Source organism: Vipera ursinii, assembly GCF_947247035.1.
Source record: "Vipera ursinii genome assembly, chromosome: 1".
Classification (NCBI taxonomy): domain Eukaryota; kingdom Metazoa; phylum Chordata; class Lepidosauria; order Squamata; family Viperidae; genus Vipera; species Vipera ursinii.
Genome location: NC_139512.1, coordinates 227,633,811 through 227,695,033, shown reverse-complemented (window position 1 = coordinate 227,695,033; position 61,223 = coordinate 227,633,811). Strand labels below are relative to the sequence as shown.

General features: G+C 41.7%; 2 protein-coding genes across 4 annotated transcripts in view; both read left to right on the top strand.

The window, feature by feature from the left end:
* The first annotated feature begins 9,942 nt into the window (after window positions 1–9,942).
* LOC310631554 (glutathione S-transferase 3-like) lies at window positions 9,943–31,301 on the top strand. 3 transcript variants are annotated; one of them, XM_083348073.1, is made up of 7 exons: window positions 9,943–10,066; window positions 14,223–14,344; window positions 15,559–15,610; window positions 21,903–22,035; window positions 25,973–26,114; window positions 28,370–28,501; window positions 30,780–31,301. In XM_083348073.1, the coding sequence occupies exons 2-7, from the start codon at window positions 14,258–14,260 to the stop codon at window positions 30,909–30,911; spliced, it is 678 nt and encodes a 225-aa protein (XP_083204199.1). In that variant the 5' UTR covers window positions 9,943–10,066; window positions 14,223–14,257; the 3' UTR covers window positions 30,912–31,301. The 3 variants fall into 3 exon arrangements, with proteins under 3 accessions (XP_083204199.1, XP_083204200.1, XP_083204201.1); XM_083348074.1 differs by lacking the exon at window positions 9,943–10,066 and adding an exon at window positions 13,476–13,494; XM_083348075.1 differs by lacking the exon at window positions 9,943–10,066 and adding an exon at window positions 14,451–14,479.
* A 29,720-nt stretch (window positions 31,302–61,021) lies between these two features.
* Window positions 61,022–61,223, top strand: part of LOC310631555 (glutathione S-transferase-like) — a 13,601-nt gene continuing 13,399 nt past the window's right edge. Inside the window, exon 1 of the mRNA XM_083348076.1 lies at window positions 61,022–61,068. The gene's annotated coding sequence lies outside the window, so the exon portion shown is untranslated. The remainder of the gene's footprint in view (window positions 61,069–61,223) is intronic.

Genomic DNA, 61,223 nt, shown 5'->3' with positions numbered 1-61,223 from the left:
TAAATTAATAATAATAATAATAATAATAATAATAATAATAATAATAATAATAATAATAATAATAATAATAATATAATAATAATTTTATTGTATACCGCCCTTCTCCCGAAGGACTCAGGGCGGTGAACAGGGCAAACATATAAAAGTACAGGATAGTTAAAAGGCAAAAGCTATCTTCTGTTTGAATACCTTTATTCTCAATTCTAAGACTGATTGCTGTACTTATTGCGATTAATTTGGTCTTGATTATATTTAATCTAGTCTCTTTTTTTCCCCACCTTGATCCTTGGCTTTTATCACCAGATTTTGCAGATTATTTCCATTTTCAGCCCTCAGACTAGTGTTATCAGCACAGCACATGTTGATTCTTCTTCAGTTTCAAAACATGACTCATCTTTTTCCAATCTGCTTCCCTCAATATATATTCAGCGCGTATGGTCTGAATAAATAAGGAGAGAGTACACACAAAGCCTTGTCTTATTCCTTTGCTAACCTGGAGCCAGGCTGCTTCACAATGTTCAGTTTGACTTTGGTTTTCTGACATACGCATTGGTTTTACATGAGGACAACTCAAATGTTTTGAAATTTCCATTGTTCTGAGCATATTCTGATATAATTGAGAGCCTTATAATCAATGAAGCACATATTCTTTTGGTATTCTTTGGCTTTCTCAATTATCCAGTTTATAGCAGCAATAATGTCTTTCTTCCTTGACCTTTTCTAAACCCAGCATGAACATCTGGTATTTCCTTTCTATAGAGGTCCATAATCTGTGCTGTATGATTCTAAACATTATTTTCTTATATTACAAGTTCCCACTGTAATACTGTCTTTTCAGCTTCATATTGTCTTTCCTTGCATGGCAACATCAGCAATTAGATATCCCAAAGGCTTTATTTTACATTGATAAACATCGTGTTGTCTAGGTTTATATTTAAAAAACAATAACAATTAGTTTTTATAATTCTATAGTCCACATAATAGCTTTGCTTGATGTTCTCTTCTTCCAAAAATGATCTCCTTTGCCAACCTTGAATTAATACAATTATTATTACGATAAATAACAATAAAATATAGACATTTTTCTCATATTTCTGCAAATAATAACCACATTGATATAAAGCTCCTTTTCTAACTGTTCATCTTGATTGCCTTATCATAGATCCTGTTTAAAATTCTTATTTAAGTTTGTTTTCCACACAATATTTGAAACATTCTTACTGGTTAAAATTTTCATTACATTTAAGTATTTAAGTCTTTCTTCATACAGGCCGTCCCAACACTTTTATGTTTCTCATATCTTAAAAAAAGAAAAAAAACCAGGAAAAAAATTAAAAGATAATATATTACTTACCATACATATCCCTCTTAGACTAATGTACATTTATATCCAGAATTTTTCTCTTCTTTTTAACCATATTCAAACATGTTTAATCTCAGGCTGTCCCAACATTTTTACATTTCTCATATCTTAAAAAAAAGAAATTCACCTAACAGCAAGATGTATAACATTAAAAGAAGATAACTATGAAAGATTGTTGAAACAAATAAAACTGGACTTGAAAAACTGGAAAAATCTTCAACTGTTGCTTTTAGGAAGAATAGCTACAGTTAAAATGAATATTTTACCGAAAGTACTCATCCTATTTCAAACGATCCCTATAAAACTGGGAAAGGTTTTCTTTGATGACCTAAATGCAACAATATTGAAATTTATCTGGCAAGGGAAGAAAGCATGAATTAAAGTGAAAATGTTACAAGAAGCTAAAAATAGTGGAGGATTTGGACTCCTGGACTGGAGACTATATTATCAAGCAGCCATTTTACCACGTTTGAAGTTTGCAAAAGAGCACCTGGATGTTCCATAGCACTACTGGCAAAATATACTGTGGACAGATGAAACCAAAATTGAGTTGTTTGGGAAAAACACACAACACTATGTGTGGAGAAAAAATGGCACAGCACACCAACATCAAAACCTCATCCCCACTGTAAAACATGGTGAAGGGAGCATCATGGTTTGGGGCTGCTTTGCTGCCTCAGGGCCTGGACGGATTGTTGTCATTGATGGGAAAATGAATTCCAGAGTTTATCAGGACATTTTGCAGGAAAATGTACGACCATCTGTCCGCCAACTGAAGCTCTGCAGAGGATGGGTGATGCAACAGGACAATGACCCAAAGCATACAAGTAATTCAACAAAACAATGGCTTCAACAGAACAGAATACGCCTTCTGGAGTGGCCCAGTCAGAGTCCTGACCTCAACCCGATTGAAATGCTGTGGCATGACCTTAAGAGAGCGATTCACACCAGACATCCCAAGAATATTGCTACACTGAAACAGTTTTGTGCAGAGGAGTGGTCCAAAATTACTCCAGATCGTTGTGCAGGTCTGATCTGAAACTACAGGAAACGTTTGGTTGAGGTTATTGCTGCCAAAGGAGGGTCAACCAGTTATTAAGTCCAAAGGTTCACATACTTTTCCCACCCTGCACTGTGAATGGTTCCATCTTATCTTCAATTAAAACATGACAACAGGTAATGTTTTTGTAGTATTATTTTAAGCAGACTGTGTTTTTCTATTGTGACTTACATGACGTTTAGAGCGCATTTTATGGCCAGTTCATGCAAAAAACCACATAATCCCAAAGGGTTCACATACTTTTTCTTGCAAGTGTACCTTTGTGTAATTCTAGGGCCTGTAATCCTTCAAAGGGTGGGAGAGTAATTAAATGACTTTTTTTTTGCTCCTTGTGTCTCCATGCTTCAGAGTTTTTTTTATTAAAAGTTTTACAAAAACAAAGTTTTACAATATATCCCCAAATCCCCCCACCCCAAACCCGCCCACTTCCCCCCCACTTCCCAGAGCTAAATACAAGATTATAGTTATAGTAATCATATTCTAAATAAAAATTATGCATAATATACAATTAACCAAATTCATAATGTGCTTTAACTCCCCTTTAACATAACTACAAAGTACCAATAACAATATCCCACTAAAATCTACTCATAATCTAAATGGAACTTTTTAGTCCCATATTTGTTCTGAATATAATCTATCCATCTCCAAACTGAAATATATCTTTCCTGTGAATGATCTTTCAAATAAGCAGAAATCTTAGACATTTCTGCAAGATTCGAAACTTTAAACACCCATTCTTCTATAGTAGGCAAACTATCCTTCTTCCAATATTGTCCCACCAGTAACCGTGCTGCTGTTATCACATTCAACATCAAATTAGTTTCTTTAACATCACAATCTACAACAATACCCAATAAAAACAATTGCGGAGAAAACTTTATCTTTCTCTTAAAAATCTTTTGAATGTTCCACCAAATTTTGATCCAAAAAGCTTTTATATTTCTACAAGTCCACCACATGTGAAAATAGGTAGCTTCTAAACTACCACATCTCCAACATTTAGACTGTAAATTAGGATACATGTTAGACAACTTCTTGGGATCCAAATGCCATCTATAAAACATTTTATAAAAAATTTCTCTTAAGTTTTGAGCCTGAGTAAATTTAACATTTCTGACCCAAATTATCTCCCAAGTGTCCAACGAAATTTGTTCCTGAATATTTTGTGCCCACTTTACCATATAGTCTTTAACCAATTCCGTTTCCAAATCCAATTCAATTAAAGCATTATATATCCTCTTTATATGTGCACAATTTAAATCTCTAATTTGTTTTACTAAATTTTGATCTATAATTGTGATGCCAACCTTTTGATCTGACTTCCACCTAGCTTTCAATTGAGTATATTGAAACCAAGAGTAACTTATGTTTTCTTGTCTTATCTAATGATTTAAGTTGCCAATCATTCCCTTGCAATCTAAGTAATTCCTTATAAGAAACCCTATCCATACTCACTCCCATAGATACGCCCTCTATCGCGTGTCCAGGAATTCCCCAAATCGGTATTTTATAATTTAACTTATAATAATACTTTTTCCAGACACGCAATAAAGCACTTCTAAGAATATGGGATTTAAAAGCCATGTCCACCTTCTTATCTTAAAGCAAATATGCATGCCATCCATATACCAAATCCCATCCCTCAAGATGAAGTATTCTCTTATTTGTTAAATTAAGCCAATCACTAACCCACGTCAAGGCAACCGCATCATAATACAATTTCAAATTCGGCGCCTTGAGTCCCCCTCTTTCCCTAGCATCTTGTAAAATCTTAAATTAAATGACAATTTTTTTTTTTACTCCTTGTGTCTCCATGCTTCAGAGTTGTCAAAAGAGAAGATTACTATGAACCATCTTCAAGCTGCTTTTGTGGGATTGCCAAATGGAAGCAGCGATGGTATGGAAATATCTTGAGAATAAATGTCTGTCTTCAAAGTTGGTAACACAGTAAGATCATATTAGCTTGTTAGGTGGGAGAGAGTGATGAAGTTTAGAAAAAAAGTTGCAATTTGATGCAGCTGAGGTTTCTTCATTTTCCCCCAAAAGATGATCTCATGTAAAATATAACCAAAAAGACTCTACACATAGGGAAGGTCCAATGAACAGATAAAATGGTTTCCATATTATCAATGCTCTATTTGGGATCTATTAGTTTAAAGATCATTCATCAAATGATGTGATAAAACTTCTTTCATTCCAATATATATGGAAGCTATCATTTCTCCTTGTGATGATTTTTTTAATTAGATGTTTGCACACAGATAGTGTTAACTTTTTAGGGATCCCACATCAAAACAATAATTAACTGATTTCTGAAAGCACAAAGAGTACAACTCCTCCCCCCCAAAAAACTCACTACGTGTAAATTGTCTCATCTCAGTCACTGTTAAATAAGTTCAAGGTCAGCTCCAGGAAATAGACAGCTGTGAAGACTTTGCCCAGGGTAGAAAGCTGTGGTGCCATTAATATTTCACCAGAGATCCTACTAGTTTTGTGCAATGTAATTAAACTGTCTTTACTGATTGTGTTGGAATTCTGGGTACACACTTGCGGCTTTTCCTGGCTTTTAATATCTTTCCCTTCTCTCAAATTAATTTCTTTTTATAGAGATATGACTACTATTTGAAATGAAAAAAATCATTAAAGCCTTCCTCGTATGCCAGACTGCATAGTAACGTGACGTTCGTAGGGCTACTACCCCCATCCGTGCTGGAAGGTAGCGGGTACTAGGAAGGTAGCAGGAAAGAGCCAGATTTCTGTAGAGCTTAGCTTCCATATTGTCTTCTGGATTTTTGCAGCCCAGATACTGCAGCCCTGTCAGGAGAGCTGCAGAATCCAAAGAGGCAGCTTTAAGTTGGGTTCAGGCAATGCAGCCGCTGCATAGGCTTGGATTTTGCTGTTTCCATAAGCATTTTTCTGGGTCAGCATCATTTTTTTTATGCAGATGAGAAAGAGGGTTGCCTGCTACAGGGGTGAATCACTGCAGTTGTTAAATTAGTAACAGGTTTGTTAAGAGAATCTGGCTTCTTTGTTGACTTTGCTTGTCGGAAGGTCGCAAAAGGTGATCACATGACCAGGGGACACTGCAACTGTTACAAATATGAGTCGGCTGCCAATCATCCAAATTTTGATCATCTGACCGTGGGGATGCTACAAAGGTCCTAAGTGTGAAAAATGGTCATAAATCACTTTTTGCAGTGCCGCTGTAACTTTGAACCTTCACTAAATGACCTGTTGAAAGCTGAGGACTGCTTGTATATCGGCCACGGTTTGTATATTACATTTTGTGTGACCCAGCTCTGATAGAGGCAGAAAGCCGCAAAAGAATGTAATCCCCCATCGTGTTATTAGCTGCCTGGAGTTATTTGTTTAGCTGCCATCTTGAGTTATTCAACACCCTCTCTGTGTTTAGCCCAGTGGTGGGATTCAGCCAGTTCGCACCAGTTCGGCAGAACCGGTAGCTAATTTTTTGTTGCCCAGGCCCAGAACAGACTTCCGGAAGCGGTATCCACACAGAGAACCGGTTGTTCACATATTTTAATCCCACCACTGGTTTAGCCCTAACTATACTTTAAGTCTTCCAGAAGTGTTTTATCATTGCCATAAACCCCAAGAGAATGCAGATCTAGTAAGTACTTAGCACCTTCTCAAACCAGTATTACGGAGCTTAATGGACTAATAAAATCTTTTGTTCATTTAATAATTTGGCTATTTAATATTCTTTTTCCAAATAGTTTTATAATTAGATGCGGTAGTTTTAGGTATTTTTTTTTTTTAAAATAATATTCTAGTAGTTGTGTTTACGGTGTATTTAGTTTGCTCCGTTTTATTTCTTCTAGTTTGTTTAGAGATTTTAAATAGTGTTTTGCCCATACGGTGTAATCCTGTAGCATCAATAAGAGTAGACAATTCTAGGCAGTGATCACAATCACTGTGAGTCAGTCCATTTATTTTGTAATTGGGCCTAATCCAAAATATTTTGCTCACAGGTTCAATTAATATTATGATAAATCTGAACAGGCAACTCAGTGGGAACGCCTTTTTCTGACATGGGAAGCAGACTATAAGTAGATGAAGCTTCATTTCTTCATATGATTTCTTGGAGGTGCAAATAAGATTAGGCTTTGCAGGTTAGTTTTGACATTTTGATATGGAATTATCTTTCCAACTTTTCAGATATTGTATGTGAGCTGCTGGGGGCAGAATGGGATTACGTTGGAAGGGAACGGTTAATTGTCTAAAGGCAGTATAGAAATACTTTAGCTTATTTGTTTCCTATTTGCAGATCTTTAACAGGAGAAAGAGAAATTACAGAATAAGCTGTTCAAGCAGTAGATTAGATATGATGAAGGACAATGGAGGAAGGAAAAGGAAGAAAAAATAAAATAAAGAGAGGCTGAAGTTGTGTTAGTTTTGTAGTGTTGGAAGAAAGGTCTTCATCGTGGTTCATCCAAGCTGGGAATAAACATGGCAACTGCTTTGGGAAGAAGGTTGTAATTTATTGGAGAGGAGAACCAGACAAGAAGATGGTCTGGCAGAAAAAAGGACTGAGCACAAGTAGGGAGTGGGCTTTTATACCCTCTTGAGCCTTTTGTTTGGAGTGATTTCCTGTTCCTGTTTGAGGCTATTTCCTGTGCCATGTATTCTGAGCTGAGTCTGGGTTTGCCTTTCTGGTATTTTGATGGTGATGGGTTACTCCTATTATGTCCTGCTTCCCTGGGTCTGGGGTATGTAGATTTTAGGTGTCTTTGTCTTCATAATCTTCCAGCTGTATTTACATCTGAGTTTGTACAGAACTAGTTTCTGCTTGGGGAAGCGAGACCTGGGGCTATCAAGAAAAACTGGGCATGCTTTCCTGCCTCCTGCCATCAGAGATTTATAAAGAATTACAAAATATCCTAGCTCAACCCCTAGTGGAGGTATTTAACGCAGTATTAGAAGGCGCAAGGACGCCTAAATCTTGGCTAGAGGCAAACATAACCCTTATTCCGAAAGATAACACAGACCATACATTAATCCAAAATTACAGACCCATATCACTTCTTAACTCGGACTACAAGATATTTACATCAATTATAGCGGAACGATTGAAACGATTTCTGAATGATTTCATACACGCAGATCAAAATGGTTTTCTCGCTAAGAGACACACTAAGCACAACATTAGAATAATATTAGATACATTGGAGTACTATGAATTACATAGCGAACAACAGATGGCATTACTTTTCTTAGACGCCCAAAAGGCATTTGACAATGTTAAATGGTCTTTTTTGTGCCAACAGCTTAGCTTTATGAATATGGGAGAAAAATTTATAAATATAATTAGGGCAATTTATGACAATCAGGAAGCAAAAATAATTATTAATGGGGAAGCATCTAGCAAGTTTCAAACTCAAAACGGAACACGGCAAGGCTGCCCCTTATCACCGTTGCTGTTTATATTGACTCTTGAAGTATTAACGAGAACTATAAGAAACGACCCAAAGATAAAAGGATTAACCATTAAAAAGGAAACCTTTAAATTGCAAGCTTTCGCGGACGATCTAGTTTTTATTATGGAGGATCCATGTCAGACGGGACCAAAGCTATTGGAAGAATTATCTAAATATGGTGAGGTTGCCGGACTGCGAATAAATAGAAATAAGACCAAGATGATTGTTAAAAATATGACCAATAAACAAAAAGGTAATCTGGCCGAAATCACGGATATAGAAATAGTCAAGAAAATAAAATATTTAGGGATTAACATTACGGCTAGATGCACTTCACTCAAAAAGGATAATTATGATAGTGTAGTGAATCAAATAAAAGGTGACCTGGAAAGATGGGGAAACCTAAAACTCTCATTATTGGGAAGAATCGCTGTCATTAAGATGAATATTCTGCCTAAAATCCTGTTTCTGTTTCAGAATATCCCAATTCAACTCGACTCTAAATTTTTTCGAAATTTGGATAAATTATCACTAAATTTTATTTGGCAGGGGAAAAAACCAAGAATTAAATTGAAATATTTACAAGACACGAAGGAAAATGGGGGTTTTGGATTGCCAGACTGGGAATTATATTACCACGCCGCGGCCCTGAGCTGGATTAGAGAATGGGTAATCTTGAGAAATAGAAGACTATTAACTTTAGAGGGTCACGATTTGCAATATGGCTGGCATGCTTTCCTATGGACGGAGAAACAAGGTCTTTTCTCGCATTTTCAAAGACACCGGATCAGGCAAGCGCTACTCAATACTTGGAAAAAAATTAGATCTCACAATTACACCAAAATACCGGTCTGGCTATCCACCCTTGAAGCGATAGTTTACCCAAATCTGTTTGATTTGGGTAACATAATCTCATACAAGGATATTCTGAATGAGGAGGGGGAATTGAAACTTAGGAATGAACTAGAATTACAAGGTATAAAACTCGATTGGTGGGCCTACTTACAAATCCAATCGAGATTTAGGAAGGATAAAAATGAATGGGGGATATATACCTCTGAAACAGCATTGGACAAAATTTTATTGGGACCGGACTCTAAACAAATAAGGAATTTTTATAAATTACTTTTGGGATATAAGCTGTTTGAAGAGCAAGTGAAAGACCCCATGTTGATCTGGGCTAACAATTTAGGACATAACATCGACCTAGATACTTGGCAAACAATTTGGGATAGGAATAAAAGGATAACACTGGCCTCATCGTATAAAGAAAATTTATTTAAAATGTTTTACCGATGGCATCTTCCCCCAGCCCGCTTAGCAAAAATGTACACAACAGCATCTCCCAAATGTTGGAAGTGTTCTGAAGAGATAGGCACATACTTCCACACGTGGTGGTCTTGCAGTAAAACACAAAAATTTTGGAGAATGATTTGGATTTGGCTGAAAGAAATATTGAAACAAGATCTGGAGTTTAGTCCAGAACTTTTCTTGTTGGGAATCACGAAAGAGAAATATCCTAAAGATGTGCTATACTTAACGATCCATATTATCACAGCAGCTAGAATATCATTTGCGCAAAAATGGAAAAAGAATGAGATCCCAGGACAAAAAGAGGTTATTAGGAAAATTTGGGATTGCGCTGAAATGGACAAATTAACTTTGGAATTAAAGAATAAAGATCAATCAGACTATTATAGAATTTGGAACAAATTGTATCTTTGGATGGATAAAAAGAAAGGTCTCTATTAGGTTTTACAGACTAGCTCACTGTTTTAAATATTGTGGTATTTCACCGATTTGTAATCTAAGTGTATTTAAGTGTATTTTTGATGTACATATATACATGTATATATATATATTTAAACATTGTAGACAAAAAGGTTTGTCAGCTCGCTGGTACTGTGTCCAATGTTTTTAAATAATAAATTTAATAAAAAATAAAAAAAGAAAAAAAAAAGAAAAACTGGGTATGCTTTCCTGCCTCTTTAAGATCCTTTTGATATTTCCTTCCCTGGGGGGCTGACTTCCCACAGTAGGCAGAGCAACGTCTGTTGCAGAATGATTAGGCATGAAGGTGGAGATTAAAACTGTCTTCTTTGTTTTGAACTGCAGCAGCAACAGGATTTTCTCCCAGCTGGAGCAGAAGTGAAAAGAAATACTGTGCAGTGCAGTATTTTTGTAGAGAAAAGAAACTTCATTAAGGTGAGTTTCTATTATGCAGAAGAAAATTGTCTGTGGAATTATGTAACTTGAAAATATTTTAGGATGGAGTGAAAGCAGTCTATCTAGCAATGCCTTAATCCAGTGTTTGTTCCTTTTCTCTTTTAATACTTTTACTGAAATTTTTAATCTCCATAGTAAAAAACTAATGCAAACTAAACTGGAAAGAAGAATAAGTTCAGAAGCTGTAGAAAAAAAAACAATCAAAGAAGAAAAAAATAGAGAAATAAAGAAACAACAAAGACAGTAAGAAATAAGTGACTTCCTAACTTCATCACACTGAACATAAGCTAATATAACCTTTCACCCTCTTTTAAAGTTACAAATAAAAATACTTTTTAACTTTTATTTAGGTCCAGAAATTGATCTATTTTCAATCCCGTTTCAGCAAAAACTCTATTAGGAATGGCTAGAAATGTTAAATTTTTCTCATCTCAGTCACTGTTAAATAAGTTCAAGGTCAGCTCCAGAAAATAGGCAGCTGTGAAGACTTTGCCCACAGTAGAAAGTTGTGGTGCCATTAATATTTCACCAGAGATCCTACTAGTTTTGTGCAATGTAATTAAACTGTCTTTATTGATTGTGTTGGAATTCTGGGTACACACTTGCGGCTTTTCCTGGCTTTTAATATCTTTCCCTTCTCTCAAATTAATTTCTTTTTATAGAGATATGACTACTATTTGAAATGAAAAAAATCATTAAAGCCTTCCTCGTATGCCAGACTGCATAGTAACGTGACGTTCGTAGGGCTACTACCCCCATCCGTGCTGGAAGGTAGCGGGTACTAGGAAGGTAGCAGGAAAGAGCCAGATTTCTGTAGAGCTTAGCTTCCATATTGTCTTCTGGATTTTTGCAGCCCAGATACTGCAGCCCTGTCAGGAGAGCTGGAGAATCCAAAGAGGCAGCTTTAAGTTGGGTTCAGGCAATGCAGCTGCTGCATAGGCTTGGATTTTGCTCTTTCCATAAGCATTTTTCTGAGTCAGCATTGTTTTTTTTATGCAGATGAGAAAAGAGGGTTGCCTGCTACAGGGGTGAATCACTGCAGTTGTTAGGGTTTCGCACCTTCTCAAACCAGTATTGTTATGTATCCAGGTGAAGGGAACACATACACACTTACATAGCAGTCACCACCAGGGGGCGTTGAACTGTAACTGTTTTGGCAGGAACCCAGTTTCGGCGGGAAACAGAGGTTCAAACCGATTGGCCGGCTGCTCACCTGGCCAGGGATAAAAGGAGGGCAGGTAACTCCTATTTCCCAGTACAGTCACTTCTACCGAATAGAGATCTGCCATGCTGTACTCATCGTCTCGGCGTCCTTTCTGCTCTCCAGAACCCACTATACAACAAGTTTCACGGAGCTTAATGGACTAATAAAATCTTTTGTTCATTTAGGAGTGGCTAGAAATATCAAATTTATTCCTGATCCAATTCTGCAACTTTTTATTCCTTCTTTGCTTTTCTTAATCTTAGAAACATCGAAAAACATCAAAAAATATTGACCTTTAAATCATTCCAATGGCATATCAGTATTTGATCTTTCATGAATGTTTGGCATTTAAGAGAGGTCTTTAAAATTTATCCATTTAAATCTGTATGCTTTCTGAAATTTTAGTTAATTAACATTTCAGTTCAATTAAAAAAACCCTCTTTAAAATAAGAAAAGGTTATAGCCAGCTTTTAATTCTATTCTGCCTTTGGTTCCCTCTAGTGTCCATTTTCAATATTCATCTAGCCTCCATTCCTAACATAGATTGTGACTCGAGACAGCTCAAAAAGAACAACAAAAAACAAACACTCCCAAACAATATAATTAAAAAACAAAAGCCTTAAAATGCGATTAAAATAATTTAAACTCTAATAACAACAGCAAGAAATACAGGGCAGCCATTGAACCCTTCCATGGGATTCCTCAGGGCTGATGTCAAGACCATATTTTAAGGGCTTTCCTGTTAAGCCGTGAGGTAGTCTAGACCAAAGGTCCCCAATCTTTGTGGCTTGGGTGGCCCAGGTTAGAGGGGGGGGGAAGAAGAGAACCGTGCTGCACGAGTAGTGGGCCAGCGCACATGTGCACACATGGACAGCTCCACTCATGCAACAGAGAAGAGAAGCCTTTGGTTTCACACTCCCTCAAGCTTCTCTGTCCCAAAAGCTTTTGCAAAAAGATGTAAGACCTGAAAGGAGTGTGAGATCGCTCCCCTGAAGCCTTTTGTCTGTTTGCAAAAGCTTTTGGCACGAAGAAAAGCCTTTGGGGCTGATAACAATACCATATTTTACGTGGGAATGATCTTCACAGACAGGAGGAAGGCTACAGATAAGACCACTGACAGGTAAAAGATGTCTCAGTCCACAAAAGGGAGACTGAATGGGGAACATGTCAAAAGGGATCCTTCCTGTAAGAAGAAAGGAAAGCCTTCCCATTAAGCCCTGGGGTAGTCTAGACAAGAACAACCTTTATTGTAAGGTTACATTAACAGAATCTCGCAAGACTGATAATATTTCTACCCCTCTTTTCTTCTTACACACCGGAAAACTAGGAAGGATCCCTTTTGAAACGTTTCCCATTCAGTCCCCCCTTTTGCCGGCTGAGACATCTTTTACACTCCAGCTGTCCCATCTGCAGTCTCCCTCCTGTCTGTGAAGGTCATTCCCACCCCCCACCCCCCGAAGGCCAATAGGGTTGGGGGGCCAATCTCACCTCGGAGGGAATGATGCTCCAGACGGCAGACGCCATGACAGAAATGGCTTCCCTCGATCCCACCAAAAGAAGCTCCTTGGCCCACAACACGTCCCTCCTGTTGTTATAAGTACAGAAAAGAAGTGATCAGTGGTAAACAAAGAATGTTAAAGGCATGAGATAAGTAAATGAAACATAGTTAAAAGTAGTTTATGCTCTAATTCCCTCAATGTATTTTTCATAATGGTGACTCACTTGTTTATTTAATTCACTCAGCACCATGTGTTTATTAGGTGTCCATTTGCACTGCATTCAGTTTTATTTGTCCTGAAACAACCACCCTCTCTTCCTTCTACACAGCTATTATCTCTTTTGGCAAAACTTGGCTTCTCACAACAGACCGCATGCTACCTACTATCTTCCTGTCACCATTGGCACATCTTAAACTTTCTTCATCCATTTCCAGTCTTTAGTAAATATTCTACCAAAGTATTCCAGTTCAGTTTATTTGTTTATTTATTTATTTTGTTCATTTAGGTAAAACTTACCATCATTTTGTCCATTTTTCTTGACAAGAAAGTTTTCTTGTCAAACCCCCAGTACAACAGTCTTGGGTTTTGTTATATATATTTTCAGATCCATATTTCTTGTTGCCTCATATCTAATGTACCATTCATGCAGATCATTTGGATTCTCAGCCGAAAACTGCATTACCCACATACCAGTGTATACACACGTATGTACCTTTAGCTAACACACTTCTAACATTGTTTCAAGCAATTCTTATGCGTGTACCAATAAATACATCAAACAACCAAAGGATCAAAGCATATCCTGTCTTACTCCCAGTTTAATGTTGCCTTTTGCTAAAACTTCCCTTTATTCTTATTCATGCCTTGCTTCCATTATGTATCAACCAATATTCAGTAACCAATATTCAGCTGCACATTTATGTAAAATATTGCATAATTCAAGACTATTCACTTAATCTGTACTTTCCCTAAAACAGTTGCACAATAAATTTTCTCAGATTTATACATTGAAGAAGAACAGAAATATGTGCACCACTGCAGGCATAAAATGTTTCCTTTCCCAAATTTTTCTCATTGTCATCCCTGAAACCATTTCAGTCAGAATTGTGTCAAACTCTTTCTCAGGCACATTAAACAAACTATTTCCCTTGTAGTCTCTGCATTTACTTGTCAGATTTCCATCTCTATGGAGAACATAGCTGCATTCTTCCATTGTCAACAATAGACACCTTTCTCATACACACCTTAAAAAAGTTACAATTGTCAATCTATAAGCAAACCACACCCATATTTTAACATTTCTTTAGGTAAACTATCTCAACTTGCAGCCAAATTCTCAAGAGATTTATGACTTGATTTTTCTGCAAGGTTGTATACATTTTATTAGAAATAAATACAGTAATGGATTATATTAAATTTATTTATTTTCTAGCTTGCAATTTATTAGGACATCAAAAGTTGCAGAATATGTCTGGGAAACCCAAACTGACCTATTTCAATGGCAGAGGACGAATGGAATCTGTACGCTGGCTCTTAGCAGCAGCTGGAGTTGAGGTTTGTTTCTTCTAGAAACCATGTTAACCCTCTTTTTCCCCACACAAACTACATATCTGAACTGAGTTGTTGCTTGTTCCTCTGGAACACCCCTCCTCTCTCCTAGGCATGCGAAGTACATCTCATCACAAACAGGTATTGAATTTTGCAAGTCTGAATATACTTCCTCTTCCCTCATTTCATCTTTGTGTGAAGTAGGGCAAGGCCTCAGACATTAACTCAAATTAGTTTTTTGGAACAGGCTCAAACCCTGTTTGGCCTTGATAGCAGCTCTTTCCTCACCCTTCAAAGTCATTACCTCTGCCCTCTACAGTGTTAGAAGAAAAATAAAATTGGGGCCTCTTTTTGCTTTGAGATTTGGTCTAAACATTTCTCAATTGACCCCTCAAGTGGAATCATTCTGGGGATAGGTAAAGTATCCTGCCAGCACACACGCACACCTCTTCCTTTTTTTTTCCTTTTCTTCTTATAGCAAGTACCAAATCTAGATCACAAAGATATGGCTGAGTCTAGGTGGGAGCAAACGGTTCCCTCTATCCCAGTGATGGCGAACCTTTTAGAGGCCGTGCCCAAAATGTAACCCAAAACCCACTTATGTATCTTTGGGTGCCGGGTGGGCATGGCCCATTGCGTGGATGAGGCCAGTTGGGTGGGCGTGGCCCATTGGGTGGGCGTGGCTGCAGTGGTAACGGCAAACTGGGTGGGGCTAAAAAGTTGAATCAATCAGTTCCAACTTTGCGAGAACTTTTTTTTTCCCTGCGAGAAGTTGAAATTGATCGATTGATTGAACCTTTTTTTTTTTTTGCACACAGCGGTGGAGGCCTAAAGCGAAAAGGTTTTATAAAACCCAGCTGAAGGCCTAGGACTGGGGCGACGGCGCGCGTGCCCATAGAGAGGGCTCTGCGTGCCACCTGTGGCACCCGCGCCGTAGGTTCGCCACCACGGCTCTATCCTTTTGCTGCCATCCAGTGGTTATTATTAGTTTTGCAGCTTAGATCTGGCAGCCCTACTCAAGGGTAGGCACAGGCCAAATCTTTCCGGATTTGGGTCAAAGGAATGGAGGTTTGGAAGGAGTTAAGAGTTAACTTTCCCTCATTGACCCAACTTTTCTCATCTGGGGTATTATGAGGCCCCAAAGGTATTTTAAACCGAGTTTTCAAAATTCTGTACCCTGTGATACAAAGTTAAAACAGTTTTTTTTCCCCTTTTTCCAGTTTGAAGAAGAATTTTTGGAAACAAGAGAACAGTATTTGAAATTAATCAAAGGTAAATGCAGTAACTATTCTTTATCTATTATCACTGAAATAAGTTTGGTAAATGCCTTGAGGACTTAACGTTTGAATGAGATCTGGGTGACTGTAGAGGGGGAGGGAATCAAAAAAAGTTCAAGACGAAAGCTACACAGTTTAAGCCCTACTTAGTTTTTACATGCATTGCAGAGTGGGGGAGCATTAATCATTTATTCATTCATTCAAAACATTTAAATAGTTGTCCATCTTCCAAACTATAGGTAGCTCCCAATGAAAAGTTAAAACAACATATGAAATCATATCGAAACTATAAAACTAAACAAATTAAAGCATAAAAACATTAAAAACAACAAAGACCTGGTGTCAAATTGAACTTCTAATGTGCAATTATTCAATCTTCTCCCAGCCCTTAGCTTTATGGGAGGTTAAGAGGGTGGAGGCCTGCCAAACCTCAGGAAAAAGAGGGTTTCAGAGGGCAGAGGCTGCCATAGAAAACCATGAGGTCACTGCTGCCTTCTGGGCTTTTTGATCCCTGCCCCCCCAGCATGGCTGCATAAAGAACTCTCTGATAAACTGAAAGATAAAAAGGACAAGTATAAGAAGTGGAAAGAGGGGCACATAACTAAGGCAGAATATCAGCAAACAGCCCGTGCCTGCAAAGATGAAGTGAGGGAAGCTAAGGCTCAAAATGAACTAAGGCTTGCAACCAAAGTCAAAAATAACAAAAAAAAGCTTCTTTCAACATATAAGAAACAAGAAAAAAGTTAAGAAAATGATTGGTCCATTAGTGGGGGAAAATGGCAAGAAGGTGACAAGCAACAGGGAGAAAGCAGAACTATTTAATTCATTTTTTGCATCTGTCTTTACACAAAGGGAAAAAACAGTGCAACCTACCAAAACCAGTGCCATAAAAAACAGAATAGAAATGCAAGTTAAGATAGGCAAGAAAATGGTAAGTGAGCCCCTGTCCAGCCTAGACGAGTTCAAATCACGAGGACCAGATGGATTACACCCCAAGGTTCTCAAGGAACTGGCAGACGTGATCTCAGAACCACTGAACTATATTTTTCAAAGATCCTGGAGCACTGGGGAACTACCAGAGGACTGGAAGAGAGCTGATGTAGTTCCCATATTCAAAAAAGGGAAAAAAAATAGATCCAGGAAACTACAGACCTATCAGCCTGACCTCAATACCTGGGAAGATTCTGGAAAAGATAATCAAACAACAAATTTAGCGAACACCTTGATGAGAACAAAATTATCACTAAAAGCCAACATGGGTTTGTCAAAAACAGATCATGCCAGACAAACCTTATTGCATTCTTTGACCAAGTGACAAAACTAGTGGACCAGAGGAATGCTGTAGATATAATTTACTTGGACTTCAGTAAGGCATTTAATAAAGTAGATCACAACCTACTACTTGATAAGATAGATAAATGTGGGTTAGATAGCATCACCACCAGATGGATTCGTAGCTGGCTGACAGGCTGTACTCAGCGTGTGGTCCTCAATGGAACTGCATCTACATGGAAGGAAGTATGGAGTGGGGTGCCCCAGGGCTCTGTTCTGGACCCAGTGCTCTTCAACATCTTCATCAACGATTTGGATGAGGGGATAGATGGGGAACTCATCAAATTTGCAGACGACACCAAGCTGGCAGGAATAGCCAACACTCCAGAAGACAGGCTTAAGATACAGATGGATCTCGACAGACTTTAACATTGGGCGCTATCTAACAAAATGAAATTCAATGGTAAAAAAAGTAAGGTTCTACATTTAGGCAGGAAAAATCAAATGCACAGGTATAGTATAGGTGGTACCTTGCTCAATAGAAGTAACTGTGAAAGAGATCTTGGAGTCCTAGTGGACAATCACTTAAATATGAGCCAGCAGTGTGCTGCAGCTGCCAAAAAAGCCAACACAGTGCTAGGCTGCATTAACAGAGGGCTAGAATCAAGATCACGTGAAGTACTAATACCACTTTACAATGCCTTGGTAAGGCCACACCTGGAATACTGCATCCAGTTTTGGTCACCACGATGTAAAAAAGATGTCGAGAATCTAGAAAGAGTACAGAGAAGAGCAACAAAGATGATTGGGGGACTGGAGGCTAAAACATATAGGGAACGGTTGCTGGAATTGGGTATGTGTAGTTTAATGTAGAGAAGGGTGAGGGGTGACATGATAGCAGTGTTCCAATATCTCAGGGGCTGCCACAAAGAAGAGGGAGTCAAGCTTTTTTTTTTTTAATCCCATTTATATCCCGCCCTTCTCCGAAGACTCAGGGCGGCTTACAATCTAAGCACAAATCAATATGCTTAGCAATAGCCTTCATTCTATGTGTATGCCTGCTTATTAGGGCTTTCAGCCCCCCACCCAAGCGGCATTATTACAAAGTCAGCTTATTGCCTCCAACAATCTGGGTCCTCAAGCTATTCTCCAAAGCACCTGAAAGCAGGACAAGAAGCAACGGATGGAAACTAGTCAAGGAGAGAAGCAACCTAGAACTAAGGAGAAACTTCCTGACAGAACAACTAACCAGTGAAACAACCTGCCTCCAGAAGTGGTGAATGCTCCAACACTGGAAGTTTTTAAGAAGAGACTGGCCAGCCATTTGTCTGAAATGGTATAGGGTTTCCTGCCTAAGCAGGGGGTTGGACTAGATGACTAGATGACCTCCAAGGTCCCTTCCAACTACTTCTTCTTCTTCTTCTTCTTCTTCTTCTTCTTCTTCTTCTTCTTCTTCTTCTTCTTCTTCTTCTTCTTCTTCTTCTTCTTCTTCTTCTTCTTATTCTTATTATTATTATTATTATTATTATTATTATTATTATCATTATTATTCATGGATCCTTTCAATGGGGTAGAAAAAGAAAGGAAAATAAGCTTAGTGAGTGGGAAATTTAAACAGTTGCCAAAGGGAAGAGGATGGAGAATACACAAAATTAGGACTTTTTGGAGTTGCATTCATTGTAATTTAATGTGAATTTGTTTTCTACCTTCTTCCAATAAATACACTACTATCATTAACTATATCTACAGTTTGACAGTGTTACTAACATCTCTTCGATCCCTGCTAAGCTCTTCTAAAAAGAAATAAAATATTACTGCTGGTGATTAGTATTGTCAAAATGTGTACTGTTTACAGTACCAAAATGATTTCTAAGGACTCCTTCAAGAATTTTAATTTACACTTAAAGTACACTTAATTTACACTCCTTTAAGTGTAAATTAAACTCCTAGTTTGACTGCCTAAGAGCTGTCATTTCTGTGTACTGATGGTCCCAAGTCATAAAGTCTTTCTCTGAAATACCTGAATCAGACTGAATTCAAATGATTGAGACATAGATTGAACCACTGAATTGTATCACCCCATTTTTGAACAATGGTTTTGCTTAGGCTACTTAGTTGGCATAATTTTGAAAGGAAGATTTATAACGTAGTCTTAAGACCTGCTCACTTAAGAATGTTAAGTTTTAAGTTCTTCCAGAGAAATATGGGAATCTGATGAGATGCTGAAGTTGTTAGCAATACTTAAAATCGGTCTAGACTGATAGTACATATAATGTGCTGAGCATAATTTTCTGCAGGAGTTCCTGTACTTGCTGCCTTCCCTATTGTGCCCTTCTATATGGGACTCTATGGCTTTACCAATATAGATAGAGAATAGCAGAGAGAGGGGTGCTATCCAGTCAAGGCAGGACACGTTCCCAAATCTGCAGCAGTCACCATCAGGGACAGCCTCGGGAAATAATTGTTGCTCTCCTCTCTCTGTCCACTGTGAGAAAAGTCATCTCCAACAGGCACAAGAGAATGTGGTGCTTGTTCAGTGAGTCATCTATGGTCTACATCAGGGGTGTCAAACTCAAATTCATTGAGGGCCACATCAGCATTGCGGTTGCCCTCACGTGGCCAGGTGGGTATGGCCAGGGTGGGCGTGGCCTACTGGGTGGGCGTGGCTAGAGTGTGTATGGCTTACTGGGTGGGCATGACCAGCTCTACATCGTTCGCATCAAAGGTGCCTATGAGGGCCTGGGCAGGACAGATAGGAGGGTCTCTGGGCCAGGGCCAAGGCAGTGGGGGCCGTTCCCTCACTGTTTCCAGGATGGCTTCACGGGCCACATGAAACCACTTTGCGGGCCGGATCTGGCCCCTGGGCCTTGTGTTTGACATGTCTGGTCTACATGAAAAGAGAAGTCATTTGCGTTCACATGTTGTATAATGAGAGGCCTGCTATAACCTCCATTCTCCTCGGTTTGGCTTTGTGAGCCAGATCATGAAGCAGAATGACGAAGTTGCTCTAGGGAAGCAGGTCTTGGGAACTGGCAGCAAAGGATTGGCAGAAAAAGTGGTGACATTTTAAGGTAGCTGCTAGCCATGACCTGCAATTTGCTATGTCTGTAGAGGTTGCATTTCAATCAGCTGCTAAAACTAACAAGGAAGTTGTCTCGTCATGTTCAAACATCAGATAATGCAATGGAAGAGAATATTTGTAGCTAAGGGTTGAAATGTGGAGTTCTTGGTGCTCTCTGAGGAGTCCCCACCCCAGATAATGGTTTGTCCTGCATCATGCAGCTTTTATAACCAATTATAAAGCTTCCCTCCCTCCCATCCAGTTGTTCAGAAGGAAATGTGAATCAGGGACAAAGGGCAAGCATGAACAAATTCACTGCTTCTTTACAATAAACAAGGATAAGGTGGGGAACGTGGGCGTGGCACTTTACTGGTAAATTAAGTTGAGCATGTTTTAACTAGAAATTTGAATATGAGTGAAATTTGAGAAATAGGTGAGCAGATGATCTGTGCAAGGTGTTTGTTGTGCACATGGCTGACTTTTTAGCAAACAAATCTCATGCTTTATGTAATTTTATAATACAAATAGAAATCTGTGTGTGGTGGTATGTGTGCATTGTTCTATAGAACAGGGGTCCCCAAACCCCAGTACGTGGACTGGTACTGGGCTGCGGCATGCCAACAACCAGTCTGCAGAAACAAGCAAAGCCCCAATCATAGGATGCCGGAAGCAGACAAAACTATGCCTCCTCTGGTCCTTGGAAAAACCTTTCTCCACAGAACCGGTCCCTGGGGTCCTTTGGTATAGATATTCTATTGCATTGTCTGGTGATTGGACAGGATGAGAAAAAATAATTCATTGTTTTTAGCCTGGGTTTAAGGTATCTGAAGAACGTCTCACACCAATGGGATTATAGAAGGGATCTTGGAGGTCTTCTAGTCCAACCCCCTACTCAAGCAGAAAACCCTGTACCATTCAGACAAATGGCTGTCCAATCTCTCCTCAGAAAGCTCTGGTGTTGGAATACCCACAACTTCTGGAGTCAAGCTATTCTACTGATTAATTGTTCTCACTGTCATGAAATTTCTCCCTAGTTTTAGGTTGGATCTCCATCTAACCATTTCCATCCATTACTTCTTGTCCTGCCCTCTGTGCTTTGGAGTACAGGTCAACCCCCTCCTCTCTGTGACAGTCCCTCAAATATTGAAAGATTGCTTTTACGTCACCCCTACTCCTTCTCTTCATTAGACTAGACACACCCAGTTCCTGCAACTGTTCATCATATGATTGGCTCATCCCACTTGCTCCAGTAAGAAAGGCCTACTTTGGATCCTGTCTGTCAAAAAAAAAATTCAGCTGGCAGGATCCAAGAAAAGAGCCTTTTTCTGTGGCCCCGCCTTTTGGCCTATTTTCCCGATAGAGGAGAGGTCAGGCACCACACTTGGCCTTCCCAAAGAGCCTGAAAACATGGCCCCCCCTATAGAGGCACTGGGGATGGCTGACGGGGCAGAGATGAGATCCCCACCCCCATGTCACTCGTCCCTCTTGGTTTTCAGTCTTTATTTAGTCCCTCTTAATTTTAATCATTTTGTATTATCTTTTTTAAACTTTTTATCATATTGTAAGCCCCCAGAGTTGCTGCAGCAGTGAAATGGGTGGCATATACATTGAATAGATAAATAAATAGCTACAGATATTATGGAACAGCGAAAATGTGGAAAGGGCTAGAGTAACTATTCCTAATAACAGATAGCATTCTCTTTTTCTGAGCTTGTCAGGGTCTCCTTTAAAACTGCAGCAACATTTGGGATGCAGTTTTTGTTTTATTCTGCATAAAAAGCGATTATATTTGCTAGTTGGTTAAATTCAGTCTGGAAGGTAGGTCATATGCTAGCATCAATCTTGCGTGGGATCTTTCCGTATTGCCTAACTGTGTAAAACTAGTCTACTACAACCAAGACCTGGTCAGTGATGCTGTGTTTTACTTTACTTTCTTTTCTCTCCTTTCCTACAGATGGATGCTTGCTGTTCGGTCAAGTCCCCCTGGTGGAGATGGACGGGCTAAAGTTGGTCCAGACCAAGGCTATTCTCAATTACATTGCGGGGAAATATAATCTCCTTGGGAAGGATCTGAAAGAACGAGCACAGTACAGTATTGTGATTCATCATCTTAGACTTGATCCAAAGTCTCTGCCCTAATATTACTGCATCCCCACAAATCTCACCAATGTGCATTAGCTATGAATGAGAAACAATTCTCGCAGGCCAAGAAGAAAAAGCTTTTAGATCATTGGTTTCTGGTGTGGTGTATATAAAATAGTCCTGGAGCCTCTTGTAAATGTTTGGTCAGTCCCATGTCACCCATTAACGTTCTACTGGCACATGCTCCTGATTTTTGCATCTAGTTGTGAGAAGTTAAATGGAGCAGCATTATTGGGCTTGTTGAGAGAGAGAGCACTGAAAGGTTATAGTATCTTTGTAGTAATTGTCAGATCCCCACTCCCTCCCCCCATCATACATCTTTACACATTGGAAACTGTTAGGCTTTGTATAATTGGCAGTTTTTCCCCAGGAAATTCATTTGAGTAGTTGCCACACGTATCCCTAAAGGGCCTTACAGGATTAGGGCATCCCATTAGAATTTTTTATTTATTTAAAATTAATTATATGCCTTCTGTTATGTATGATTTTATTTATTCCTGCAGCATAAATTTACTATTTATTGTGTATGGAGATTCTCGCTCATCTAGGTCATGGTTGTCTCAAATGTGCTTTTTTCAAGAGGCAAATGGACTTACTTATTTGAGGACATTTCGCTTCTCATCCAAGAAGCTTGTTCAGCTGAAAAAGGAGCTTTGAAGCTTCTTGGATCAGAAGCAAAATGTCTTCAGAGAAAAACAAGGAAGTCCAGTTACCTCTTGAAAAAGCATGATTGTGTCTACTATATCATTTGTTATTTATTTCACTCGCAAAAATAAAAAAAAGACTCAATGCATCATACAGCCAATTAAATGTCCATAGTAAACACCATTTTAAATCTGAATGGTAAACAATATACAAGGGCAATTTGGAAATAAACCACCATTTGGTGTATAATAAAAGTTCTGTATCTGCGCTCTGCCATTGATAACCAAATGGAGGTTTATTTCTGAATTGCCCTTGTAGTATCATAATAACTAAATAAATCACGCAGACAAAACGCAAGACAAAAATAGCCAGAGCAACAGATGAAAAGCTGCACTGCCAGGTACTAGCAGAAGTTCCTCCTGGGAAGAATGTGCCAGATGGGCCAATTCAGAGAGATCTATCTATGAATTGTGGAGGGTATCAAGAGTCAAACCAGGACTTTGAATTTCATGTGGAAATCTAATGGCAGCAATGGAGTTACCAAATCACGGGTATAATCTGCCCTTGGTGAATAATGTTGGCCAATAATCAGATGAAGGCATTTTGTACAAAGTACAGCTGATGTGCGATCTTGCAGAGCATCCCCACATGCAATGAATTGCAGTAGTCTAGTCGGAAAATGATGAGCTGCCATTGCAAATTTTTTGTGATCCAGGTAGGGCTATAACTGATGAACCAGCCAATGATTCCAAGACAAGTGTTAAATCCTGCCTCACACTTCATGGCCACCTCCCCTTCTCTCCCTCCCCATAAAAAGGTGCATTTTGAAAAACTAGTAGGTCAAATGCCAAGTTATAACATGATGTGTAATTTGGCTTTCTACCTCAAGCCATTTGTACAGCATGCTTTTTTACAAGGATGTCACCTTTGACTTTTTGCATAATTTGGCCGTCTGATTCTATCCATTGGAGCCACTAACTTAAAAAAAAACCCTTTGCCATTACCTTTGACCTCTCACAGGGGAGCCCAGCTTTTTCAAAAGAGAATAAATCAATTAGCCTCCACGGTGAAAGAGCAATTTATTATTCTGGACTGCTATCCAGTGGTCTGACTAGCAAAAGAAAGATCAAAATCTATTTTGGAGAATCTTTAATTTTATCTGCAGTACAGCTCTTCTGTCTTTCCTTGCAGAATATAATGCACATTTTTCTCTTTCTTTGCTACAAGAAGATTCCACGATCGCTTTCAAGACTTGTTCTGAATGTCCTCGGTTTGGTCCGATTGCCAATATCAATATTGGCTTTGCCTGTCTGATCCTGCCCTTCTCTTGCTGACAATCCATGACTATCGCGGTGGTGGTGGTGGTGGTGGTGGTGTGTGTGTGTGTGTGTGTGTGTGTGTGTGTGTGTAGAAATGAGACCAGAGGTAACAATACCAGGTCTGGGCACAATCATACAAGCAACAAGGTGCAGCTTTTCTGCTAACAAATGAAATAATTGTGAAAGGGGATAGAATTCTATCTTCATATGTCCATAGAATTTAGGGAGCAATGGTTATGCTGGCTTGGAAAATTTCAGAGCAGGAGATATTACCCTTTTGGGATTTTAGAAAATGTCCTGGTTGGGGAACATTGTGCCATAGTATAGAATATGTGATGTGTATCCTGTAATTTTATTATTTTTTCAAATAATTTTACTGGAAGTTTGAATAAAACAATAAGAAATATTAGAGACTAAGAGAAAGAAAAAATGATAAAAAATGTTTAAAGATAATAGAAGGCTCTCCTGCCCTTAGAAAATTACTCCTGAACCCCTTTGCGATGAGTAAAAACAACTCCCTAGCCTCTTCACCTCTTCTTTAAAAGTCATGACTTTTAAATGGGATTTTCGTTACAGCTAAAAGGTGAAATGTGGAATGCTGAGTTTTATATATGTCAATTAATGCTAAAATCTTACAGCTCCGTATGGCTGCTAAGTGAGCCAAAGAAGATGTTACTTATTCGATTTGCCTATTGTTAACAAAAGGGTTATGGCATGAAGAGTTTTATATTTGTTACCCAAGAAGAGGACATTCAGAACAAGTCTTGAAAGCGATCGTGGAATCTGCTTGTAGCAAAGAAAGAGAAAAATGTGCATTATATTCTGCAAGGAAAGACAAACCCCAGGTTTAACATGACAAAAAGGGGCCGCTTCCCCCTTTACAAAAGACAAATCAATACACAACATCTTATTTTCAGATACACAATCTTATTTTCAGATTGCCGATCTGCTTTGGATTCTTTGTACAAAAGTGCAGTTGCCATCTCTGCCTGTGAAGTTGTCTTGAGCTGGCCATCTCTCCCCATAAGACCCCATTCTGCAGTTTTAAAACACTGGGAGCACACGGCTTGTGCAAACTTTTTGTGCTAACCATCTCTTCCCTCTTTTATCTAATAGCCATACAGTAGTTCATGGTTTTTGTGTTATTCCATTGGAATAGACGAGGAGAATCAGGAAAGCAAATATGTATACAGGCCAATAGAGCTAGCTATCTCCAGTTTCCAGGTAAATTGGGTTACAGTGCCCATCATTCCAAGCCAGCATCACCAAGTTTAGTCCAACACCTTTTGAAGGAATCAGGCCTTTGCAGACACTAGTTCTATTTGATGTACCTTGTTCTTGGTACAACTGCTTTTCTTGGGCAATTGTCTTCAGAATTTCTTTACAGTCCAGTGGAGTTGTCCTTCATCTCTAAGCTCTTCAATAGTGAAATATGTAAGTGAGGGCAAAAGAAGTCTGTTTTTAGTGTACATTTGAATCCATGCTCACGAAGACTAATTTTTCACTCAGTGCACAGCCTGCCATCTTGCTCTGAATTAGCTTTGGTAAGAGGACAATGTCTCTGTTTTTCCAGTCTCGGAAGAGAAAAAGAGCTATAGCATATTTAAGAAAGCTATCAAATAGAGCATTTGGCAACTGTAGTGCAGAAAATGGCCCCAGACAATGACCCTTTTCGGGACAATAGGCATTCCATATATGGCTATTGAAGCTGGGGATCATCTGCTACAGCCAAGTTAAGATTTTTGCAGCAAGCCAAGATGACATCAAATCAATGACATGCCTGGTGACATGGTGACACAAATCTTCCCATTAGATATTTGAGAATCCCAGTGTCTGACATAAGTATGTAAACAATAGTAAGCTAAGTTAAATTTAATGCTTGTTGAAGTGTGATGTAACATTTCTCCTGTCTTCACAGAATTGACATGTACGTGGAAGGGACCATAGACCTAATGGCGCTTATTTTGACCTACCCTTTTTGTTCACCTGAGCAAAAAGAGAAACAACTTGCTGCCATTAATGAAAAGGCAGTGACCAGGTACCTCCCAGTCTATGAAAAGGTAGGCCCACCTGTGACATTTCTAGCAGTTATCCCTTCATTTAGACAAATGGCATTGGCCTCACAGCATTCATGCATACATGGAAGGCAGATTTGTAGGCATTTTTCATTAAAATATCACACTGTTTTTGTCTTTCTGCCTTTGAAATATAAGCTATGTTCCCACAGTATCCCAGGCAGTTACATATTTTGCTTAGGTTTAGCTTTACCTGTTATTTGAAGCAGCCAAATGGCTTGTTCAACTATGTATTGTGTGTGAACCCAGCCTAAAGTATGACAGGATGATGTTTTCTCCTGATGCCATAACTGGACAAAACACTCCAATCATTGCTTGCTATGATCCTGTCTTGTCACCATCCGAAACAGTTCCTGTGGCAACCTATGATAAACTCCAAATATTTTAGTCTGCACAACGATGCACTTCAGGACCAGGAAATTAGCCAAGAATGGCCAAATAGACTGGGATTAGTTGTTTGTTTTTTTCAAACACAGTGCTTGAAAGCAGTACATTAACTGATGAAAACAGGTTGGGGCTTTTACCATTCAGCTACTGTATTAAGTAATTTGAGAAGTGGATTTAGCCACCAAGTAATTATCTAATTAAAGGGAGAGACTTCTGACCTCAGAGTATTGCTTGAGTAAGGAAAACTTTCTACCATTTTACTTGTTAAATTAACTGACCTATAGTTTCTTGGATTTCTCCTTGAACCAGAAGAATGTAAGAAACGGGTATATATAAAATAATGTTTGTTAATGCGTTCAAGCAGATGTTCTTAAGCTTTGGGCTGTTTTGCTTAGTTATATCATATTATCTGTTTTCTGAACTTTGTGAATAGATGTTTAATTTAAAAATCAATTTGTATTTTTGTCAGATTATCAGCTGTTGCAGATTTTAGCTTTTAAAAGCCTTCTTTCCAGAGAATTATTTATTTTTAATTTGGCAATCAAGGTTATACTTTAATGACAAGTTACCTCTGCTTGCCCAAGAACAACTTTTTCTCCCTCCCACCCAAACAAAAAATCCAGCTGAGGTCCAAATATTACCTCAGAAGTTAAAAAAGAAGCAAAGAATTCATCTGATTTCTCAGGAACTTCCACTTCCTCCTTCTATTGCTATTGTCCAGTGGCCTCTCTGGTCAGCTTCCTGGTTTGAATAAATTATGTTTTAAATTACATTTATGAATATGAACCACTGGAAAGTGTCCTTTGGGGGGGGCATGGTGAACTGAAGATGGCTCCGTGAAAATGGAGCCAACCACCATGACAAAGGTCAAGGAACCGGTGAGTAGACCAGTTCCTCAGAACTTCTCCAGATAAGGAGAGGATGGGAAATGGTCCACATATGTTTCGGACAGTGAGGAGACTGTAGGTCAGCAATTGTCCGTGGGTTTTAGCATTGGGAGATGATGAGATCAGCCACAGTGGAGCCTTTTAAAGGATACTAAATTTGCAAGCCTCATTTAAATCACTCTAGGGAATTGCCTATTAACCATCTTAAAGTTATGAGAGACTTTTTGCTGACAACAGGATTGAAAAGTTGACATTTTATGGATTTGCTTATAGATAAGAGATGAGGTATGTGATGAAGAAGTATCTGTTTCTAACCCTATAGGGGATGAGGAGTAACTAAATGTGTCTATAGATGGGATGAAGGTTGTTCATCACTTCTTTATATATTTCTTTTATTATTATTTACTATATTTTTTTTGCACTTTTTATTTTTTTTCTTCTCTTTTTCTTAAGTTTACTTTGTATTAGTTTTTACTATTGTAATCAAAATTCTTAATGAAAATTATATTTAAAAAGAACCATTGAAAAGCAGGGTGGAGCAAAACCACTGGTTAAACTTTGGGAAATACAAGACTGTTTCTGATTATCAGCCTTATATGAACTGTTTATAATTGCTATATTTCCTCTTCATTTTTTTTAACACCCATGCCTTAATTGTTTTTGTAACTGATACTGATTTCTGCCCCAGAATTTAAATAAGTATGGCAATATATTCAGGGGGTCTTCTTCTTTCTTCTTCTTTACTTCCAATTATTCTTTCATTTTTAGCATTTGATATGTGAATGTGCGTGTTTTATTCTACAGAGAAACTATTTTCCTTGGTCCCTATTGAACAACCATTGGATGCTTCAGAGTAGATTATAAGTCATATTTCTTCTGAAGAGAGTAAATTAATGATTAAAATCTTTTGACACAGTTCCGTTAATGTACCTTTTGGTTCAGCTGTAAGTTTTTTATATTTTATAGGCTCTGGAACATCATAAGCAAGAGTTCCTAGTTGGTAATCACCTCAGCTTTGCAGATATACAATTACTTGAAGCAATTTTAACGTTGGAAGAGAGAAAAGCTGATATTCTTGCACCATTCCCTCAATTACAGGTAATCTAGTAGTGATTTTCATGCCAGCTTTTTCTCGCCTAATATAAATGAACATGTTGGTTCTGACTTATGTTTCCACTTAAGTCCCAAGTGGGAGATCATAGGAACTGAAGTCCAGCGATGGGGCTTTTTTTGCCTCCATTTTTCGCATAGGAGGGAATTTTCTGGGTGATTCAAGAACTTGTGCCAGAAGACTCTGGAATGCGTACTTGAAATATCTGTGTCTGACTGAAGGATTTATGATTTTTTTCTAAAATTGTTCATACCCACCAGTGGATTCACAGGGTTATTTAGGAACATAGCAGGAAAGGGCTTAATGTATTTCAGCTCCCTTGGCTTTCGCCTGTGGACCTTGAAGATGGGAACAAGATGCTTGAGTGGGCTTGGATCATCACTTGTCTTTTAGATACAGCTCCCTCGTGACTAATACTGGCTGGAATAGTTTTTTTTTAAGGTTGGTAAATTGTGCTTCTTTATTGCCTTTCTCAGCCAAAGGATGATGCCATCTTTGAGGGAGGCAATTCTACTTCTGTTGAAGAAATTATTGCCAGATCCCTCCCTTTTCATTTACTCTCTAGGGCAATTTCAGTGGTGGCCAAACAGCTCCAAATGCTTTCAGATGCAACTGATGTTCAATTTCAGGCTGGAGCATGGTGTGAGATATCAACTGGTTGCTCTGATAATCTGTTGAGGGAGCACAGTGGTAATATTTCTCTGTTTAGGTTCCTGGATTGGCACTTTTTACTATGGATTCCTTCTAAATTACCTTGGGAAGTTGGAACCACAGCTTAATCACAGGTCCTCTCTTATCTCAGGGGCAAATTTCAGATAGTGTTCTTGAGGAAGGACTCTGTGTTCCACTTGGCAGCCCTTGACTTATTGTTCACCATCATCACCACCCCTGGGCTTTTTTATAGTTATATGAACAGGTTGGGAATGATGATCAAAATGTGCTGGGCTTTCTAGTGGGTGGGTCTCTTTGGCCTGGATTGCAGCCTGGATGAGTCAAGTAGACTGAAGCTGAATCCAAAAGATGCAGTGTACATGGTAGGTGGGGGAGACTTAGTTCAAAGAGAAGGGACCTTACTTTCAGCTCCTTCCTTTCAAGGAGCAGTCATGCAACCTGGGCACTGTTCTCGGACGCTGTGCTGTCTTTCAGTACATAGATCAATACAGTGGCAAGGAACCATTGATGAACAACTGACCTATCAACTACTGATTTATCCAACCTGATCACTATTAGTCATGATCTGACCATTGTAACATTTTCAGTGAGGATGCCCTTGAAAGAGCCCTGAAAATTACCTCAGAATGTGATGGCCACACTTCTGTCAGATGTTTCCATATGAGATCATGTGACACTACTTGGCCAAGTTGCCATGGTTATGTGTAGATGTTTGGATTACACATAAGTTGCTTTCTTTGGTCTATAAATCTCTGAAATCTTGGAAGCTGCTTAACTAAAGAAGTAGTTTCCCCCAAATGTCACCAACAGAAAACTCCAATTGTATTTAAACGGGTTGTTACAGATGCCGGAAGGAAGCTGGGTTGGAATCACTTGGGGCAATTCTCTGTGGTGGCATCAGCTGTACAGGTAGTCTTCGACTTACGACCACAACTGAGCCTAAAATTTCTGTGGCTAAGCAAGGCAATTGTTAAGTAAATTTTGCCCCATTTTACAAACTTTCTTCCCACAATTGCTAAGTGAATCATTGCACTTGTTAAGTTAGTAAGGTGGCTGTTAAATGAATCTGGCTTTTCCATTGACTTTGCTTGTCAGAAGGTTGCAAAGGTTGATCACATGACCCAGGACACTGGAACCATCATAAATACATGCCAGATGCCAAGTGTCCAAAGTTTGATCACATGACCGCGGGGATGCTGCAATGGTCGTAAGTGTGAAAAACAGTCATGTCACTTTTTTCAGTGCCGCTGTAAGTTCAAACAGTTGCTAAATGAACTATTGTAAGTTGAGGACTACCTGTATGCTCCTTCCCTAGTTTGTTCAAAGAAAAAGCTCAAGCCTTCTTCTCCCAGGAATCTGAATTTCATTGATGTAAACAGAGGTATATCTTTGATATATTTATATTGGTCCATGTTTTGGGAAATTATTTTATTCACAGTTTTCTATTGTGTTCTGAAGTTTTACTGTGTTTTATGATGGCTGGATTTTATCAATGCTTTTGATTTGTATTGTCAACCTTTGTGAGCCGTCTTGGCTAGAGAATGTATGGTTTATACATTCAACAGGGTAAATATTGTTTGTTTATTGCTTTAGGCTTTCAAAGCAAGGATAAGCTCCATTCCCACCATTAAGAAATTCCTAGAACCTGGAAGCCAAAGAAAACCAATTGCAGATGAGGCTTATGTAGCTGTTGTGCTGAAGGTTCTTCAGCTGAATTTCTCGTAACATCATGTCTGCTTGCCAGAACATCAAATAATTAGACCCAACACAAGTCAAGAAGGTTTCCATCAGACAACAAGGAACCCACCCCAACCTTTACAAGCTGTCCCAAAGGACTCATTTTATTACTTAACCTCAGATGTTGATATATCTCCCACCCTGGTTTATATGCAATGATGTTTTGCCACAGAGCACTCCCCACCCTTGTTTATCATGGCATAGTGCTGCCAGATGTGCTAAATGCATGGAGCTTGCCTACCCCTCATCTGGGGGATAATTGAGAATCCTCTTTTAGTTTCCTAAAAGCAAAAAATTGTCTGCTGGGAACAAAACCAGTAAATGGCTTACTCTTTGGTGCAAATTCTCAAAGTGCATTAAATTTTTCCGTTCAAACAATTTGACATAAAGAAGTTTTTTTCTTTCTCTTGAAAAATGACATTCATTCATTCATTCATTCATTCATTCATTCATTTATTCATTCATTCCAGGGGTCCCCAACCTTTGTAGATCGGCAGTCTGATGGAAAAGGGAGGGGCAGGCACCTTTATGCACACATGCACACACTCAAAAAATGTGGCTGCACGTGCATGTGTGCAAACGGGGCTGTGACCATGTGCGTACCGCAAATGCTAGCGCCAGCAAGAGGCTCACAGTGATGCTAGCACCAGCACAAGGGGGTTCAGCACGTGCACACGTATGCACATTGTCCACCCACTCACACGGCCCGGTGGCCAAGACACCACAGCCCGGTAGTGGGCCATGGCCCATAGGTTGGGGACCTCTGATTCATTCATTCATGTATCTTCCTTACAGACATAGAGTCATAGGACTGGAAGGAGCCATTGTACTCAATACTAGAACTCAAATTGCTTAAAGTTATCCACCACCCACCTCCAGTGGATTCAGGAGTTCAAGCTTTGTTGACAAATGGCTGTGTGATCTCTGCATGAACATACGTAACAAAGGGGAAATGATTTTGGTGTTGAACAGCTCTTATTTTTAGAAAGTTTTTCTGGACCTTCAACTAGAATCTGCTTCCTGTAGATAAGTGTGGGTCTGTATAACGTCATTTGATTCCAAAACCCATCAGCCCAGTTGACATAAATAGCAATTAGAATTGAATGGGAGCTATGCTTCACCTGTGAAGGGCCATGGGTTATCCATCATTGCTTTGAAAAGGATTTAGGCCCCTGAGCTCAGGTTGGTCTATTTTAACGCTAGATCCGTAGTTAACAAAGCTCCCCTCATCCGTGATCTGATCGAGGAGGAACGTGCGGATCTAGCGTGCATCACGGAAACTTGGCTGGGCTCGGAGGGAGGGGTGCCTCTCACCGAGTTATGCCCGCCGGGTTTCCGGGTGCTGCACCAGCCGCGGGCTCAGGGCAGGGGTGGTGGGGTGGCAGTGGTTATTCGGGAGACTTTGTGTCCCCGGGAGGCCACCATTGTCCAGATGGCCGGGAGTGAATCCCTCCTCTTGAGATGTGGTCCTCGGGTTCAGTTGGGCTTGTTGCTCACATACCTGGCGCCCAGCTGTGTGGCAACAGCCCTGCCTGAGCTGCTCGACACCCTCTCAGGGTTGGCGGTGGAGTTCCCCAGGCTTATAGTCCTGGGTGACTTCAACCTGCCATCACTGGGGGGGTCGTCGGAGTTAGCTCGGGAGTTCATGGCTTCCATGACAGCCATGGGCCTGACCCAGGTTATTGAGGGCCCTACTCACGAGGGGGATCATACTCTCGACCTGGTGTTCCTGTCTGGACAGTGGTTGGATGATCTGGGAGGGGGTTCTCCATCCATCACCCCTCTGTCATGGTCAGATCACCACCTCCTGAGGCTGGTCTTCCGTCATGCCATCCCCTGCCGCTGGGCGGCGGAACCGACCAGGTGGTTCCGCCCCAGGCGCCTAATGGACCCGGACCGGTTCCAGAGGGCGCTTGGGCCGATACCTATCACCCTCACCCACAGCCCAGTCGATGCTCTGGTGGAGGCCTGGGAAACGGCTGCCACCAGGGCACTCGACTGCGTTGTACCCACGCGACCTCTGACTCGGCGCAGATCCCGTTGGGCCCCATGGTTCTCTGTGGAGCTCCGGGAGATGAAGCGTCGGAGACGAGGTCTAGAGAGCGGTTGGAGGTCCAGCCGATCCAAATCCGACCGATTGCAGTTAAGAACCTTTATAAGGTCTTATCTTGCGGCGATAAGGACGGCAAAGTCTAACTACTTTGCCTCCCTTATCGCGTCCGCAGATAATCGCCCGGCCGCCCTGTTTAGGGTGACTCGCTCCCTCCTTAACCAGGAGGTGAGAGAGGATCCCTTGCAGGGACGAGCCGAGGAGTTTAGTCATCATCTGGCGGACAAAATCGCTCTGATCCGGACCGGCCTGGACTCTGACTGGGCAGAGTCTGACATGGAGGAATCAGGCGGTCTTGAGCACGTTATCTGGACTGAGTTCGACCCTGTTTCCCCTGATGATGTGGACAGGATCATGGGGAGACTGAGCACCACCACCTGTTTGTTGGATCCGTGCCCCTCCTGGCTAGCTTATGCGGCTCGGGAGGGAACACGAGGCTGGTTCCATGCAGTAATAACTGCTTCTTTGAAGGAGGGTGTCTTCCCTGCCGCCTTGAAGGAGGCGGTGGTGAGACCCCTTCTCAAGAAGCCTGCTTTGGACCCGGCTGTTTTAAACAACTATCGTCCAGTCTCCAACCTTCGCTTTCTGGCGAAGGTTGTTGAGAGTGTGGTGGCGCATCAGCTCCCTCTGTTCCTGGAGGAAACTGATTATCTGGACCCGTACCAATCGGGCTTCAGGCCCGGATACAGCACGGAGACGGCATTGGTCGCGCTGGTGAATGATCTCTGGAGGGCTAGGGACAGGGGTTGCTCCTCTGTCCTGGTCCTATTAGATCTCTCAGCGGCTTTCGATACCATCGACCATGGTATCCTGCTGCGGCGTCTCAGGGGGTTGGGAGTGGGAGGCACCGTTTTACGGTGGTTCTCCTACCTCCAGGGCCGCTCGCAGTCGGTGTTGACAGGAGGGCAGAGACCCACCCCGAGGTCTCTCATTTGTGGAGTTCCTCAGGGGTCGGTCCTCTCGCCTCTCCTGTTCAACATCTATATGAAGCCGCTGGGCGAGATCATTCGTGGTTTCGGTGTGGGGTATCACCAGTACGCTGATGATACCCAACTTTTTCTTTCCACCCCGAACCAACCCAGCGATGCCCTCTCCGTGATGTCCCGGTGCCTGGAGGCGGTTCAGGTCTGGATGGGGAGAAACAGGCTTCGTCTCAATCCCGCCAAGACTGAGTGGCTGTGCATATCGGCATCTCGGGTTAACCAAGTTATTCCACCTCTAACGATGGGGGGTGAGGTGTTACCCCCCGTTGATAGGGCTCGCAATTTGGGCGTCCTCCTGGATTCACGGCTCAATTTTGAAGACCACATAGGAGCCGTGACCAGGGGGGCTTTTGCACAGGTTCGCCTGGTGCGCCAGTTGCGTCCCTATCTGGACCGAGACGCCCTACGCACAGTTACTCATGCGCTTGTGACCTCCCGTTTGGACTACTGTAACGCTCTCTACATGGGGCTGCCCTTGAAGACCACTCGGAGGCTTCAACTGGTGCAGAATGCGGCCGCGCGAGTTGTAATGGGGGTCTCCCGATACTCCCATGTAACACCTCTACTCCACGAGCTGCATTGGCTTCCGGTTGCCCTCCGGGTGAAATTCAAGGTGCTGGTTATTACCTATAAAGCCCTACATGGCCTGGGTCCGGGCTATTTGAGGGAACACCTGCTGCCGGCATCAAACGCCCTTCGCCCAGTGCGCTCCCACAGGGAGGGTCTGCTCAGGGTGCCGCCGGTGAGAGATTGCCGGCGGGTGACACCCAGGGATAGGGCCTTCTCGGTGGGAGCGCCTGCCCTCTGGAACCAGCTGCCGGTGGAGCTGAGGACTGCCCCCGACCTCCGATCATTCCGCCGGGGCCTGAAGACCTGGCTCTTTGAGCTCTCAGGCCCAGGCTGAGGAGAAATTTTAATTGGGGGTTTTAATGTATACAGGGTAATTTAATATTTTTTAATTGGTTTTTTAACTTTTGTATGGTGGATTTTTAATTCCCTGTAAACCGCCCTGAGTCCTCAGGGAATAGGGCGGTATATAAATGTAACTATAAATAAATAAATAAATAAATTTATCCCAATTTGACTCTTATAACAAAGATCAGGTCTGCTCAGAGCTCAGAGCAAATTAGTCTTGATCTTAAATCTGATAAGTCTAAGAGGCATTGGTTAATATTACTAGCTTAAAAATGAGTGTTTCCCAAACCAAATTCCACTGCAAAATTAATGTAATTGTGTTTAACGTATGTGATTCAAATTCTGTTTCTAACTAATTACTTCAAAACTTTGGGGGGTCTGTTGGGTGCACGTGGCAGATTGATGTAACTAGTAGGCATTCCTGGGTACCTCCTAGCCAGGTGTTTGCATGGAAAAATTTGCATGGAGGCCTTCCAATATTCTATTCTGAGCTGGGTAGCTGGATAAATATCTATCTCCAAAACCCAAGAATGAAATGTTGAGACTCTTCTAAGCAGTTTTCTTTATTGTTACTCACCTATAGACAGCAAGCTTGCCAAACTAAACCTATTATTTGCACCATAAAATATATACTCTGGGAACTATTAGGAAGGAGCTGTCTTCACTCTCTTTCTCCCACACAAACCACCTAAACTGGACCATCTCTTGGACCGCTGGAATGCACTCCCTCCCTCCTGGGAATCCAGACAACATTCCATCACAATTTTAATTTCCCATATTGTCCAATGGAGAGATTTTCCACTCTGCGGTTTTAAGTTGCCCAACTCCTATGCATAAAGTATCTAGGGATGAAGACATCTTAAGAAATCCTATTTAGAATTTCAACCCCCTTCTCTGCTTCAGCTGCGCTGGTACTCTGATGTTATGTTTGGACTGTATTTGCCACAGGTCCCGATTGCTGGATTCTCCTTCTTCTTTACCTCTCTGTCTCATGCTGGGAAAGAAAAGCACCAATTGTTTTCCTTTTCATAGGTAAATCTTTCGGGACGCGTGGTTTCCATTGATAGGCATTTTGTATGATGTCTTTTCATTGATTCCTTTTAGTACTTGACATTGTTCCTTCTGAGGAGTTGATTGGTCAATTGAAAATCAAATTAAAAAGGAAAGGGGCATCTTCAGGATTTTGAGAGCCTGGCCATCCTTGCCAAAGACCAACCAGCATAGGACCCATCTCATGGCATTTTGGTCAAGTGAGGAGGCTGCTCAGTAAATACTGTCCTCTGAAGGCATGGCAGAAATGTTCATTCAGAATCGGAGTTTACAAACAGATATCTATCTGACCTTACCCTCAGGCGGAAAGGACACTGCTCTCAACAACAGCTTTTGAATATTATAAAACACAGCATGGGGTCAATGTTGGGTTTTAATGTACAATTATATGTGTTTAACTGCCTAGTAGACAGAGAGATGCTTGTGGAACATTCTGTCAGAATAGTAATAAATACTAATCAACTTATTGTAAAACATCTTTCTCCTGATCAGGAAGGTTTACAATAACGGTTGGAGCAGGAAGTACAAAATCATGCTTTGTTCCAAAATAGCAGACCACACAAGTGGCGAACCAGCATGCATGCATGTGCGCAGCTCCGCTCATGCAAGACAGAAGAGAAGGCTTTGGGGCACCGCTCACAGGAGTGGAGCTGTGAGTGTGCACCAACCCGCCTCTTGCACAGCCCTTTTCCGAATAGGCCACTGCCTGGTAATGGGCCACGGCCTGCGGGTTGGGGACCCCTGCTGTACAGAGTAATCCAGTTTGTTAGGCGAAATGATTGGAAACATGACTTAGCAAAGAGTAAAGCTGGGGGAATGCTGGAACAATTGCATTTTTTTCTTGGTCACATTTCAAATCCTGGTAATTATTTTGAAAAGCCAAAATGACTTGGCACTAATTTATTTGCAGGACTGCCTCCATCTGTTTGTATTACTACTTGCTAGATCCTTGCAGTTGGTCTTAAGTCATCCTCAATAATCCTAAATTTGGCATCAAGATTTATTAAACTGACATACAAAACTAGGCCCTCCTTCAGTAGTTGATCTATACATGTAGAAGATAAATAAATTACTTTTAATCAGTCCATAAGAAATATGTTTATTTCAAGATGCTCTTTAAAATGGGGTGTTCTGTTTACTGCTCTCTTAATGTAGTCATACAAAGTCTTGGTAATTAATATTAAAATTCTCAAGTTTGGGACTGGTTTATTTGCTTAATGGCCAGCCTCTGTGACAGCCCTGAATTCAACCTCTGAAACTGAGAGATAGAGTTCCTTTCTGAAGAATCCTGTTATGTATCTGATTCTGTTAGCTTTTAAATACATTCATTTTCATGTATTGCTCAATAAAAGATCGCTGTTCTTTTAATGTTACAATGTTTTGATAATGCATTGGGAGTTTATTGATGCATTGATTGCAGTTGAGGCCATTAACAAAACTTTGAAGTTTAGACACAAGAGGGCATCAAATGGCTACCTTAAAAGAAATGTTTGATCGTTGACCACAGGTTTTAGAGCTATTTAACTCTTTACTAGCATCTGCTGGTGTAATTGCAGAGAATCAAGCCCCATTGAATAAACCTAAATCTCTTACAAGTGGAATTAAAAATTATATCTTACAAGAAGAAAATAGAAATAATGGATTTACTAACGAAAGATTGTAAAATTCAATTAAAAATTGAAAAACATAACAAATAGCTCATACGAGAAATTTGGATTATTTATGCTAGATTTAGTAGAGGGATTTGCTGCAGTTGCTATGTTGAAAGTATAGGGGAGCTTGACAAAGATGAAAACAATTTTGAGAGAAAAGACTATTAGAAGGCAGATGCTTGAGGATTTTAAAGAAGTACAGGAAGAAGAAAGAATACAGACTTGATTTATTTGATTAAGGTTAAAAAAATGGGTTATTGAGACATGGCCAATGGTTTCTTCATTAGGACTGAATGATGTTAATTATTGCTGGTAATATTATTGTTTTTTGAGTGTGACTGGATTTTGATAGAAGTGAGGAAATGGAGGGATTTGTGGAAAGGGAAAGGAAGGATTTGATGTAATAGATATGTGAGGGCAATTCGGTAATAAATCTCCATTTGGTTATCAATGACAGATACTCGCAGATACAGAACTTCTATTATACACATTATAAAACTACAACCTTACATTACTTTTCAACATAATCTCCATTCAAATTGAGGCACTTGTCATGACATCTTACAAAGTTTGAAATTCCATAGTAGTCGCTCAGCACCAAATCTGGGCTATGGGGGGAGGGCAGGGAGGTGATCAGAAGCATCCCAATGGAACTGCTTCAAAAGTTCTTCAGTGTGTATAGCATTGTGCGGGTGAACATTATCGTGAACCAACAACACACCGGAAACGGTGCCATAGAAAATCCTGCCAAATGTGAAGACACCAAAGGAGTACTGCAAGTCTACTGTGAAATGTTACGAAAATTCAAGTGAGCCATCCATAACAAGCATCGGGGCATGCTGACTTCTGCTGTAGTTCACGATAATGCTCACCCACACACCGCTAGATGCACCCAAAAACTTTTGAAGCAGTTCTGTTGGAATGTTTCTGATCACCCTGCCCCCCATAGCCCAGATTTGGTGCTGAGCGACTACTACTAAGGAATTTCAAACCTTGTAAGACATTATGGCAAGTGCCTCAATTTGAATGGCAATTATGTCAAAAAATAATGTAATGTTGTAGTTTTCTAATGTGTATAATAAAAGTTCTGTATCTGTGAGTGTCTGTCATTGATAACCAAATGGAGGTTTATTTCCGAATTGCCCTCGTAATTTGTGATGTTTATGTTATTTTTGGTAACACTTACTGCACTTCTGTTTCTTTAATAAGGGAGAGATGAGGTTCTAGTGATGGTTATACAGAAATTGGAGTGATATATGGAATAAAGAGTGATTTGCTGATATTATAATACAGGGGTCCCCAACCTATGGTCTGCAGTCCATTGCTAGGCCGTGGCCTACTGGCTGTGGGATTCACCCCCACTTGCGCTAGAGCCGCAGACCTATTTACACATTCGCACAGGGCTAGCAGTTGTGATGGCTAGTGCCTGCACGCCTGCACAAACAGGGCTGCTAGCGCAGGTGGGTTGCATGGCCCATTTGCACATGCATGTGGCACTAGTAAAGGCGGTGGCTAGTGCATGTATGCATGTATAAATGGGCCGCTAGCACCATGTATGTTGTACGGTCCATTTGCACAGGTGCAGTGCTAGCAGAGGCGATGGCTAGTGCCTGCACACATGCACAAATGGGGGTACTAATGCTGTGCAAGTGCGCAAGACACCATTTCCATGCGCACATGCGCGCAAATATTACAGCTGCTCCTTTTCCCTCCCGGCCAACAGCATGAAAGGTTGGTGAAATCTGTTTTAAGGGATAGTGATAAATTATTAATGTGGGTTATGCTTACTGGGACTGAAAGAGGGCGTTTGTTTTTCTGTCTTATTTTTTTTCTTTTGCTCCTTTTTTATTTTTAACTTTTTAATGTTCTATTTTTGTAAAAATGTATAAGTTTTACTTGCATAACTTTTAATAGAAATTATTGGAAAAAAGTAGTGCTATTTATTTGCACTACTAAAGTAGCAAGTGACAAGCTAGGAGGTTGTTTGCAGATGACACCAAGCTGGCAGGAACAGCCAACACTCCAGAAGACAGGCTTAAGATATAGGAGGATCTGGACAGACTCGAACACTGGGCACTATCTAACAAAATGAAATTCAATGGTGAAAAAAGTAAGGTTCGACATTTAGGCAGGAAAAATCAAATGCACAGGTATGGTATAGGTGGTACCTTGCTCAATAGTAGTAACTGTGAGAGGGATCTCGGAGTCCTAGTGGACAATCACTTCAATATGAACCAGCAGTGTGCTGCAGCTGCCAAAAAAGCCAACACAGTGCTAGGCTGCATTAGCAGAGGAATAGAATCAAGATCACGTGAAGTATTAATACCACTTTACAATGCCTTGGTAAGGCCACACTTAGAATATTGCATCCAGTTTTGGTCACCACGTTGTAAAAAAGATGTTGAGACTCTAGAAAAAGTACAGAGAAGAGCAACAAAGTGGATTAGGGGACTGGAGACTAAAACATATAAGGATCGGCTGCTGGAATTGGTTCTGTCTATAATGAAGAGAAGGGTGAGGGGTGACACGATAGCAGTGTTCCAATATCTCGGGGGCTGCCACAAAGAAGAGGGAGCCAAGTTATTCTCCAAAGCACCTGAAAGCAGGACAAGAAGCAACAGATGGAAACTAATCAAGGAGAGAAGCAACCTAGAACTAAGGAGAAACTTCCTGACAGAACAATTAACCAGTGGAACAACCTGCCTCCAGAAGCTGTAAATGCTCTAACACTGGAAGTTTTTAAGAAGAGACTGGACAGCCATTTGTCTGAAATGGTATAGTGCTTCCTGCCTGAGTGGGGGGTTGGACTAGATGACCTCCAAGGTCCCTTCCACCTTTATTATTATTATTATTATTATTATTATTATTATTATTATTATTATTATTATTATTATTATTATTATTATAGCTCTTGGGAGGGGAGGGCTAGCTCTCTCATGGGTAAATGAGCACATCACAATTGGTGTGTTTAGGAAAGATTAAAGACTTAGGCATTGTGGTTTTACGTAGGTTGCCTCTGAAGCCACTGAGACTAACCACAGATAAGAAGGGAAGGGAACTGCACACAAGATGTCCATGCTCAGAAAGCAAAAACAGATGAAGAGAATATGGGATAACTCATTGCCTTATGTCTGCATTGTTAATAATTAGTGTTACCTTTTGAATTAGACATTTATAAGAGAGTGGTGGGAGATGGCCAGAGCTGACCATCACCCATCTCTTCCTGCTTCCTGATTAGTGCTGTACTGCAATAAACACTTTCCTAATTCCTCCAGAAGTGTCTCTCTGCCTTTTATTGTAGCCTGACTTGGGAAACAAACTTATTAACTTCTAATAATAATTTAATTTTTTTGCGGTGAATGTGTTGGGTTTTTTTGGTGAATGTGTTATGTGTTTGTGTAGCACTGCAAAGTATTGCATTGACAATGGGATCGAATCAAGATCACATGAGGTATTAATACCACTCTATAAAGCCTTAGTAAGACCATAGCTAGAATACTGCATCCTGTTTTGGTCTCCACACTATAAAAATATGTTGAGACTCTAGAAAGAGTGCAGAGAACAGCAACAAAGATGATTAGGGGACTGGAGGCTAAAACATATGAAGACTGGTTGCAGGAACTGGACATTGCTAGTCTAGTGAACAGAAGGACCAGGGGAGACTTGATAGCAGTGTTCCAATATTTGAGGGGCTCTCACAGAGAGGATAGCCATAACACCTGAAGGCCAGACAAAGAATAATGGGTGGAAACTGATCAAGGAGAGACTTAACCTAGAAATAAGGAGAAATTTTCTGATAGTGAGAACCATCAACCAATGCAGACATGTCAAACACAGGGCCCGGGGGCCGGATCCGGCCCACAAAGTGGTTTCATGTGGCCCGTGAAGCCATCCTGGAAACAGTGAGGGAACGGCCCCCACTGCCTTGGCCCTGGCCCAGAGACCCTCCTTCTGCCAGAGACCCTCAGATCTGTCCCACTCCTGCCCAGGCCCCCATAGGCACCCTTGATGCGAACGATGTAGAGCTGGCCATGCCCACCCAGTAGGCCATACGCACTATAGCCACGCCCACCCAGTAGGCCACGCCCACCCTGGCCATACCCACCCGGCCCCCTGAGGGCAACCGCAATGCTGATGCGGCCCTCAACGAAATTGAGTTTGACACCCCTGAACCAATGGAACAGCTTGCCTTCAGAAGTGGTGGGAGTTTCATCACTGGAAGCCTTCAAGAAGAGACTGGACTTCCATCTGTCAGAAATGGTATAAGGTTTCCTGCTTGCGCAGGGGGTTGGACTAGATGACCTCCAAGGTTTCCTCCAACTCTCTTATTCTGTTAAAGTTTTAGAAACACTTAATGAGTCCTCACTCACACCATTTGTGAAAATACCAACTGATCCTCCCTTTCTACAATCAATTTCTATAATGATAATTTTGCATTGCTGGAGCTGGAGTGGACGCGGCCTCCGTATGACGCAAGCGGCCTGCAGGCCAGCAGTGTGACACCCCTGATGTAGCAGAACTGTGGCTAACACCTGAATAACTCTTGAATAATTTTTTGCTATAAACCGCTTAAACTGAAATGGGTGGTAGAGAAATGTGATAGATAAACAAACTCCAAATAAGTACAAACATAGATAGAGTTCACTTTTTGCCTACCTCTGAGAATCTTAGTTTTATGTCACTAATATTAAGTACTGAAGACAGATGACAGCCTGGTTCCTAGTTTAGAGAGACGATTTATATTGGTAACAATGAAGTAATAATATTCTAGTTTTTAACCCGTATTTTCATATCTGACCTGTCTCTTCCACTTTTAAACAGTTGTATGGTCTTCAGGTGATGACAGCAATTGGGACTGGAATTTTCATTGCTAAGCAATGCAGTTATAAAGCAGGACCTCATGCGAACAGGTTACTTAGTGGCAAGCAATCCTAACAGTCTCTCTTGCTATCATTAAGTGAGGATTGCACGGATCCTTAAGTGAGAGCACTTCATGCGCCTGTGATATGGGAAGAATCTGCATCCCAGGCATGCAGACGGGTGGATGAGAGCTATGGACGGGCAGGCAGGCTGCCGCAAGTGGGCCTTGTGGAGTACAGGTGCTGTGCTCAGGTGTTCCAGAGGGCAGCTGGGCCTGTGGGTGATAAGGGTGGGGCTACAGTGAAGGGTGGGCTGGTGGGCAGGTGTTATGGGCAGGAGCTATAGAGGATGGGCAGGCAGGAGGCTATGGGGCGTGAGATGCCCAGGCAGGAGAAAAAGTGGCAGGAGCAGGAATGGCTTGTGGGGGCAACTTGCAATCTCTTGCCATTTTCCCCATGGACTTTGCTTGGGGGAAGCCAGTAGGAAAGGTAGGAACTGTGATAATTGGGAATCAGTTGCCAAGGTCCAACTCATGATCATGTGACTACAGGGACACTGCAGTGGCTGCAACTTTGAGGACCAGTCATAAGTCCATCTCTCTTTCAGTGCCATCATAGGTTTGAATGGTCATTAAATGAATGGTTGCTATGTGTCAAAATATTTACCCATCTTATCATCCAAAAATCAGACACTTGAGGAAAACCCCTTACTGACTTTTTTGCAAGAAACAGTAGAGGTTTAATAAGGAATTGGCAGCTAAGGAGTCACTTCCCTTGCTTTCCTCTCCCTCCACAGCTATCTTAATTCCACAGAGCACTATCAGGGGATAAGAGAAGTGACAGAAGTAGCTGAAAATTCAAACCTTAGCGCCTTTTCCCAAACCCCAGAGATTCTGCAACATGTTAACATAGGGAAATATTCTCCAGTTCTGACAGTTGTAAATGGTTTATTACCATTGGAATGATTTATTACCATGCTATAACTTGAGTTCAAAAGTAAATGTACCTTTGTGTAATTCTAGGGCCTGTAATCCTTCAAAGGGTGGGACGGTAATTAAATGGCAATTTATTTATTTTTTGCTCCTTGTGTCTCCATGCTTCAGAGTTGTCAAAAGAGAAGATTACTATGAACCATCTTCAAGCTGCTTTTGTGGGATTGCCAAATGGAAGCAGCGATGGTATGGAAATATCTTGAGAATAAATGTCTGTCTTCAAAGTTGGTAACACAGTAAGATCATATTTGCTTGTTAAGAGGGGAGAGAGTGATGAAGTTTAGAAAAAAAATTGCAGTTTGATGCAGCTGAGGTTTCTTCATTTTTCCCCAAAAGATGATCTCATGCAAAATATAACCAAAAAGACTCTACACATAGGGAAGTTCCAATGAACAGATAAAATTGTTTCCGCCCTTCTCCCCTTGGGAGAAGGGCGGTATATAAATCTCAATAAATTAAATTAAATTAAATTTCCATATTATCAATCCTCTATTTGGGATCTATTAGTTTAAAGATCATTCATCAAATGATGTGATAAAACTTCTTTCATTCCAATATATATGGAAGCTATCATTTCTCCTTGTGATGATTTTTTTAATTAGATGTTTGCACACAGATAGTGTTAACTGTTTAGGGATCCCACCAGATCACAATATGTAACATCAAAACAATAATTAAATGATTTCTGAAAGCACAAAGAGTACAACCCCTCCCCCCAAAAAAAACCTCACTGCGTGTAAATTGTCTCATCTCAGTCACTGTTAAATAAGTTCAAGGTCAGCTCCAGGAAATAGACAGCTGTGAAGACTTTGCCCGGGGTAGAAAGCTGTGGTGCCATTAATATTTCACCAGAGATCCTACTAGTTTTGTGCAATGTAATTAAACTGTCTTTACTGATTGTGTTGGAATTCTGGGTACACACTTGCGGCTTTTCCTGGCTTTTAATATCTTTCCCTTCTTTCAAATTAATTTCTTTTTATAGAGATATGACTACTATTTGAAATGAAAAAAATCATTAAAGCCTTCCTCGTATGCCAGACTGCATAGTAACATGACGTACGTAGGGCTACTACCCCCATCCGTGCTGGAAGGTAGCGGGTAGTAGGAAGGTAGCAGGAAAGAGCCAGATTTCTGTAGAGCTTAGCTTCCATATTGTCTTCTGGATTTTTGCAGCCCAGATACTGCAGCCCTGTCAGGAGAGCTGGAGAATGCAAAGAGGCAGCTTTTAGTTGGGTTCAGGCAATGCAGCCGCTGAACCCAACTTAAATTTTGCTCTTTCCATAAGCATTTTTCTAGGTCAGCATCATTTTTTTATGCAGATGAGAAAGAGGATTGCCTGCTACAGGGGTGAATCACTGCAGTTGTTAAATTAGTAACAGGGTTGTTAAGAGAATCTGGCTTCTTTGTTGACTTTGCTTGTCGGAAGGTCGCAAAAGGTGATCACATGACCAGGGGACACTGCAGCTGTTACAAATATGAGTCGGCTGCCAATCATCCAAATTTTGATCATCTGACCATGTGGATGCTACAAAGGTCCTAAGTGTGAAAAATGGTCATAAATCACTTTTTGCAGTGCCGCTGTAACTTTGAACCTTCACTAAATGACCTGTTGAAAGCTGAGGACTGCTTGTATATCGGCAAGGGTTTGTATATTACATTTTGTGTGACCCAGCTCTGATAGAGGCAGAAAGCTGCAAAAGAATGTAATCCCCCATCGTGTTATTAGCTGCCTGGAGTTATTTGTTTAGCTGCCATCTTGAGTTATTCAACACCCTCTCTGTGTTTAGCCCAGTGGTGGGATTCAGCCAGTTCGCACCAGTTCGGCAGAACCGGTAGCTAATTTTTGGTTGCCCAGGCCCAGAACAGACTTCCGGAAGCGGCATCCACACAGAGAACCGGTTGTTCACATATTTTAATCCCACCACTGGTTTAGCCCTAACTATACTTTATACACGCGGTGGCTCAGTGGGTTAGGACGCTGAGTTTGTCGATCAGAAGGTTGGCAGTTTGGCGGGTCAAATCCCGAGTGCCACGTAGCAGAGTGAGCGCCTGTTACTCGTCCCAGCTTCTGCCAACCTAGCAGTTCGAAAGCACGTAAAAAATGCAAGTAGAAAAATAGGGACCACTACGGTGGGAAGGTAACAGCATTCCATGCGCCTTTGGCGTCTAGTCATGCCAGCCACATGACCACGGAGACGTCCTCAGACAAGCGCTGGCTCTTCGGCTTTGAAACGGAGATGAGCACCGGCCCCTAGAGTCGGAAACGACTAGCATGCATGTGCGGGGGAACCTTTACCTTTACCTTTTTATACTTTAAGTCTTCCAGAAGTGTTTGATCATTGCCATAAACCCCAAGAGAATGCAGATCTAGTAAGTACTTTGAGAGTTTAGCACCTTCTCAAACCAGTATTACGGAGCTTAATGGACTAATAAAATCTTTTGTTCATTTAATAATTTACCAATTTAGTATTCTATTTACAAAATAGTTTTATAATTAGGTGGGATAATTTTAAATATTTTTTTTAAAAAATAATATTCTAGTTGTTGTGTTTACGGTGTATTTAGTTTGCTCCGTTTTATTTCTCCTAGTTTATTTAGAGATTTTAAATACTGTTTTGCCCAAACAGTGTAATCCTGTAGCATCAATAACAGTAGATAATTCTAGGCAGTGATCACAATGAAGGACTCAATCGGTTCATTTTGTAATTGGGCCTAATCCAAAGTATTTTGCTCCCAGGTTCAATTAATGTTATGATAAATTTAAACAGGAAATTCAGTGGGAATGCCTTTTTCTGACAGGAGAAGACAATATGCCAAGCAGACAGAGCTTCATATCTTCATATGATTTTTTTGGTGGAGATACAAATAAGATCAGGCTGTAAGGTTTTACACTTAGCCTCACAATTGCCCCAGCATTACTTAGGAATTTCAAAGAGCCAAAAGAAAATCCTGAGCTGAGGTTTCAGCAAGCAAACAACTTTTATTTTGATCAAAATAGAGTTGGGTGGCCACATCTCTCCTTGTGGCTGGTAGAGAGATGAAGACAACAACCAGGAAAGATGTCTTCCACCTTTTATACCTTTCCAGAACAAAGAGATCTGGTCTTGGTACCAGGAACCAAAAGGTACAGAAAAATAATTCCTAGATGATGACTCATACACGGACAGGAAAGTATTACAGAGGGTAGTGAGCACAGCACAAGACATTGTGGGTTGTTCCCTGACACCACTGGATGACATCGCCAGGGCTCGTTGCCTTGGAAGAGTGAGGAAGATTCTCAGGGATGACTCACACCCTGGACGGTATCTCTTTATTCTCCTACCATCCGGTAGGAGATATAGGAATATAGCCAGCCGTACCAACAGGCTGAAAAATAGCTTTTATCCGTGGGCTGTTAGGCTTTTGAATGGGATATAATCTTAGGCAGAATTGACTTGGGAGGCCGGTGTGTGGTGTGGTTGGTTCACATGGTGTGGTAGGATGGAGGGTTTGTTGTCACTGTGTGTTGTGGGGAGAGAGCACGAGGGGGGGAGGCTCAGCTAATCTCAATGTACACATGTTGTACTTTGACAATAAAGGTTTATTATTTATTATTATTATCATACACAACAGCCCAGGCTCCACCACAACTCTTCCCCCCCTCCCCTTTAACATGAGGCTTTTACTTTTCCAAAATACTTAAAAGCATCTGACTACAAAATAATGATTACAAAAATAACAAAACAATGATTACATAATAACAATAGAAGTATCAATATAAAATGGTTACTAATGGTTACTATATAAAATAGCTGCTAATGTCAAACTTATATTAAAATCATAAGCACAATAAAATCCCTTCAAGGCTTTGCAGGTTAGTTTTGACATTTTGATATGGAATTATCTTTCCAACTTTTCAGATATTGTATGTGAGCTGCTGGGGGCAAAATGGGATTACGTTGGAAGGGAACGGTTAATTGCCTAAAGGCAGTATAGAAATACGTTAGCTTATTTGTTTCCTATTTGCAGATCTTTAACAGGAGAAAGAGAAATTACAGAATAAGCTGTTCAAGCAGTAGATTAGATATGAGGAAGGACAATGGAGGAAGGAAAAGGAAGAAAAATAAAATAAAGAGAGGCTGAAGTTGCGTTAGTTGTAGGTAGAGCAACTTTTGTTGCAGAATGATTAGGCATGAAGGTGGGGATTAAAACTGTCTTCTTTGTTTTGAACTGCAGCAGCAACAGGATTTTCTCCCAGCTGGAGCAGAAGTGAAAAGAAATACTGTGCAGTGCAGTATTTTTGTAGAGAAAAGAAACTTCATTGAGTTTCTATTAGGCAGAAGAAAATTCTCTGTGGAATTATGTAACGTGAAAATATTTTAGGATGGAGTGAAAGCAGTCCATCTAGCAATGCCTTAATCCAGTGTTTGTTCCTTTTCTCTTTTCATACTTTTACTGAAATTTTTAATCTCCATAGTAAAAAACTAATACAAACTAAACTGGAAAGAAGAATAAGTTCAGAAGCTGTAGAAAAAATTAAAAACAATCAAAAAGGAAAAAAATAGAGAAATAAGGAAACAACAAAGACAGTAAGAAATGTGACTTCCTCACTTCAATCACACTGAACATAAGCTAATATAACCTTTCACCCTCTTTTAAAGTTACAAATAAAAATACTTTTATCCCCATAGGTAACTATTATTTAGGTCCAGAAACTGATTTATTTTCAATCCTGTTGCAGCAAAAAATCCATTAGGAATGGCTAGAAATATCAAATTTATTCCTGATCAAATACTGCAGCTTTATATTCCTTCTTTGCTTTTCTTAATCTTAGAAACACCGAAAAACATTGAAAAATATTGACCTTTAAATCATTCCAATAGCATCTCAGTATTTGATCTTTCATGAACGTTTGGCATTGAAGAGGGGTCTTTAAAATTTTTCCATTGAAATCTGTATGCTTTCTGAAATTTTAGTTAATTAACATTTCAGTTCAATTTTTTAAAAAAACCCTCTTTAAAATAAGAAAAGGTTATAGCCAGCTTTAATTCCATTCTGCTTTTGGTTCCCTCTAGTGTCCATTTTCAAGGGACACGGTAGCTCAGTGGGTTAGGATGCTGAGCTTGTCGATCAGTTTGGTGGGTCGAATCCCGAGTGCCGCATAGCAGAGTGAGCGCCTGTTATTCGTCCCAGCTTCTGCCAACCTAGCAGTTCGAAAGCACGTAAAAATGCAAGTAGAAAAATAGGGACCACTACGGTGGGAATGTAACAGCATTCCGTGCACCTTTGGCGTCGTCTAGTCATGCCAGCCACATGACCACGGAGACGTCCTCGGACAAGCGCTGGCTCTTTGGCTTTGAAACGGAGATGAGCACCGGCCCCTAGAGTCGGAAACGACTAGCATGCATGTGCGGGGGAACCTTTACCTTTACCTTTACCTTAGTGTCCATTTTCAATATTCATTTAGCCTCTGTTCCTAACATAGATTGTGACTCTAGACCAGGGGTGTCAAACTGCCGGCCCACGGGCCGGACGCCTCACAACAAAACTGCACCCACCCCATTGCCGGCAATGGGAAAAAAGCTCCGATACGTCGCACGATGTCACATGACATCACGAGTTTGACATGTCTGCTCTAGACAGCTCAAATTAAAAAGAACAACAAACAACAAACACTCCCGAACAATCAAAATAATTAAAAAACAAAAGAATTAAAAAGCTATTAAAATAATCAAAACTAATAAAAACAGCAGCAAATACAGGAGTGCACATTTTGAGCTTACACATAGAACAGCCATTTAACCCTTCCATTAGAATCAAGACATTAGATGCATTAGATGCATTAGGATTTATCAGACGGAATATCCAAAGACTAAACCCTTGTTTGAATATGGTTAAAGAAACAGAAAAATTCTGGAGGGGAGGGGCCCCTCAAGTAACCTGATATGAGAAATATAAAAATGTGGGGATGGTTTATATGAGGGAAATGTCTTAGATATTTAAATGTAATGGATTTTGAGAAAATCTCAATTGATGTGAATGTTTTGAATAGATTCCAAAGATTAGATGAGTGGATTTATTAGATGGAATATTTAAAGATTAAACATTGGTGTGAATATGTCTAAAAAGAATAGAAAAATTCTGGAGATAAATGTATTTTAGCTTAAGAGGAGTATGTTTCTTAAGTGGTATAGTATTTCCTTTTTCTGTTTTCTGTTTTTCTTTTTCTACTCTTTTTTTCTTCTTTATTTTTGTTCTTTTTTAAGATACGAAAAATGTAAAATTGATGGCATGGCTTGTATGAGGAAAAAGACTTAAATACTTAAGTGTAATTAACTTTGAGAAAATCTTAACTGATAAGAATGCATTGAACATTGAGGGGAAAACAAATCTAAATATGAACTTTGAAAACAGGATTTATGATGAGATAATTAAGATGATTAATTACAAAAGTAGCTTTATATTGATGTTGTGGCTACTTATAGAAATACTAGAAAAATGTTTATATTTAATTTTTATCTATCAAAAGACTAAGAAGTGTACTAATTTAAGGTTGGCAAAAGAACATCATTGGAAGAAGAGAAAATCATGGAAAGCTACTACGTGGATTATGGAATTATAGAAATTAATTTTTATTGATTGTTTTGAAATATAAACCCAGACAACACAACGTTTACCAAATATTAAGGAGACTATGTTAAAAAATTAATAAAATATATTTAAAAAAATACATCAAACAACCAAAGGATCAAAGCATAACCTTGTCTTACTCCCAGTTTAATGTTGCATCATTTGCTAAGAATTCCCTTTATTCTCATGCATGCCTTGCTCCATATTTATGTAAAGTATTGCATAATTCAAGATTATTCACTTTATATTTTTTCCAAAACAACAATTGCATAGTACATTTTTTGAGATTTATACATTGAAGAACAGAAATAAGATCTGTGCCCCACTCCCAGGCATAAAACCTTTCTTTTCCCATTTTTTCCTCATTGTCATTGTCATCCCTGAAACATGATAGCACTGTTCCAATATTTGAGGGGCTCCTACAAAGACAAGGTGGTAAAAGTATTTCCTAAAGTACCAAAAGGCAAGACAAGAAACAATGGATGGAAACTAACCAAGGAGAGAAGCAACGTAGAACTAAGGAAAAAATTCCTAACGGTGAGAGCAACCAACCAATGGAATAGCTTGCCTTCAGAAGTCGTGGGTGCTCCATCGCTGGAGGCTTTCAAAAAGAGTGGTCAGCCATTTGTCTGAAATAGTATAGGGTCTACTGCTTGAGCAAGGGGTTGGATTAGAAGACCTCCAAGGTCCCTTCCAACTCAATTATTCTATGTTCTGTGAAACCCTTTCAATCAGAAATGTTATCAAACTCTTTCCCAGGCACATTAAACAAGCTAACTCTCTTGCAGTCCGCATTTACTTGTGAGATTTCCATGTGTATACTTGTGTATTCTTCCCATTGTGAAGAATAGACCCCTTTCTCACACACACCTTAAACGAGTTGCTTTGTCAATCTATAAATAGACCACACCCATATTTTAACATGTCCCTAGGGATGCTATCTTTATCTGCAGTTGAATTCTCACAAGATTTATGACTTCATTTTATACATTGTATACATTTTATTAGAAATAAATTAGAAATAAATTTAGTAACTGATTGTATTAAATGCATTTATATTTTATCTTGCAATTTATCAGGCAGAGGACAAATGGAATCTGTACGCTGGCTCTTAGCAGCAGATGGAGTTGAGGTTTGTTTCTTCTGTTTTTGTCAGCCCTACAAGGTAGGCCAGACTAAGAAGCCATATAGATCAGGACTACTTTCATTCTTAGAGTATGAGGGTTCAAAATCCAAGAAAGATATGTTGTGATTTTTCTAAGCAGATTTTTTTTATTCTTCCTTACCCATGGCAACAACCCCCCCAAAAAACAACAACAACAACAACAATACATACTCTAGAACAGACATGTCAAACACAAGGCCCGGGGGCCGGATCCGGCCCACAAAGTGGTTTCATGTGGCCCGCGAAGCCATCCTGGAAACAGTGAGGGAACGGCCGCCACTGCTTTGGCCCTGGCCCAGAGACCCTCCTTCTGCCAGAGACCCTCAGATCTGTCCCACTCCTGCCCAGGCCCCCATAGGCACCCTTGATGCGAACGATGTAGAGCTGGCCACGCCCACCCAGGCCATACGCACTCTAGCCACGCCCACCCACTAGGCCACGCCCACCCTGGCCATACCCACCCGGCCCCCTGAGGGCAACCGCAATGCTGATGCGGCCCTCAATGAAATTGAGTTTGACACCCCTGCTCTAGAACTATTGGAGGAAAGCCCTCTTAACCCTCTTTCCCTCACACAAACCATCTGAAATGAATTGTTACTTGTTCCTCTGGAATGCAGCCCCTCCCTCCTAGGAATCCAGAGTACATCCCATAGCAAATAGCTATAGTAATGAAACTTGCAAGTCTGAATATACTTCCTCTTCCCTCATTTCATCTTTGTGTGAAGTAGGGCAAGGCCTCAGACATTAACTCAAATTAGTTTTTTGGAACAGGCTCAAACCCTGTTTATTTAACCTTGGCCTTGATAGCAGCTCTTTCCTCATCCTTCAAAGCCATTGTCTCTTCCCACCACAGTGAAGAAAGATGAAATTGGGGCCCTTTTTTGCCTTGAGATTTGATCTAAAGTTTTCCCAATTGACCACTCACATGGGATCATTCTGGAAATGGGTAAAGGACTCGTATCCTGCCAGCACACACACACTTTCTTTTTTCCCTTTTGTACCAAATCTAGATTTGATGATCTAGATCACAAAGGTATGGCTGAATTTTGGTGGGAGCAAAAGGTTTCCTCTATCCTTTTGCTGCCATCCAGTGGTCATTATTAGTTTTTCACCTCAGATCTAGAAGCCCTACTTAAGGGTGGGCAGAGGCCAAATCTTTCCCCTGATTTTTGGGTCAAAAGAGTAGAGGTTTGGAAGGAGTTAGATGAAGTGAGAGATTTAACTTTCCCCCATTGAACCAACTTTTCTCATTTGGGGGATTATGAAGCCCCCAAAGATATTTTCAGCCGAGTTTTCAAACTTCTGTACCCTGTGATACAAAGATAAAACATTTTTCCCCTTTTTCCAGTTTGAGGGAGTATTTTTGGAAACAAGAGAACAGTATTTGAAATTACGTGACAGTAAATACAGCAACTATTCTTTAGCTATGATCATTGAAATATGTTTGTTATACTATTCAGCTCAGTGTAATAATTGGAAGTTTTTGCTTTGATTTAAAGGTAAAGGTAAAGGTTCCCCCACACATGCGTGCTAGTCGTTTCCAACTCTAGGGGCCGGTGCTCATCTCCGTTTCAAAGCCGAAGAGCCAGCGTTTGTCTGAGGACGTCTCCGTGGTCATGTGGCCGGCATGACTAGACGCCAAAGGCGCACGGAACGCTGTTACCTTCCCACCGTAGTGGTCCCTATTTTTCTACTTGCATTTTTACGTGCTTTCAAACTGCTAGGTTGGCAGAAGCTGGGACGAGTAACAGGCGCTCACTCTGTTACGCGGCACTTGGGATTTGACCCGCCAAACTGCCGACTATCTGATCAACAAGCTCAGCGTCCTAACCCACTGAGCCACCGCATCCCTTGCTTTGATTTAGGGATGTGCTAATAATAAACAAGGCTATACTTGAAAGAGATTAATTCATTCAAACTTTTCCACTGTTTTTTTTAAGTGTTGCTTCTTCCGACTCATTTAAGCACATGGTTTATTTGTTTATTTGTTTTACTACTGATTACTGAAGAGGTGACTTGGGGACTTATGCTTGAATGAGATCGGGATGAATGCAGAGACCCGGGAGGGGGGAGGGGGCAAAAAAGTTCAAGATGAAAGCTACACAATTTAAGCCCTACTTATTTTTTACATGTGTTGCAGAGTGGTGGAGCATTGATCATTCATTCATTCATTCATTCATTCATTCATTCATTCATAACATTTATATAGCTACTCATCTTCCAACAAATCCTGGGTGATCTCAATCAAAAGTTAAAACAATATATAAAATCATATTGAAATTATAAAACTAAACATATTGAAGCATAAAAACATTAAAAACAATAAAGACCTGGTGTCAAATTGAACTTCTAATGTGCAATTATTCAATCTTCTCCCAGCCCTTAGCTTTATGGGAGGTTAAGAGGGTGGAAGCCTGCCAAACCTCAGGAAAAAGAGGGTTTCAGAGGGCAGAGACTGCCATAGAAAACCATGAGGTCACTGCTGCCTTCTGGACTTTTTGCTCCCTGCACCCTGTGCACCCATGGATCCTTTCAATGGGGTAGAAAAAGAAAGGAAAATAGGAGGCTTAGTGAATGGGAACTGTAATGTATGCAGGCACCTACATAGCAACAGCCACCAGGGGGCGTTGGCCTGAATGGTTTTGGTGGGAAACCCAGTTTCGGCGGGAAACCTAGGGCCAACCCCATTGGCTATCCGCTTACCTGGCTAGGTATTTAAGGAGGCCAGGTAACCCTCATTCCTCAGTACGCTACCCCCCTTCCAATAAAGGGCTGAACACGTACTCCGGCTGGCGTCTCTTCCTTGCGTTGGACCCACTACACAATAGTGGCGACGAAGGTGGGATTGCTGCTGACAAGGAGCTGAAGTCACTGGGGGAACGCTCCGCGAGCTGAAGGGAAAGGCATTTTCTTCCTTCTTCCCCCCCCCCACGACCGCCAGCTGACCGAGCCACGCCGGCCATCGCATCTGCGACTCGAGACTGAACCAACACCACGATGGCAAGAGCCGGATAACCCCGCGAATTCGACACCCACCACCCCGAGACATGGGCCTGTTACTTGGCTCACACCGAACTGTACATGTGGTTCAATCAGATCTCAGAGGACGGCGCGAAGGCGGCAGCCCTACTCTGCATCGGGGGACCAGCACTCCTGGAGATCACCGTGAACCTGTTCGCCCCGGAGGCCATCAACACCGCCACGTACCGGGACCTTGTGGCCAAGCTCAACGCTCACTTCAGGCCCCGGTGCTCCAAGGTGGCTGCGAGGTCGCAGTTCGAAAAAAGGGACCAGCGCCCTGACGAGTTTTTGAACTTGGAGGAGCGGCTACGGGACCGGTTGATTTGCAGCCTACAAGACAGGCGGCTGCAAGAGCGCCTGTTCGAGAGAGAGGAGGTTTCGTTCCAGGAAGCCAAAGATGCCATCCTGGCCCACAAAGCGGCCTGCGGGGCCATCCAAGCAGTCCAGGAGACCTGGGCCGGCAGCCAGGTGGCCAGCATCCACCGGCAGGTCGCCACAGCCGAGGACGACCAGAGCATCGACCTTCCAGCGGAAGTCGACCCCCGACCAGCGAGTCAGACGCCCAGACAAGCCCAGGCCTCCCAACAACGCCGCCAACCCTCAGAAGTGTGCAGGGTGTGGTGGGAACCACGTGCGCAGCTTCTGTAAGTTCCGGTCGGCCACGTGTCGGGCCTGCAAGAAAACAGGCCACATAGCCGCGGTCTGTTGTAGCCGCCGCCCCCGAGAGGAGATCCACAAGTTGCAACCAGAGGAACCGCCGTTCGAAGGTACTGGGGCTCCGACCAAAATGTGAATTGGCTTTGTTGAGAGCCGGCTGGCCATTAACCACACGGGTAGCCGCCGGCTGCTCAAACCCAAAATTAGACTAACAATCCGCTTGCAAGGCGTTCCTTGCAACATGGAGCTTGACTCTGGATCAGCGGTCTCAATCATTTTGGATGAGACCCTTAACTACATAAATAGCTGGAGCAAGCAGCGGATTAAATTACGGCCTACAAATTTAACCCTGACCGATTTTCAGAACTCACCGGTCAAGGTAAAGGGGGAGGCTACCATCTCGGTGGGGTTTAAGGGTCGCGAAGAGCACCTGGAGGTTGTAGTGGTAGAGGGCCGGAGAGCCAGCCTGGTCGGTCTAGACTGGTTCGAGGCCCTGGGAATCACGGTCTCCGGGATCCACCGGATCCAGGGGGACTCCATAGAGGCCGTCTGCAAGGAGTTCGCAGACATCTTCGACGGGATGCTGGGCAGGTACACAGGGCCCCCCATATCGTTCAAGCTTAACTTGAATGTTCCCCCGTTTAGGGTCCGGCCGCGGCAAGTCCCTTTTGCGCTCAAACACAAAATTGAGCACGAACTGGATAAGCTGGTGGCCCAGGGAATCTTAGAGCCCGTAGATGGGGCAGAGTGGGAAACCCCAATCATCACCCCCCTCAAATCCAACGGGGAAATAAGGATCTGCGCCGACTACAAGTGTTCGGTGAACTGCGCCCTGAACCCGCACGCTTACCCGGTCCCCACTGTCAGCCACGTTCTCGCTTCCCTCCAAGGCGGTGCCATCTTTGCAAGGCTCGATCTTGCGCAGGCGTACCAGCAACTCACGGTTACTAGGGCAACAGCTGACATTCAAACCATAGTAACACACAGGGGAGCGTTCCGGGTAAACAGGCTGCAGTTTGGGGTCAGCGTTGCTCCTGGCATTTTCCAGGAAGTTATAGAGAAGACACTCAGGGGCATCCCAGGAGTCTGCCCCTATTTTGATGACATCCTGATTGCAGGAGCATCAGCAGAAGAGCTGGCAGGTAGGCTCAGGGAGGTACTGTCCAGGCTGCATTCAGCTGGCCTCAAACTCAAGAGGGAGAAATGCAGCATAGGTGTTCCCTCCACAGAATTCTTGGAATTCAGGGTAGATGCCAGGGGAATCCACCCCACATAGTCCAAGGTGAGGGCCATCAAACTAGCACCCACACCCAAAAACAAGGCAGAGCTACAGGCATTCCTGGGCCTTCTGAATTTCTACCACGCATTCCTCCCACACAAGGCAGCCATTGCAGAGCCATTCCACAGGCTACTGGACAAACAGGCAGCATGGGTCTGTACTCCCGCCCACGACCAAAGCTTCAGGGCTTTAAAAGCACTACTGTCAGATAAGTCCACAGTAACCCATTTCATCGAGACAAAGCCCATATGCATCACATGCAATGCATCCCCTTACGGTGTGGGCGCAGTACTCAGCCACCTCGAGCCCAATGGGGCGCAAATTTCCATAGCATACTAGTCTAGGATGCTGTCTGGAGCAGAAAGAAACTATGCCCAAATCGACAGAGAAGCCCTGGCAATCGTGGCAGGAATCAAAAAATTCCATGATTATCTGTATGGCAGGGAATTCACTGTCTACACGGACCACAAACCACTCCTAGGCCTGTTCACAATGGACAGGCAGACGCCCCAAATCCTGTCCCCCAGAATGCTCTGGTGGTCCATCTGCCTTGCAGCCTACAATTGCAAGCTGGTGCACAAGCCAGGGAAGGAGATGGGTCATGCAGACACTCTACGTAGGTTACCCATTGACACCCCCGAACCAGACCCAGCACCAGCAACACAGATCCTAGCCCTGCAGGAGTTACCAGAATGCCCTCTCCACGCCAAGGACATTGCCAGTAACACAGCCACCAAAAACATCATGAGCAGGGTACACTCATGGGTTTGCACAGGGTGGCAGGACAGAGTACCAGGCCCATTTCACCAGGCGCAATGAGATCTCCACGCACAGGGGTTGCCTCCTCTGGGGAAGCAGGGTCATCATTCCCACCGCAGTAAGGGGCAGGGTCTTGGACTCCTTACATGAGGGACACCCGGGGGTGGTTAGGATGAAGGCTCTGGCCAGAAGCTACCTCTGGTGGCCAGGGTTGGACAAGGACATTGAGGAACGGGTCAAGGCCTGTTACATGTGCCAGAGATCCAGGCTAGAAATGCCACATGCACCTGTGCACTGGTGGGAGGCCACACACACACCCTAGTCCCGCATCCACATTGACTATGCAGGGCCATTCCAGGGCCAACTGTTCTTAGTAGTAATGGACAGCCACTCCAAGTGGTTGGAGGTAGTCCCGGTTCCCAACATGACCTCGGGGAGGACAATCCAGGTGCTCAGAGCTCTCTTTGCCACACACGGCCTCCCCGATGTAATTGTGTCTGATAACGGGCCTCAGTTTACCGCTAATGATTTCCAGGCGTTCTTGAAGGCGAACTGGATTAGGCACGCCACCTCCGCGCCCTTCCATCCATCGACCAATGGGCAAGCTGAATGGATGGTAAGAACGACCAAAGACGCACTCCGGTGCATCATTAGCGGGGACTGGCATCACAGACTGGCGAAATTCCTACTCGCCCAACACACTACACCATGTGTTGCTACCGGGAAGAGCCCAGCAGAACTGCGGTGGGGACGGCGTCTCATCACCAAGCTGGACCGTTTATACCCAGACCGAGTAGCAGCCAAGACGGTTAGGCCACCACTTCCACCACCACCACCACCATCATCATCGCAATCATCACCAGCACACAGAGTTCTCAACATGGGGGACCTGGTCTGGGCAAGGAACTACGGGGCAGGGCATCCATGGGTTCCAGGGACAGTGGTTGAGAAAACTGGACCCCTCTCTTACATTGTGGGGGTGGAGGGGGACAGACACATAAGGCGACACATCGACCAGCTCAGAGGAAGGGTCCCTGAGCGCACCACACACGCCCAACAGGACAGCCACACCCCAGAGAGGTCAGCCCAACCAGAAACAAGACAGAGCAGGAACCAGAGGAGGAGGGCCTCCTGAACCCAGCTCTGTTCAACCCAGCACAAAGGCCCCAAGAACCAGCTGTCCAAGCCCAGGACCAAGCCACACCCAGACGGTCCACCTGGCCCCAAAGGACACCTGCCTACCTGGCAGACTATGTGTGCAACTGACCTCCACACAGTGGCATTGTTCTTTTTGTTGTTGACATACAGTACATAGTTGTAGCTAGTTGCATTTGTTATCGTTGTTATGTGTTTCTTCTCTAAGGAGGGAGGGGTGTTATGTATGCAGGCACCTGCATAGCAACAGCCACCAGGGGGCATTGGCCTGAACGGTTTTGGAGGGAAACCCAGTTTCAGCGGGAAACCTAGGGCCAACCCCATTGGCTGTCCGCTTACCTGGCTAGGTATTTAAGGAGGCCAGGTAACCCTCATTCCTCAGTACGCTACCCCCTTCCAATAAAGAGCTGAACACGTACTCCGGCTGGCGTCTCTTCCTTGCGTCGGACCCACTACACAATAGGAACCAAAACCATTGCCAAGAAGGAAGAGGATGGAAAATATACAAAGATAGGACTTTTTTGAGCTGCATTCATCCTAATTAATGCGAATTTGTTTTCTACCTTCCTCCAGTAAACACACTACTGTCTATCATTAACTATATCTACAGTTTGACAGTGTTATCAACATCTCTGCGATCTGAACTAAACCCTTCTACCAAGAAATGAAATATTACTGCTGGTGATTAGTATTGCCAAAATGTGTACTTTTTACAGTGCCAAAAATGATTTCCAAAGATTCCTTTGAGAAGGAGTTAAAACAAGCATTGCAATTTTGAACAGTCACTAAAGAAACTGTTGTAAGTCGAGGACTTCCTCTATACAGTATGGCTTTACCAATATAGTTAGAGAATAGCAGAGAGAGGGATGCTATCCAGTGAAGGCAAGACACGTTCCCAAATCTGCAGCAGTCACCATCAGGGACAGCCTCGGGAAATCATTGTTGCTCTCCTCTCTCTGTCCACCATGGTAAAAGTCATCTGCAACAGGCACAAGAGAGTGTGGTGCTTGTTCATCTGTGGTCTACATGAAATTTGCATTCCCATGCTGTATAATGAGTGGTCTGCTGCAACCTGCATTCTGCTCGGTTTAGCTTTGTGAGCCACATCAAGAAGCAGAATGGTGAAGTTGCCCCAGAGAAGCAGGTCTTGGGAATTGGCAGCAAAGGACTGGCAGAAAAAGTAGTGATTTTCTAAGGTAGTCCCTAGCCAGGACGTGCGGTGGAGAAATCTGTGCCAAGAATGCAATTTGCTATGTATCTGGAGCAGGTGGAGGTTTTGTTTCAATCAGCTGCTAAAACCAACAAGGATGTTGGACATGTCTCATCATGTCCAAACATTAGATAATGCAATGGAAGAGAACATTCGTAGCTCAGGGGTGAAATGTGGAATTTTTGGTGACCTCTGAAGACTCCCCAACCCAGATAATGGTTTGTGGGTCCTGCATCATGCAGCTTTTATAACCAATTGTAAAGCTTTCCTCCCCTCCCCTCCACTTGTTCAGAAGGAAATGTGAATCAGGGACAAAGGGCAAGCATGCATCAATTCACTGCTTCTTTATAAACAAGGATAAGGTGGGGAATGTGGGCATGGCAGTTTACTGGTAAATTAAGTTGAACATGTTTTAACTAGAAATTTGAATATGAGTGAAATTTGAGAAATAGGTGAGCAGATGATCTGTGCAAGGTGTTTCTTGTGTACATGGCTGACTTCTTATGCTTTTATGTAATTTTGTAATAGAAATAGAAATCTGCGTGCGGGGGTATGTGTGCATTGTTGTATAGATATGTATATTCTATCTATTGCATTGTCTGGTGATTGGACAGGATGAAAAAAAATAATTCATTGGTTTTAGCCTGGGTTTAGGGTATCTGAAGAACTGTCTCACCTCAGTAGGATTACAGAAGGGACCTTGGAGGTCTTCTAGTAGTCGAACCCCCTACTCAAGCAGGACACCCTGTACCATTCAGACAAATGGCTGTCCACCTCTCCTCAAAAAGCTCTGGTGTTGGAGTACCCACAACTTCTGGAGTCAAGCTATTCTACTGATTAATTGTTCTCACTGTCATGAAATTTCTCCCTAGTTTTAGGTTGGATGTCCATCTAATCATTTCTATCCATTACTTCTTGTCCTGCCCTCCATGCTTTGGAGTACAAGTCAACCCCTCCTCTCTGTGATAGTCCCTCAAATATTGGAAGATTGCTTTTACGTCACCCCTACTCCTCTTCATTAGACTAGACACACCCAGTTCCTGCAACTGTTCATCATATGATTGGCTCATCCCACTTGCTCCAGCAAAAAAGGTCTACTTTGGATCCTGTCTGCCAAAAAAAAATTCAGCCGGCAGGATCCAAGAAAAGAGCCTTTTGCTGTGGCCCCGCCTTTTGGCCTATTCTCCCGGTAGAGGAGAGGTCAGGTGCCACACTTGGCCTTCCTAAAGAGCCTGAAAACATGGCCCCCCTATAGAGGCACTGGGGATGGCTGACGGGGCAAAGATGAGATCCCCACCCCCATGTCACTCGTCCCTCTTGGTTTTCAGTCTTTATTTAGTCCCTCTTAATTTTAATCATTTTGTATTATCTTTTTAAACTTTTTATCATATTGTAAGCCCCCAGAGTTGCTGCAGATAATAATAACAGATAATACTGTATTCTCTTTTTCTGAGCTTGGTGAAATCTACTTTTAAATCTACAGCAACATTTGGGATGCAGTTTTTGTTTCATTTTGCATAAAGAGCGATTATATTTGCTAGCTGATTAAATTCAGTCAGGAAGGTAGGTCATATGCTAGCATCCATCTAGCATATTGCCTCTGTAAAATTACTCTACTACAACTAAGACCTGGTCAGTGATGCTGTGTTTTCCTTTCCTTTCTTTTCTCTCCTTTCCTACAGATGGATGCTTGCTGTTTGGTCAAGCCCCCATGGTGGAGATGGACGGGGTAAAGTTGGTCCAGACCAAGGCTATTCTCAATTACATTGCAGGGAAATATAATTTTCTTGGGAAGGATCTGAAAGAACGAGCACAGTACAGTATTGTGGTTCATCATCTTAGACTTGATCCAAAATCTCTGCCCTAGTATTACTGCATCCCCAC

What these genes read in the sequence shown, in the direction of transcription:
- LOC310631554 (XM_083348073.1), top strand. Translation starts at nt 14,258, where the DNA reads ATGTCTGGGAAACCCAAACTGACCTATTTCAATGGCAGAGGACGAATG. An exon ending in TAGCAGCAGCTGGAGTTGAG is followed by an intron (nt 14,345 to 15,558) that starts GTTTGTTTCTTC and finishes CCCTTTTTCCAG; the next exon opens with TTTGAAGAAGAATTTTTGGA. An exon ending in CACCATTCCCTCAATTACAG is followed by an intron (nt 28,502 to 30,779) that starts GTAATCTAGTAG and finishes TTATTGCTTTAG; the next exon opens with GCTTTCAAAGCAAGGATAAG.